The following is a 72,089-nucleotide window of genomic DNA, read 5'->3' on the forward strand; positions in this document are numbered from 1 at the left end:
CCCTTGGTAAGGTATGCTTTCTAATTTGTTGTTGAGACGTTTCCTTTTTTAATTAACTACACTGTGTATGAGTTCTAGAGCTTAGTGATTGATCTATCAACATAGGAGCAACATACTTGGGACTATAGTAAAATGTTTATTAGGACTGGATTAAAAATAGATTGTGTAAACCTCAAAATATATAAAAATTAGAAAAATTAAGGGTCCCCTTGATAAGTAATGCTTTTAAGTTTTCTGTTTAGAAATTAATATTTTAATCCACTGCTTTGTATGAGTGTTCTAGAGAGTTCTATCAAAGGTCAAGTAGGTTCTATAAACAGTTGTTTAGTGATTGATCTATCAGCATAGTTGTAGCATACTTGTGATTGCAGTAAAATGTTAATGAGGACTAGAATGAAGGCATCTTATGGTCAATAGGTTAGGACTGTGGTGGACTAGAAATAAGGTGGACATATGACCAGTTAATTGTTTATGACTACCTTAACCAGATTATGACTATGGGGGACTAGAATTAAGGGGGACATATGACCAGTTAATTGTTTATGACTGCCTTGATTTAAGGAGTTGATTTTAGATAACCACCCAATTTAAATGATATGTCTAGTTCACTTCTCTGATTGAGGCGTATTGAGGTGGGAGACCCTAAGTTAAATACTGCACTAGGTCAAGAAGTGTTGGTCAACTAAGAAGAGATTCACTTTGAAAAATGTGTACAAAAAAAAAATTCTTGGGGTGGGCTAGTACTTATAGTGTTTGCGATTTGTAGAAAAAACACTCCAGTCATAAAGATAAGGCTTCTAGAGAACATTAACACTTAAGCAATAGGCTTGCATTCAACCTCTAACTAGAAATAGTGGTAGTGTCTAGATCTGCATGCCAACATGAGTAATACATAGTATTATTTTGATGAACATCTATGTGCTTATACACTGGTTTAAAGAAATATAAAAATTCATGAAGTACCATTTGCTGTAGTATTTCTAGGTTTGTTACTTTGTCTATTTTTAGTTTGGGTGACATGATCTTCCCATTGATCATTTTCAAAAAATTATACTAGGTCTATTTTACTTTGTGTACCTTTATGCCTAAGAAAATAAAGAAGTTTTTCCAACATACTTAGCTAAATCAAAACAAGGTTCATATATGGGTCTGTGTCTCAAAGCTTCAAGTTGCAACACATATGACAATAAAAGAGCACTTTGCCTGACATTTCCTAAGGCAATTCAAATTCAAGGTAAGCCTGGAGATCTTCAAACCTCATTGTGAAGTTCATTCAATGGCAGTGATCATTGTGATTTGAGAGACAAAGAAGCCAAATATTCAAAAAATGACAAGCGAAAATGGAAAAATCTCTACATTTTTAAGACTAGAAGATCTTCACGGATAGGGAAAAAAAATTTCACCACTTAGGGTGTGGTAAATGTAGGGAAAAATCAGACTCGTACCATGCTAGGATTCAAATTAAATAAATTGAAATAAAATGTGAAGGGGCTTACCTTAAAAGTCTTCAGAGATTGTATGCATTGGGGAAAAAGGTAGAGCTCACAGGTGTCAAAGGAATTTTTTTGACATGTATCACTTCAATAAGAATAGATTGCACTTGTTTGTAGATGTCACTTTCTCACCATCCAATTTGAAAACTTAAAGTTCCAATACAAAAGAAATTTAACTGACGAGCTTTCGAGGAGGATTTTGGATCCACAACCAATGGAAGATGTAGTGGAGAAAATGGAGGCAAAGATCTCATCACCATCATGAGTGCCGCTACGGATGTATGAAAACCCAGGTCATTCGAACTCCTTCACAGAGTTAGGGATTGTGCCTCTGATTTAAAACATAAAACACATCTGCAGCAACAAAATCCATTCCCTCAAAGCCCGTTGTGATCAAAACCAACAAAATGCAAATTTTTAACATCTAAACCCCTCCATTCCCTCAAGGCCCACTACAATCAAAACCAACTAAAATGCGCACGCAGGGATATGTTTTTATTTCTAACATCTAAACCCCGTGTTGGCTGAAATTTTGACCAACATAGGGTTTGATGTAAAAAGAAGAAATTTTTGTCTTCTACATTCTAAGCAACCTAAAAAAATTTAGTTGATGGTCAAAAATTTTGATAGAAAAATAAAGTCAAATGTAGTAGTGAAAAAAGGTTGTATAGTTTGAAAGATTTTTAGATGTTTTCAGTGGTATTTGTATACTATTTATCAACAAAAACACATATACAAAAATAGATCAAGAATTTATACGATAGTAGAGGATCTGTACAAAAGCATTTAAATAACATATTTCACTTAAGGAGCTTGAATAATCGCATATTATAAACCTCAATCCTTTTAGAGAGTTTGGAGTTCCCTGAAACAACTAGTTGAGATTCTTTACAATTTTTTTAAAAAAGAACACTTTGGTTTAAATCACATAATTACGATAGAGTGGAATTTAAGAAAAAAATTAGAGAAGGTTGATATATTTTTAGGATATAGTAGGATTTCTATCAAATTCAACTCAAACAAAGGCTAAATATCTCAAATTCAAAAAACTGTTATCACTTTGTACTTACAATATGCTATTTTGCTTATATGTTGAAGAAAACCCTAAGTCGAGCCGAAGTTGAGTTGATTTCTTTTACCTTTGCCTCTGTAGGATTTGCTTCTACTAGTGCGTCTGGGATTGCCTTAAAGTACATGCAATTTTAGAAGCAAAGAGATCATCTCACGTGCATAGGTTCACAGACTTAAATGTCAAATATTTACAATGAGACACCTAGCACACCTTGAATGTCACATCATGACCCCAGGTTATAAGAAAAATACAATGAATATGTGATAGAAATATCATCACAAAACTCTTCTCTAATATCAGAGGTGAAGATCTCTATAGCAGCTATAATTTTCAACAACTACTTCTGTACTTCTTGGTATTCCCTAGTATCAAATATTTAGGACTAAGAGGATTTGTGAATGGGCTGCAAGTGACATGTTTAGTGGATTGAAGACAAGAAAAGGATTGTATTTTGAAGGTTTTTTCAAGATTTTTGCATGATGATAGTGGATGGATATAAGATAAGATGTGGCAAGAGGGTATCATAGATGAGCATTGAGCTTGATGACTAGACCATCACCAATGATTTCTATGATTGGGGTTACTGAATTAGATGTCATATTAGGAATTCAATCATTGCATCCTCTTGGACCATACATTTAGTATTTCTAGCAAATGGAGTTGGAGTTTGTGATGGATGGAAAGAAAATAATTCTCAAGGCTTTAGTGGATGATGCACCAGAGGTAGCATTAGCAAGTACGATCAAAACTATGAGCACTCACAATATGACTAAATGGGTAGCCTTACAAGTCAATTTTTAGGGGTGTGGATATTATATTATTGCAGGAGATTTCTCAGATATGACATTTCATGTCAAGTTTCCTTCTTTATGCATATCTATAGTGGGCAGCTTGGAGTATGTGAGATAGGTAAGTATGCAAAAAATCATGTATATGTAGCATAATGTTGATCAATTTTCAGTTTATACAATGAATATAGAGTTCTGAAAATTGTGATGAGATATTGTTGGTGGGAGAAGGGATAAGAGAAAATTGTCACTTTCTCATGAGAAGACATGAAAGTTCCAAAATATAGGGATGCATTAATCAACATGATAGTGGGAACACTTAAGAATGAAAGTGTTGCAAGTTTCATCAATGATGATTGCATCAGAGTGGAGCAAAAAATTGATATAATGTTTGTAATAGGGTTGGTTTAGGAACCTGGTGGTGCGATAGTGAATTGCTTGAGGACAAGCAATATTTCATAGAGGGGATTACAATCTTGCTAATGTTTTTATAAAGTGAATTAGTTTAATTAATTAATTAAGGAACCTAGAAAAAATATTTCAAAAGGGGCGACTTTTATTGATTAATTTAATGAAAGAATAAATTGAAATAATAAAATAGTCACTTCATTAATAAAAGTCTTGCAGTTCTAACAAACATTTGATAAGGCCTTGCAAAAAAAGTAAATGTGGCCTGATCTTTTAAACAAAGGTTAGAACTCTTCATAAGGAGGCTTGTTGGGCTATACTAAGCATGCTTTATGGATTTGATATGATAAATTTGTGTGATGATTCATTACAAGCTGAGCACAAAAACCTTCAGTAGATCAACAAGGTTTGGACAGAAATTTCACTCTTTCTGAAAGTGAATTCGCAAAGGCATTCATGATTGGGCCAAATTTGTGAAGTCTCCATTGATTCAAAAATAAAGGTATTTGCAATTTTCAAAATAAAGTCACGTTGATTGGAAAGTTAATTATATTATTGTTGAAGAATATAACTTTGTGATAGGATCACCATTTAGTGTGTTAGGTTAAGTGGTGGTTGTGTTGTTGTCTGACCAAGGTGCAAACCCCCGACTAGCACATTGTTATTGCGGGCTTGCCCCTTCACTGGTCCAATGTGCTCGTAGGTTTGAACCTCGACTTTTTTAAATGGAGAGGTAGTCCCCCATTTGCAATTTGACTAGCTCACACCTCCAAGTCAAAGTGTTTCACATGGGACTAGAGGGTGCATCGTGCCAGTGTCACGGATCACATTAAAATGTTTACCATGCACTTTAAAAAGGTTTAGTACCAGGTCAATTAATTGTTGGTTTGGAGGCCTATTTAGAGGTGAAAGTTAGAGTTGAAGGTACATATTTGAATTATCTACAACATGACATCTTCATATTTCTGAGCATTTTTTAGGATGGCAATAGAAAATTAGACTTGCCACAGTTTGTCTTAGTAGTTTGATGCCATATTTAAGGTGAATAAGGTTTAAACTTTGAAACAAGTCTAAGGTTTAAATCTACATGTAATGCATCTTTGAAAATTTTGGGAAAACTTAAGGCATTTTCTCTCTTTCCCAAAGTTTAGTAACACTCAAAAAGTTGTTTCTTTTAGAAAAAAAATCATATTAAACTTTTGACTTTAATTTTGAGTTTATTGTAAAAATTCTTATATGCATATAAAAAATTAGAATTTCTTGTGCCCTTCTATTGGAGATATTGTTATTTTCCTATTGTTCAGGGATATTACATACAACTGGTATGTACTTTCTAGACAAAGGAAAAATTGGCAATGAAAATATAAGAAATGATTTTGATATCAAGAGCATCATTACAGAAAATACATAATATATGTCTAAAGAAAAAAATGTAGAGGCAAATTAATAACAAGATATTGACTAGTTCATTTTAACTTTTTCTAGTTCATTTTAACTTTTTAGTTTGTGTTGTTGAGTGTTGAGACCTACCGTTCAAAAGCTACCAAACTGACTAGAGAGATCTAGATCAAAGCTTCATTGTGAAGAATATCTCCAGCAAGGGTGGATAATTCGCCATAAAATACTATTCAAAAAACAATAGGCTAACCTGGCAAATTGGAGATTACACCAATATGCAAAGAATCACCCAGCAAATGTAAGATGAACCACCCTTGCCCTGCAAAAAGTAACATTGCAATAGCCTTACCTATGTGCACCATACTCACTAACACAAGTGAGGGCTAGATTTGACATGCGGAGCAATGCCCCAACATAACTTATGCTCTCATGCTGCCATCAATGAGTGACGAACAACTGCAATTGATCATCGGTTCCAATTCTTCCATGCACAGGCTTGTGTTGTAGAGGGGCACAACGTATAAAGGAGCGATTTCAAATATGAGCAACCATCACATATTTCGTGTAGCTTGCATTTTGGTAAGAGGGATGTGCCACGTTTGAAACTAAGTTTTCAAAGTATGGGTGCCATTTTATGTGTGTGTAGCAGCGATGCACATATTTCTTTATGTGCGATCATGACATGAAACAACATCTAGCGGTCCAATGCACACTAACAGAGGAAACCATTGAAAATTTCACAGAAAACCCGCGCAAGCGAAAGACAAAGTGAAAAATGTTTTTTTTTTTTCCTTTTAATGTATAACCCTCATGTTGGTCAAAATTTTGACCAACACGGGGCTTACATGTTTTAAAAGAGATTTTTGTCTTAACATTCTGACCAATATAAACTTATTTAGCTAATGGTCAAAAATTTTGGTAGAAAAATGAGGTTAAATGTAGTAGTGGTAGAAGCCCAATCCAGTTGCATTTCTGCTTTATTTACTGTCTCAATGAAATGCACCATCAAAATGTTTAGCTGTTTGACTACCGGAAAACCCATAACTCTACTCAAAAGTATGATTGAGTATCTAATATCTTCTTTCGTGTATCCTCTTGTCATGTCCACTTTGCCTATTTTCTTTCCTAGGGGAGTCTTCTCTATAAGGTATGAAGATTGGATGATCTCACAAGCCTTGTCAACATGTTCCCAATACCATCTCTTTACTTGCTCATAGGTTAGTCTAATGAACTAATCCACCCCTGTGAGATGGAATACCATCTGAATGTTCTTGGGTCATAGATTGGGGATTATCTCTCTTGTAATATGCTTGACTATCCTCTCCTCAAGAAAAAAATGTTCTGCAATTGTCATGATTAGTTCTGAAGATCATAATGACACCAGGTGTGATGTTGCACTAACGAGCCCTGATCAGATTAATGCAAAGATCATCTGGGACCTCTCAGTTGGTTTGTTGCATATCTTTAAGAACTCCCCCAAATCTGTGTGACCTGAATCTGTGTCTTGAATACCTGAGTAATCATATTGAAACAAATTTTTTGTAGAAACACCCTAGAACTTGAACACTCCTAGTTTTGGTGTCATTTTTTCACTAAGGGAGGATGATGAAGATGCCATTAAATCTACATAAAAAGTACATCCATTAGCTCAGATTTGAAGAAAAATGAATCAATCACACCCTAGTAGTGATACGAGAAAAACCTAAAAACTAGGAGTGCTCAAAAACCATCTAAAACCTTATTTAAACCCTAAAATGTGAAAAAATGGCATACTAGGTGCACCTAATAGGTGCACCTGATGCACATTTTTAACAAGTAAATGTTATTATGTATTGTGTGTTACTGCAACTCATGGGGTGTTCTAATGTGCAACCCTTTTAAAGGTTTGTGCTAAGGTTTAAAACAATTTACGTGTGCATCAGTGTACTTGGTTAGGTGTGCTAATGTGCACCTAAATTGTTTATTTTCTTTTTTATGTTTTTAGTTTGTTTTTCTGTGTCATTGGTGGTGAAGGTGTACCAAGGTGTGCATCAACACACTTGATGAGGTGCACTAATGTGCACCTTGTGTAGTATTTTTAATGTTGTCTTATGTTATGATATGCAGGGATGTGGGGAGGTAGAAGGAAAAAGGCACACCTAATTTGGTGCATGGGTGCAGTTTGCAAGGGCTAGAGGTGAAGTTTATACAAGTGAGAAGCTATGGGCGGATTGGGTTTATATAGACATCAACTCAATGGTTGTTGTGCAATAGTGCTAATGAAAAAAATGCCCTTTTCTTTCTATTTTAAAAAGATTTGGCATACTAGCACATCTATTGAGGTGTGTTGGTGTGCCTTTTATTTGCAAAAAAGGTCTATATCCTCCCAAAACTCTAATTGTTGACAACCAGGTTGTCCAACCAAGACCTCGTCATGAACTAAAACACTAGCCAAGAGCTCCAAAATGACTCAAACCCAAGGCTAGGGCTCTAAAAAAGATAAAAAAGAAGTAGGGGGTCCCCATTTCTGATCAAAATGGGGCTTGTATTGTGGAACCACAACACTCAGTTCATTGGTGCACCACTGCAAAAATTTTGAATCATTCATCATGGCATTGATTCATCAATACTTTTAACTCTAGATGGGTAGGTGAACCCCAATGACTCCCCTGATTTGACCATAGAGTCACTAGAACATTCATGGCCACCACACACTAAAGCATCCCCAAGTTGCACTAAGCATGTTTGAGCAATGATCCTTCAAGGGTCGTAACTCAAAGATCTTGAGGGGTATTAAAGAAGTGTCAAATGCTATAGGACCGTGATATTTCTATCTAAAGTAATCTCTCTCACTTTTGGGAGATTTTATTTCATTTTAAATTGGAAAACTAATCTCTCTTAATGCCAAGAGTGGTAGTGTTCCTTAACGAATTGGTGTGCTATTGTGTAACTTCCAAAATATTCATCATGACATCATTTTGTCAGTGCCATTAGCTCCACATGTGTGGATGAACCCTAGTGACACTCCTATTTTGATCATGAAGTTTCTAGAACTTTCATGACCACCATGCATTCAAGCATCCCTAAGGTTCACTTAGCATGTTTGATTAGTGATCTTTGGAGGGTCATAAATTGGAGCCTATGGTAGGTATTGGAGAGTTGTTAGATACTACAAGACTGTGATATCAATGTCTCTAATAACATCTCTCACTAATGGGAGATTTGATTTTATTTGAAATTAGCACAAGGATCTTTCTTTATGCCAGAATATACAATGTTCCTTAGCGAATTGGTACACCACTACACAACTTTTGAACCATTCATTATGACATTGAGTCATCAGTACTATTAGCTCTAGATAGGCTAGCAAACCCTAGTGACACCCCTATTTTGACCATGGTGTCGCTAGAGAATTTGAGACCACCATACACTAAAGTATCCCCAAGGTGCACTAAGCATGTTTGAGAAACAATATTTAAAGGGGCATAAATTAGAGCTTGTGAGGGGCATTGGAAAATTGTTAGATCCTATAGGTCCATATGGTAGAACCCTACGATATCTGATCTCAACCTTGCAAGATTCCAATTGGTTTTAATTTGGCACAATATTCTCATTTGATGCTAAAAATTTTAGTGTTACCCAATGAATTAGTGTAATAAGATTAAAATGAATAAGATTTCATAAACCATAAACAAGATTCTTATGAACAATATTCCAATAAATGAGATTCTAGTTAACAAGATTCTAATGAACATGATTAAAATAAATAAGATTCCATACACCATTCAAATACACATGCACAACAAATCATAATAATATAATATATCAAAATATATAATCATATAAAATATGACACAAATGTATAGTCAAAATGTCCATCCATATACAAAATGTGGTGCATGCCATCAAAACATGTCTATGAAGTCAAATTTTATATATAAAATGTAACATATGCTATCTCTAAATATCCACTGAGGCATCCCTATAAATTATAATATCCTATGTTGTTATTGGATCATCAATCCTCTTTGATCCACTCTCTAGAGTTGCTAGATCGTGTATGAAAAAAAATAAAAATCTAACCTAGACTAGTTATGTTAAATGATTTCTACATGGAAAATATAAATTTATTCAAATTCATATTGATCAACAATGTGATTAAAATTTGCAGAACTTCATTTACCCATCTCCATGCTTCCTACAGTGGTCAAGAGTCCTTGCATATATTTTTGGCGATGAAGGGACCCTGCCACCTTTGATCTAAATATGTTTTTATGGTTGTTGTATTCATCTACTACTCAACCTATAATATTATGAAAGATATCATAATAAATTAATAACATAATCAAGATCTCGAATTTAAATTTACCTTGGGTGATCTCTCCTTTCAAAGTGTCGACCAGGTCATCAAAGATACAAAGCTAAAGTACCAATCCTACTCCATCACATCAGGTGTTTCCTACAATATTCAAAAATATAATTGTTACAATAATGACACTGATTTCTTTATAATATAAGAAAATTAAGATAAGTAAAAAATGATTGATATATATATATATATATATATATATATATATATATATATATATATATAAAATAGGACTCTAGGTGCAAATAGAAATGCCAGAGAGTTTGCGATGGAGGATCTATGTCACTACATCATTAGAGGCCACCCCCTCTAAAATAAATAATGCAATAATATTTCATTAGTGAAAACAAGTGACTAGTACACACACACTCACGTGTGTGTGTGTGTGTGTGTGTGTGTGTGTGTGTGTGTAGATATAGATATGTATATATACATATATACATACATACATACATTAGAAAATCACTTAGAAAATCACACAACACAAAAATTATAGAATACCAAATTGTTTATTAAATTCTTCCAATTTTACTTTGCCTCTACAATGAAAGAAAATGACTACTTATTACAATTTCAAAAATTACCATATTTGGCTAATTTTCGAGAAAAACAATTTTATCTTTCCATTTTTTGGTAATTTTCAAAACCCATCCTACAAATCTTGATTTTTCCCAAGAAAAGCTCCCAACTAAGGCAAGATGAATTCCCAACTAATCTACGAAATCAAGAATATGATTTCAGATTTATTAATTAAACAACTTTCTAAAAAATTGGAAAAAAAATTACAAAAAACCAAATTTTAGAGGTCAAGATGAAATTTTAGGCTCCTAAAAAAATGTCGAAATGGCTATCCATGTACAAAATGTTGTGCATGCCATAAAAAAATTTCTATGAAGTCAAAGTTTATATATAAAATGTAGCATATGCCATCTCTAAATATCTATTGAGGCATCCCTAAAAAGTACAATATCCTATGTTGTTGCGGGATCATCAAGCCTCTTCGATCCACTCTCTAGAGTTGCTAGATCATGTATGAAAAAAAATAAAAAATCTAACCTAGACTAGTTATGTTAAATGATTTCTACATGGAAAATATAAATGTATTCAAATGCATATTGATCAACAATGTAATTAAAATTTGCAAAACTTCATTTATCTATCTCCATGCTTTCTACAGTGGTCAAGAGTCCTTGCATATATTTTTGGTAATGAAGGGACCCTGCCACCTTTGATCTAAATATGTTTTTATGGTTGTTGGATTCATCTACTACTTAACCTATAATATTATTAAAGATATCATAATGAATTAATAACATACTCAAGATCTCAAATTTAAATTTACCTTGGGTAATCTCTCCTTTCGAAGTGTCGACCAGGTCATCAAAGATATAAAGCTAAAGTACCAATCCTGCTCCATCACATCAGGTGTTTCCTACAAGATTCAAAAATATAATTGTTACAATAATGACACTAATTTCTTTACAATATAAGAAAATTAAGTTAAGTAAAAATTGATTGACATATATATATATATATATATATATATATATATATATATATATATATAATAGGACTCTAGGTGCAAATAGAAATGTCAGAGAGTTTGCAATGGAGGATCTATGTCACTAAATCATAGAGGTCACCCCCTCTAAAATAAATAATGCAATAATATTGTATTAGTGACAACAAGTGACTAGTACACACCCACTCACATGTGTGTGTGTGTGTGTGTGTGTGTGTGTGTGTACACATATATACATACATACATACATTAGAAAATCACTTAGAAAATCATACACCCAAACCCTTCAAAGCAATAACTTAGAAAATCACACAACACAAAAATTATAGAATACCAAATTGTTCATTAAATTCTTCCAACTCTACTCTGCCTCTACAATGAAAGAAAATGACTATTTATTACAATTTCAAAAATTACCATATTTGGTTGATTTTCAAGAAAAACATTTTTTTTCGATTTTTTGGTAATTTTCAAAACCCATCCTACAAATCTTGATTTTTCCCAAGAAAAGCCCCCAACTAAGGCAAGATGAATTTCCAACTAATCTGCAAAATCAAGAATATGATTTCAAATTTATTAATTAAACAACTTTCTTAAAACTTGGAAAAACAAATTACAAAAAACCAAATTTTAGAGGTCAAGATGAAATTTTAGGCTCCTAAAAAAATGTCAAGCTGAGATCTATCGACAATCCAAATAACTCCTCCTCGTGCAATTTCCTATAAAATTTCAGCCAAAACCCACATCTTAGTCAAAATTTATGAACCCCGGATGTTCTTGCACTATGTATACATACATACATAAATACATATATGTATATGCGTAAACATATATATACATATATATACACGTATATGTATGCATGTATGTATATATATGTATATATGTGTGTGTATGTATGTATATATATATGTGTGTGTATATGTATGTATATATATATACATATATGTGTATATATACATACATATATACATACACACATCTATACATACATAAATACATATATATACACATATATGTATATATATACATATGTATACAAGTATACATACATATATACATATACATATGTATATATGTATGCATATACATCTATACATATATATACACATATATGCATCTATACGGTAAATGTATACATCTATTAATATATATACACATATATACATGCATACATATATATACATATGTATGTATACACACACACACACACACACATATAACCACCAAAAGACTCAAATCTTATTTACTAGTATATCTTTAGTTTTGTATTTTATTTGGTCATCAAAGATAAAGTGAAAAAAACATTGTCCATCCAACATATATATGTACATTGAGGCTTACATATGTCATAATTCAAGTTTCACCTAGTGTTAGGTTTTCCTAACTTTGTTGTGCATTTAATGTCTTTAAAACACTCAATTACCCTCCCCTTATCAATTGAAAGGGGCACAACCCCCTCACATTGTCCCCCACAAAGAGGTGAAACCTATAAGGGAAAAAAAAGATGATAAAACATGTATAATTCAATATCAAATAAAAAGTTATTATTAATAAAATAACACATACTATGGAGGTCTTAAGGGAAGATGAAATGGTGGAAAGTGTGACATCATCCACCTCTATCATCTCTTCCTCTTTCATATACATGTATGTAAGTGTGAAGTTGTCAAAATTATTTTGATATAAATATTTATATGAAATTAGCCATGTTGTGATGAATCAAATGTATAGACACACCATAATAGAAGGAATCTAGGACTCTACCTTCCCCTCCTCATCGCTTGCAAGAGTTGTGCCTATCTCTACAATCATGTTTTGTATATCATCATCCCCAATGACCAACTAAAACTTAGAATTGCTAATGGGACCTAGACTAAGATTCTTGCACCTAGTGTAAGTATGGGGCACACATACATGTGAGGTATTGGTTGATGTACTAGTGCTAGCATCATCAACAAGAGTAGGCAAAAATGTCCTAGTATAAGTGAGTACTAGATTGCTCAATCTATGAATGGTTCCAATAGACTCTGATCTATTCTCGATGATGACATCAAGATGTTGCTTTGGAGGAGGGGAGGGGATATTAGGGTGGGTACATATGTGGTGGCTTTCTTACATTAGGAAAATGGTCTATCATGTGGAGCTCCTCCTCCTCCAATGCCCATGTTCAACCTCTTGCTCAAATAATTAACTTTATGCCCTTCATAAAATTAACATACAATTTTATCAATAAATAGGAGGGAACCTCCATATTTCTATGTGGTGGTTTGTCAAAATCCATCCACTAGTGATCCCAATTGAAATGAGTTTTAATAGCCTCATTTGTACACCATTTTATTGAAAAATAGGTTTCTTAAGGTCTTTTTTTACCATTTTTGGGGTTGGCAAATAGGTCAACTAATTATTTTTTACTAATAATAAGGGCCATAATCTCATCATAATTGAAATTGTCATCAAACTAGACTACATCTAGTCATGTTAATGAAGAGCATCATCATGCTGCTCAATAAAGGTCTCAATATTAACGACAATAGTACAAAGGGTAGATTACATGGGAGATAATGTAGACATATTATTATAAGGTTGATGGAAAATCCTCAATTGATTTAGATTTTTTTCAATTAAATCTTGAATGGTGGGGGGCATTTTTAGGGGATAACGGTTCATTTGGAGGTGGTTGTGAATTGTTTTATGGATAATTATTTGTTTAGGAAGTGTTTTAATGTTTGTTGGTGTCATTTGTGCCTGTTTATATTGCAAATAAACATAAAATTACAATTTTAATGAAAATTTTATAAACCAAACTAAAAAACATACATTTTCATTAAAAAATAAATAAATAAAAAATGAATGAAATAAAGTGAAAAAAATCAACTTGTGCTAGGATGAAAAATGTAGTGAAAAATATATTGGTCTGATTCATATGCTTGATCATTGTACTGGTATCTGATCAAATCAGTCACTCAAATGGTAAGAATTAGACAAAAAAAAAAAAAATTTAAAACCCTATGGGTAGGTTTTGGGTACCTGATATATCAGATACCCAATAAGGTTGGGTAATGTTTTTTCATTGCTATTAGGATTGGGGGAAAAATATCAACACAATTTGCAAAATACTTTTGGAAGTTTTTAGACTAGTTTTTTTCATTTCCCTAGTTTTTGGCCCACCATAATCCTATAGATACCCAATGACAAACCACTAAGATCATGTACAAGAACATTAGTCATCACTAATTCATATGTAGTCACAATTTAAGAAATGATTTCTAATCAATGATGTTAACTTTTTATCATTATCTATTTGGTAAGACCGATTAATTTTGATAAGTTAGTAAAGAAATTAACATACTATTAAGAATCATTAAATATAAATGAATGTACATTGACATATCTATAATTGTAGAGAGATCAATTAAATATGAAGAATGATAGTTACCAATGAAGCAGGAATCATATGCTTGATAACACAATGATTTGTTAGAGTTTTCACATACATATAAGTAAATAAAAGAGATTGGATATTGCTATAGATCAACATTGATGAATGTAATGAATCTAAAATATAATGTATACAATTAGGAATTCTAAAATATCAAGATGAATTAATAGATTTATTAATAAATTAATAAAATTAAATAATTTTAATAAACTACTAATAATTTTTTAATATAGTAATCGGAAATTATTATTAAAATAAATAATACTAAATAATATTACATAAGCTGGACAACTAATTAAAAAGGATAATATCATTACTAAAAATGGAAATAACCAATCATAGATCAAACATATTTAATAGATAGAGGGGATTGATCAAGAAATAATACCTATGTTGAAACAACATATGTAATAAGAAGGGATGACCTTTCCAAGATCGCAGGGTGGATGACCCTGCCCTATTTAAGGGAGCTGAGAAAATGAGAAGGGGAAAAAGGAGTGAACATGGACTAAGGATAAACTAAAAGAAATGAAAAAGAAATGGACTGATCTCAGGGAGATAATAATAAGGTAAGAGAATTGAAGATTAATACTTAAAATATAAAAATACATCCCATCAAATACCATAAAGGATTAGAGGGACCCACCACCAAGGTATGTAGGCATGTATTAATGTTTTATAGTTTTAGATTATGATAAAAGAAAGTTTTGAAGCAACCTGAAACCTAAAGTTTAAAACATCAAAACTAGGTTTTACAAGGACCTGAAACCAAAAGTTTAAACCATAAGAAGTGACCAGGTTTTACAAGGAACTAAAACCTAGAGTTTAAACAAGCTAGAAAGAAAAAAGTAAAAACCAAAAAAACCACCTAGACCAGCAACCAACACACCCGCTCCATAGCTAGCACCTACAACATCTCTTTGATAATGTTCACCACCTCTTTACCTACTTTTGTAGTACTCTAGATAATGTTAGCTAGAGTAAGAACATGAGCCTCAAGGGCCTTAGCAACCTTTTTCCTTGTGCTCTGCCTAGTTATCTTACTAGGTCCACCTGGACTCCCCATCCTTGCATTACCAGGAGACATTATCTCCTCATTACTCTTCTTACCTAGATTGGCCACCACAACACATAGACTAGAAGTGACTTATTCCATTTTTTGACCACTTTCTTTTATAAGGTAACAAAGCTCCTACTCATATTATTTAAGCTTATCAAGGATGTTACCAATTCACACTTCCATCTAAGCTCTCCTAGTGTTTTCAACATCTAATTCTTTCTGCATAACCCCCTTTTTCTTCTTAAGAATCATTATTTCATTATATAGCCAAGAATTACCCTGAAGAGAAGTCTTTTCTTTAATCTTAGCAGTGTGAACAAAGAAAAATTTAGCATCCTGAGAGTCACCCCTCCCATCAACCACATCCCTAGGCTTAGAATCAAATGTAGTAGTCATAGTATTGATCTGGGTATCGGTATTAATATCTAGATTCTCTATCCTTTCCTCATTTTCTTCTTTACTTTGGTTGTTGTCCTTACCCATAGGGCCTTTGTCTTCAATCTCCTTACCATTATCCTCCTCCATTTTCTCCTCACTAGCATTATGAGAAGGGTGATCACTCTATTTTTCATCATCCACCCTGAGGGCTTCTGACCCAACATTTGAGTCTGTATTTCTATCTTTACTTCCCTCCACATTGTCTTTACTAGTTGACACCCATTTGCTCCCAAAGTAATCGTCTAGGTTAGAACTAAGATCCCTCGTTTCCATTTTCTCATCATTATCAAAATTCTCAGATTCTTTAATTTCCTCAACATGTTTCTTAGTCCTCTCCTATTTGAAAACCTTCTTGCTATAACTAGCCCCTTCTTCTACCTTTATTCTCTTAGAGTGGGGGCCATTACTAGACCCTTTCCTCTTCTCAAGAACTGGAGAGGGCTTTATAGCCTTACTTTTACAAAAGTTTTCAATAAGTAAAATTTAACTTATTAATGTTTATATTTATTCAATATAAATTTTTAGTATTATTTTAAATTTATAATATTATTATGAAGAATAAAAAATATTATAAAATTACAATATAATGATAACTATTTAATAGAATGAGTAATAAATTAAAATGTCAATTTGAATATTAGGAATAGAATAATTATGTAATTATCAAGAAAGAGGAATATTATTTATTAATATAATTGTTATTATCACTATTTAAATGATACAGTATTTAAATAGAGAAGTCTATGATGCAACTAAGGAAAGGATCAAGTAAACTCCAACAAATGAATGTATCCCAATAGAGGGTGGGGGTCATCTCTCAATAAAACTTGTGAAACAAACTTGGACCTATAAATTTTGAGGGAACAATTATAGAGGATTGATATCTAAGTAGCTTTATAAAACCTAAAGTTTCCTTCTAAAGTTGAAAAGTAATCTCACACATTAGAAAAAATTGTCTTATATATAAAGAGTATAGTAGTACCAATAAGAGGCTTGTATAAATCTAATCTAGTGGACCTTATCCAAATAGAGGATTAGGGTTAGTATTTCGTACAAATATTTGTAAAATAGATTTAGAAATGTGAACTTTTAGGGAATCGATAAATGGTTTCTAGGAAACTTGGATGATATATATGTTCTCTTGTCATAAATCTAAATAATAATATTATTTGTTAAGTGAAATGACTATTATGAACATTATTATTGATTAAATAAACTCATCAATCCTATGTAACCCTACCAAGAGACATTACAATGTCCAAGTAGAGGAGTTTGAGTTATCAATAAAAATATCCTTTTGTCTAGATACATGTATTTAATTTATTTATTCTTTAAGTCAAGATTTATTAAACATAGAAATATTGAAGATCTTGGAGTGGAATTCATAGATCCATGCATTTGTTAAAGATGTAACCAATTTCTCCCTACTTTCGATGGTTCAAAAACTAATATCAAACAACTTTCAAGACTCTTCATGAATATGTACTAAGAACAATATTTAATCATGAAAACATATATATTTATAAGGTAGATATAAAATTTACCTTTGCAGTTGCATTCTCTCATTTTTAAAATTTCATTTCAATTTTAAGATTGATTTTCCTAAAAGGGGGTTTACCAAGGAAAATCCCTTCTAATTTAACAATTTTTATTTTTATGTGTGTTGAGATAGTTAACAAAGATGTTTTCACATATTTGGAAACTATAAGATCTAATGAATGACCTTTGTATTTTTTGGGCCAAAATATTGGGTACAAGGTGACTAGGGGACCTACAATTGGGTACAACAAAACTAGGAAGCCTATAACTTCCAAAGAATCTTCAAATTACAATCCCAGGTTAGTGTTGTAGTGTAGTACTTTTTTATGTTCATTACAAGTTTCTTTCTAATTTTTTCTACTTGTTTGTACCAAAATTTGTCATTTACCTTATTTAGTCTTTTCTATTGCATTAGTCAATCATAGCCCCTTAGAACTCTTACATATTAATAATATAATTAGAAAGGATTATTGTACCCACATAGCACCCAAGACCTACTTGAGCTTATTAGGCCTTTTTTCCTTTTGATAAGACAATTATGAAAAGGTGAATCTCATTTTCAACTCTAATCCTCCACCCACAATCCTTTTTCTTATTTTGCATATAGGATTATATGATGTATTATTTGTAGGCATGCTTGAGGATACTTGGGTTGATATTGAGCTTTAAAAAACCCTATTAGAATGTGTTTGGGCTTGTAGTCCATTGTCCACAATGGTGGATATGTCAAAACCATGTGGTAGTTTTGCCCATTTTTGGAAAGTAGATAAAATTACCTATGATAGTCTATTGATAGTAGTCTATCCATAATAAGTAGGATCCTAGGAGTCTTGTGATGAATTAGATATCTCATCTTGAGTAAAAAAAATATCATTTTTTCTATTCACGAGGATTAATGACATGGCCTACTAACCTCCTATGTCTTCTATAACTCTAGTAGTTGAATCAAGAATTAACAGGTCAAGCTTTTGTTGCAATGAAAACCCTACCTTTTAACAAGTGTTATCAGAGTTCTCAAATTAGTTCAAATCCATGTTGAACATGACAAGTAACACTGGGAGGGGCATTTTTGGTAGTGCTCTAGTGTCTTTCAAATGGATTCATGTCAACTTTTTTAACAACCTCTTGTGTTTTCTTGTAATGTCAACCTAGTGATGTGATCAAAGATTTATTATGAGATACTAGATCTATGTTACATTACATTAGTTTGAGATAAATTTCAAGTATGATGTACTTTATATGCTTTTATATGTGTATTATGGACATTATAGATTTATAACCCTTCTAACCCATTTAGTTCTTATACTATTGTATGACATATCATCATATTATGTGTAGACATGGATATCTACTCATTGGTGATGTAGGTGTGTACATAAATAGGTGGAAAACCTCTATAATATTCATTGATTTAGAGATGGAACCATGATCTACATAGGCACCTTGAGCCTAGAATTCCTTCTAGAGAAGTTAGTTACCCAAATTGGGATCTTGGGAATTTATATATTTAGCCTATTGGTTTAAGAATGGTTTTTTTTTATCTTTATTGAATTTCAGTTGTCGGTTCAAAAAATACATGTTTACCTGAGTATATATTGGTGCATACATATATTCACAAGTAAAAATGTAGGTATGTATTATTGGGTGTGTGAATGTTAGCATTAAATATCATTTCTTGCATAAATAATAGATTACTATTGAGATAATAAAGTAAAAAATAAATAAAATAAGTAACATAAATACCAATAGATTCAAACCTTAAACCTACTACTCATACAATATTATCTTCAATCATCTCACATACATGACTCTTCAAGAGTCCTCCCTAAGAATGAAATATTGAACTTAGGATTTAAAAATGAATGTAAAGACTTAAAATGGAAAAAGGCTCTAAAGATTTGAACCTATGACATTTGGGAAAGATTGCACAACTCAACCATCACACAACCAGCTAATTTTGAGACTAAACCTCTAGGAATATCTTTGTTTTGGTTGCAATGGGCACAACCAATACAATGATATTTCTTCCCTATAAAACATGAGGTTTCATGAAAATCAAAAGATATAGAAAAAATAAGGACTAAATTATAGTCTAAATTATTTATCTACACAAGGAGTATTTGGAGGACCAAGGAGTAGAAGAAAAACCAGATCAGAGGGTGGCTTGGGAAGATTGGGAGCTTGTAAACAAGGACATATTCAACCTTATTGCAAATGAAGACATGTAGGTTCCATCTCCTTCCATTCTTTCCTATTAATCAACTAAATTAATTGAAGAAGCTTGATAATCATGTATATCTGTGGTTTCTTGTTTTTAATGTTGTCTGCAATTTAATTATCTAGTTTTGATTTGTCATTGTCGGAAAGCACCTTTTATGTTTGAGTCCTTTCCTAGATTTAATTTTGGTTAATGATAACGTTTTAGGAATTTAATTCCTTGAAAAGGGGTTGATGGGGAGAATTCTTATCTTGGAGATTTAGTCTAGGAATGGTGAAAAAACCTCCACTTTATCGTACCTATTCTAGAAATTTGATTCATAAAATTCTATATTCTTTTTTAAAGACTCTCCGATAAATGAACAAGCACACTACACATATGTACAAGTATTTTGAATATTTGTGCAGCTCTACATGTAATCATTACTACTGGTCTATATATTTTAAATACACTAAATTACTTGATAAATGTGTTGTTTAAACAAATGTGTGGCTCTATAAAACATATGTTATATTTTGCTATGTAAATGTGTGGTTTTATAAATGCATTGATCTCTTTAATAAATGTATAATTCTATTGTATGAATGTGAAAAACTTGTTGAGAATTAATAGATGCACAATTATAAAAGGGAAATGCACCATACAACTTGATAAATGCCCAGGTATAAATAAAGGACAACGATTATGGTAAAAAGTACAATTATAAATGATAGATGCACTACTTTATAATTTCTTTCCTCACTGCCTTGTTATGTTTATATTTTGAATTCACTACCAATTTATTTTCCATTCAACTATCTCTTTATGATTGTTATGTTTGACCAAGGGCATGGTTATGTTTGTATGAATGTTTGTGTTCATTTTCTTGGAGTAGGGTAGAAAGCCTTGGTGATTGGCCCACCATATGTGCTAGGGCCTAGAAGTGGTGGCCAGGGATCCTATGTTTGGAGGTCATAATCTTGTATAGGTTGACTCCAATGTGGGTTTGTTAATAAATGATAGCATAATAAAATGAGCTTGGGTTTGGGTTGGATTTTCACACACTAAACAAGATAATTGAGGTGGCATTGTTGGAGTACTAAGGGAAAGGGACATCCTACATACATTATAAGTCTCTAATCCATGTGGTTGATCCCAACCTTAAGCCTACATGGTTGATCCCAACACTTTGGGAAGGCATGATGACACTAACCTAGATAAAGTTATAAACACTTAAACATTTTCCCTTGATGGTTCTTTGTGGTCTTTTTACTCTTGTGTCATTTTCTTGATTTCTTTGGGAATCGACTCCTAATAGCTTTGGACCTATATTGGATCATGATTTTGTCTCCTAGCTTGGGGAGTGATTCCTTGGCGTCCACAAGGTTGGGTGGAAAAACTTGAGGCTTGTTTGAGGCTTGATAATAGAGTTCTTTGATGAAGATGCTTAGATACTGCTTATGAGGATATTTGAATGTGTTCTTGATTACTTTGTACTTGATGTAAATTTCAAATGATGTATACTGTAAAAGAAAGAAAATTATTAATGAATAAAGAGATAAACATGTAAAAGGGATGGGTATATAGGAATATGAAATGTATATTGAGATCTATGAAATGTAAAGTTTAGGGTTGTGATCTCTCTCTTTTGAAATATCACTCTTGATAAATGTATTATGAGAATTCCTTAAAATTAGGAGATAATGTTATGTTTCACTTGTTTAGAGAGAATCATGCATTACTTATATGAATATTCATTTTCTCATTAATTATATCATGTTATGATTAATACATTTTCATAAGTACATATTAAAGATAGGACATGATTTGGATTAACCAACTTAGATGCTTAAGGAAATCAACCAAAGGAATAATCATAGGGAACTTGTAAGATATTATAAAAAAAAACTTATCCAACTTAGTAAAATAAGGCTTAGTCCTGTTAAGTTTCCTAATAGGATTTTACACATTTATAAGTCTAGTGGTTGTATCAAACATTAATAGGTTAATTTTTTTGTGCAATAAAAACCCTATTTTGTATCATAATGTTCAGTTAATTTTTGTCCTTTTCATATCATCTAATTGGTAGTAAGAATTCAAGCATGAATCTAACATACACTCTTTGGATATAAACACACACACACACACATGTGTGTGTGTGTGTGTGTGTGTGTGTGTGTGTGTGTGTGTGTACATCCAAAACATCTACATCATATCCAAGTATGAGTCTACTTCTTATATCTAGAATCTTTTTTAAAAAATCATTTTATTGTGATTAATGTGGTCAAACATACACCTACTTCTTATTTTTTCTTAAATTTTTCATACTTTTGCATTCAAATTCTAAATTTTGACTAATTATTATTATTTTATCAGAAAAGGGCCACTATTTTAGAAACTAAATTCAATTTACTATAGACTATACTCTTACAAAAAAAAACTATATAGTGTTTAGAACTAGTTCAATATTTCACACCAAGTTGACTAATATTGATGTATTGATTTTTCATTACCACTTAAGGCCATAGTTTCATCCACCATGATCTTGCACATACCCTCCAGTCATTCATATACTCCATCACTTTCTCACAAGTTAAATCTCCATATACATACATACATATATATACATGGGTGTGTGATGGATCATGGTCAACCAAACTATGCCTTAAGTCGCAATGAAAATCAACAAATTAGGGTTATGTCAACTTATAATTTTCAACTTATTATGAACTTTCTATCCAAAAATTGATAGAAAATAATCTCTAGGAAATTAAATTTAGTTTCTAAACTAATAGGCCTTATCTAAAAATAATAATAAATTGATTGGTCAAAATTTTGACTTTTAATGCAATATTAAAACCACCTTAATCAAAATTAAATGATAATATTTTTCAATAAGATTCTAGATATAAAAATTAGACTCATTCATGGATGTGATGCATATTTTTGGGTATTTTTAATCTCAATTAACAATTAATTATTAATTTTCTACCATAGTATTTTTGGAATAAAAAAGCTCTCATGTCTAACCACTTTAACTAATTCAAAACTTTGTAAAATTTAATTTTTCTATTTTTTTCCCTTATAGTAGAAGAAGCATAGAATATGGTGAATCTTTTAGATTTTGAAAATGTTGTACCATTTGAAAGTTATAGTTATTTTTCAATCGGTGTGTTAATCAACACCGTATACATAATTCCATTAGAAAATAAGTAATAATTACTTACTGAACTCACAATTTGACAGACATTACATGTATACAAAGCTTAGAACATTCTTATGAAACTCTTTTTGTTTCATCAAATTTGGGTGAAAAAAAAGTTGACAGCTACATATTTGAAATAAAAAAGACACAAGAATAAGCCAAAAACACATTTTTAGGACATTTTTAAAATTGACCATGTAGGGTTGTTATCCAAAGATATAATAGGTCTTATAAAGGTATTAGTTTTTTGGTTTGGTATCAGGATTGGAAGGAAAAATGTTGGAATAGATTTTGAAATGCTTTGAGGCATTTTAGAATTACATAATTTTTAGGTCACCGCTGTTTGGTACACCATGATCCTACACATACCCACATATATGTATATAAATATGTGTGTGTGTGTGTGTCTGTTTGTATGTATACATATACGTATATATACGTATATGTATATGTACATACATACATACATACATACATACATACATACATACATATATATATATATGTACATATGTAAATATATGCATACATATATATATATATATACATACATATATATATATATACATATATATATATATATATATATATATATATATGTATGTATATATATATATACATACATATATATATATGTATATATATATATATATATGTATATATATATATATATATACACATACATACATATATATATACATACATATATATGTGTGTGTGTGTGTGTGTGTGTGTGTGTGTAAAAGTTTAACTTGAGAGAAAGTGATGGAGACTTATATGAATGACTAGAGGGTATGTGCAAGATCATGGTTGGCCAAATTATGGCCTTAGGTGATAAAGAAAAATTAGTACATCAATATTAGTCAACTTGGTGTGAAATATTGAACTAGTTCAGAAACTTACGTAAAAAAGTTTGTAAGAGTAGAGTCTATATTAAATTGAATGTAGTTTCTAAAATACTGGCCCTTTTCTGATAAGAAAATAATTTAATTGTTCAAAATTTAGAATTTGAGTGCAAAAGTATGAACAATTTCAAGGAAAAATAAGATATAGGTGTATTTTTGACCACCTTAATCACAATAAAATGATTTTTTTTTTTAGATTCTAAATAAAAAAAGTAGACGCATACCTGGATGTGATGCACACTTTTTTGTATTTTTATTCAAAGAGAATAATTAATTTTGAATTTTGTGCGACAAAATAATTTTTTGGAATAATAAAACTCTCATGTCTAACCACCTTAACTCATTCAAAAGTATACAATTTTTTTATTTTTTTTTGTTTTACTCATACTATGAAAAGCATAGAATGTGACACATCTTTTAGATTTTGATAAGGGTATTCCATTTTAAAGTTATAACATTTTTCAATCATTATGTAAATCAACACTTAAAAAGTATTTCCATTAGAAAAATTAAGCAATAAATGCTTTCTAAACTTGTGATTCGACAACAATTATATCAGTGGAAGGATGATAATTTCCTCAAGAAACCCTTTTCATTTCATCCAATTGAGATGAAAAGTGATTTTATTTCATATTGCCACTTTTTAGGCCATCGTGATCTTATACATAGCCTCGACAATAATGAGGTATAAGAAAGGAAACTATGGTTTTCATAAGTTTTTGAAGTTTTGGAAAATAACTATGGACAATGCAACATGATTTAATTAGAATGGTGTTTAAGAAAGAAATCTACATTTTTGGATTTACAGTATTTTAAGAATATAACAAAGGATAATATAAGAACTATTTTATATTAATTATGTTTAGGATAAAAATCTATGGTTTTAGATTTTTTTTAAATAAATAAGGACAATACAAGTAAATGAATCTATGATGTTGGGTTTTAGCTATTCTAGAAAATGTTGATTGAGGATAAAGTAAGAGTGATTTTACTAGATAATGAATTTAGTAGACGAATATCTATTTTTTAATCAATGTGCAAATCAAGATGTTAAGGAAAAACTAATTAAAAACTACAATGTAAGTCATTCTTAGCAAAATAATCATCAGATTCATGCACTAATTTTACTAGAGGATTTATAGTAGGAATAGAAACATAACAAATAGTTGTCTTGAATGTGTCCATCATTTTCATAGAGGACTTGGATGCATTATAAATCAATGCAATTTTTTTTAATATATCTTTATAGGAAGATCATTTCCTTGAACTATAGAATGAATTGTCAACATAGCTAAAAACCTTCCCTGTAGATGATATCCCACCCTCACTTATAGCAAAACTAGGGACCCAATGGTAGGGAATTTGACTTAGGAACCACATAGTTAGACCCTCAACCTCAGTAACTATGAGTAGTGGGAGATGAGAAGAAAGATTCACCACTAAATCAAGAAAAGCAGAACTTGAAGTAAAGGGTTGGCCTACAACAAGGGGTGAAAATGTGGAATTTGAAACAAGTGAAAATGTGGAGTAAGTGTGAGACATTTTTGGAGCTAGAATATTCATTTGTATATTGAATAAGAAATGTTATGATTATACAAATCTCATCATTAAAAAATAGTATTCATACATTTAAAAATAATCTTTGCATATAAAAACAATATTCTATATTTGATTATGCAAGAGCTATTATTTTTACATATTTAATTGTGTCAATTTATTCAATATAGTTAATCAAATGTTTATTGATATTAACATCAAGAATAAAATATAGGTTGTCATTGAAGAATGCATCAAAATAATATCACACTCCAAAAAATGTTAAGAAAGTAAAAATAACAATAATGTGAGGTCTCAAAACCAAATACTTGCTAAATTAAGTGTTACCACAATTTAAGCCATCATAATATCAGAATTTATCGACAAACTTATTGAGCCATGATAATTATAATATTGCAACATAAATTAATTGTAAAGCAATAATTAAACTTCTATAAAAATATTCTTTCATAAATAAATTAATATTATAAAATTGCATGATAAAGAAGAGAAGATTAAAGGAAATAACAATTACGTGTGGTATAAACTCACTTATTTAAAAGGCAACATTGATTTCTATGGGCATTAAAAGAAAATACATTACGTGTCTAACTAAATTTAGTGATCTCTTAGAATATTTTTACATCTTCATATGCTCTTGAATGATAGTGATTCCCATATACCTACATAAGTTGAATAATTAAAGATTATGTTAGTATTGTAGCCTGAATTCCTTAAGATGTCAAATAATTAAAGATTATGTTAGTATTGTAACCTGAATTCCTTAAGACGTCAAATAATATGCATAAATTGCCAATAAATATACATACCTTCCTAGCATCATGGTAATGGCTTGTGGGTTTGTACCAGGTGAATCCTTATAAATTGAACCATCTACAATCCTTAGATTATCAACGCCTTTCACTTGATATTTTTTGTCAACCACCAAATCAATTCCACAACCTCCATGGTAATGGTAAAATGTGCCTAGTGTATCTTTACAAAACTTGGCCAAGGCATAATCATCTGATTTATTCTTTGGTAATGCAGTCCCAAGGAATCGAAGCGCTTTTGAAGATCCATTATTAGTAAATGCAAACTCTTGAATAGAAGATGTCATACTTAGATTAACCATTACTTTCACAGCAATCATACATCTTCTTAAATCAAAAGGGTGTGAAAAGTAATTGTAGCGGACGTAAGGTATATCTTGAGGATTTGTGCCTTTAAGGTGAAGCTCACCCTTTGATAAGGGAGATGCCACTTTACTTACGAAAAATCCCAGATATTTTATATCTGTTGCATTATTTTGTTGAAGCAAGCTACCAGACTCAAAATAGACTTGTGACTTGTCTAGAATGCCGACTATTTGTGCAGAAGAAAAATCTAGAGGCTTCGGAGATTCTATAATAACTGTTGCACGGGGATTATCTTGAACCTTTTTTCCTACTAAGGGCAAATCTAAAAATACTGTAATATTCAATTTTTTAAGTTCTTCTGTTGGACCAATTCCACTTAAGAGGAGAAGTTGAGTGCTACCTATGGCCCCCGCTGACAAAATCACCTCATTGTTGAGAGAAACTTGGTTCAATCTTACTTGATAATGTAAATAATCTGTACTACTCATTAACTCCACTCCTCTAGCCTTAACCTTTCCTGCAAGAATGAAATTATCATATAACAATTTAGATGTTTACCTTAATACAAGATGCTCATTTTAAAATTATGAGAATTCCGAAAACAAAAGATGTATACAAACCTGATGCCAAATTGAAAAGGATTCTGCTGGCGGTAGCATTCAGAAGAAGAACAATATTTCTTGGATTTGCATACTGAAGAAGATCTGCGGACGTATGTCTCTTTCCATTCTTGTCAAAAATTGAAGCACTGATCTTGGTGCCCTCCAAATGATCCAAAGTATATCCATTGTAAGGAACAACTCCTGCTTCAAGAAGCCCATCCTTGAAGGCAGAATTCCAAGTAAAAAGCTTGTGTGGTTTGAAGACATTTAACTTCTCTACCCATTCATATGACTCATTTACAAGCTTCTCATCCCACTTCATTTTCCGAACATATTCAGAGCTCGCTCTGCTGTAGAATCCGCCATTAATGGCTGTTCCACCTCCAAGAACTCTTCCCCTTGCCAACTGCACTCCATCTGCTGAGACAAAAGCCTCCGCTACAGACGGATAGTTTTTGGGATCCCCTGACATCTTTTGAAACGATTTGAATTCCTCAACATCGGGATTTCCGTATGGAGAATCTCCCCTCTCTAATAATAAAACAGAATAATGTTGTGAGAGAGTTGCTGCGAGAGGGCACCCAGCTGCTCCTCCTCCAACAACAATGTAATCATATGACTTTGCGGCTGCCTTTTGAGCATCTCCTGTCATAAATGGATATGGGTATTCTGCAAACATAAAGCAAGAGCATTGTTAGCGAATGATATTGTATAAGCAAAAAATTGTATAAAGCATTTGATTCTCAAGAAAATATTGAAAATTTGTACCGACCTAGATGATGCGTCGCCGCCTCTGAACAGAATTGGCAATGGTGATTTGTAAACATCAACAGGCATGAAACCAGAAGAAATACTATCTTCATATTGATTAACATGTCTGTTTTCTCTTCTAGATTTGAAACTGAGAATAATATTTTGTGATGTATATGTTTAGGTTGCAGGGCTTTTCTAGATGAGCTTAAGGGTCATTGAAGTTGTCGCTTATTATAAGGATCTTAACACAAAATTGTAACACAATCTACCCAGAAAACACAGCTAAGAATTCTAATGGATTGTGGAAAACTACTATCTACAGGATCTTAACCATCAGCCGGCAGAATGTTAGTTTTTTTTTAAGTTTATTACATAAAAACGCATAAAACAAACGGCCGGCAGATTGTCGTTATTGGGGATTTACACAATCCGACAACTACAACCCTCAAAAACTAAAATTGAAGGAAAAAAATATTATGAATTTCTTATTGCATACATTTGACTTATAGGATCCTTACTTTTAACAATAATTTGAATTTCGAGAGTCGTTTAGCAGGTATGAAGGCTCGATTTTTTATAAAAGGATTATATCTTAAATATGTTTTTCTATTTAAATATTACATTTTGATATTATTTAAAATATTGATGGAAAGGATTTTATTGTTGAAAGTTCTTTTAGAGCTATAATTGATACAGGATAACGACAGAGAATATGGTTAAAATTTGTGGCCACATCTTCAATAGACTTGGCAATAAGTTAAAGGATCCTTCAGAATCTAATTGTGACTATTATGAAAATGGACTATAATATTTCAAATAAAAAAGTCAAAAATGGATATGTGTTTCTCGATTTGAATTAAAGGTCATTTGATTCTCTTAAGAGAATACATGGGCAAGCCCATTTTTAACGAGCTTAAAGAATAGGTTATGGTATAGATTTTCTTATAATAAATTAATAATTTTAGAAAATTCAATCCACTCATGTTTGACTCTTTAAAAAATTACAATTGATATATTATTAGGAAAAAATGTAGAGTTAACCACAGACTTGTTACTTCAACATTAATTTATCAAATAAGATATATTATTATATTATTACTATATTATCTTCTAATATTTTGTTCATCGTCCAAACAAATAAATAAATCACATTTGTTTAAATAAACAAACTATCTATACACATTTTCTTTAATTGATTAAATAATTAAATGACTGATTACTTACCCTAAATCACTAGGTCCAAGAGAAATCCATGATTAAAAGAGTAATCATGTTTGATCTAAAATTTAAAATTAAAAGAAATAAATGTCATCAAGAGAAAGACAAGATTGACATTTAATATATCCATCAAATCATGTAACTTGATCCAACCATCTATTTCTTAATCCAAAACAAAATGTGAATTTATATCTCCACCATCAATTAAAGCAGAGCATTCTAGTTCACACGTGCTTGCTCCAAGACTTCTTACTTATCAAATCACATATCAAAATGTGTAAGACCAAAATCACTACTTACATTCACACATACTTGTAATTCTTCTCAAATGTGTGAAATCCTTAAATTTATATAGTTCATTCAAATTAAGATAATATGGACCCTCTCTTATCTCTCAATCCATATGTTATCCATAAAAACCTCTTATAGCTTAAAAACCATATGTTTCTCATTAATCAAATTTAAAAGTAAAAAGTGAACAATTATATTCTTTGCATTTTGATTTGATTGTATAAGTTTTTTTAACATTAAAAATTTGCATCACACTCGATGATCTATCATTAGAATTTTAGAGAGATAAATAAAATTTGAAAATCAAACTCCTATAATTTGAATCCTCAACTCAAATTTATGACTTCTATTGTACTTATCCTTATCCAACACATATGGCTTGTATTTTTTCAAACACTTTTACATCCATTATGCACTCCCCTTAGATTTATTTCTCTTAGACATGTGGTTTTTAACTATCAATGAACCCTCCATGTTGTACTTTACACTCGAGTCATCATTCTTTCCTTGTTATGACATAATTAGGTCACCCCTTTATTTTTCATTTTTCTTCTTGGACTTTACTTAGGTTAGGAAGAATTGTACCTTCTATTTGTCCTCATCATCAATATTAAAACCATTAAGAAAATATTTATCATCATTGTGTATTCAATATATGTAGGCACCATTCTAGATGAGGGGCTGGATTAATATAAGGAGGGCAGATAATTTGATATATTTTCCTTGTCAGAAAGAATGTCTTCCATCTTCATCACCATCTTTGGAAATAAATAATCTACGTTATCCTTTTGGGGTTTATATTTTTTCACCTTCTACACCACATGTGTCACTTCCTCCTTTAATTCCTTCACCATTTTCTAGTTTCTCCACCTTCACTACATGATCCTTGTCTACCAAGATATTTAAATTCCCATTATCATCTTGATGTAGATTAGGATGTAATGGGTAAAAATGAACTAGCCCCTCATGAAGTAAAAGTAGAAGAAAAAGAGAATGATGGTGAGACATTACAATAAAATGAGATGCATAGAATAAAGTTTATCTAAACAAGTATGTGCAGGATCATGGTGTGCTAAAAAGTGGCGATCTAAAAAATATGTAGTTTTGAAATGCCTCAAAGTATTTCAAAATCTATTCCAACTTTTTTTCCACCCATCCTGATACCAAACCAAAAAAATAATACCGTTATAAGGCCTAGTATATCTTTGGATACCAATCCAACATGATCAACTTAAAAAATGTCCTAAAAACATGTTTTTGGCCTATTCTTGGATGTTTTTTTACTTCAAACATGTAGTTGATGACTTTTTTTGGCCCGAATTTGATGAAATAAAAAGGGTTTCTTAAGTATGTTCTTAGCTTTCCATAAATGTAATGTTTGTCAAATTATGAGTTTTGAAAGTAATTATTACTTATTTTCTAATGGAGTTATGTATAAAGTATTGATTGACACACTGATTAAAAAACAATTATAACTTTCAAATACTACAGCATTTTTGAAATCCAAAAGATCCATCACATTCTATGCTTCTTCTACTATAAAGAAAAATAAATAAATAATTAAATTTTATAAAGATTTGAATTAATTAAGGTGGTTAGACACGAGAGGTTTTTAGTTCTGAAAACTATAGTAAAAAATTTGTAATTAATTAATTATTTAGAATAAAACACCCAAAAATATGTGTTACATCCATGTATGAGTTTACTTCTTATATCTAGAATATTATTAAAAATATATTATCATTTGATTTTGATTAAGGTGGTCAACCATACATCTACTTCTTATTTTTATCTTGAAATTTTTGTACTATTGCATTAAAATTCAAATTTTTTACCAATCAATTTTTATTTATTTTTAGAGAAGACCTAATAGTTTAGAAACTAAATTCAATTTCCTAGATAATCATTTTTCTCAACATTTTGATAGAAGGTTCATAACAAGTTAAAAATTGTACATCAAGTTGACATAACCGTGATGTTCTAATTTTCTATTGCCACTTAAGGGCATAGTTTAGTTGACCATGATCCTACACATACCCAAACATCATGATAATAAGAAATTATTCCCCCATGGTAATATTCCTTGGATAAGGACTATAGAAAATCTATCTTCCCAACAATAATCTTATCTACAAATATAAAATATATATTCAATACAAACTTTTTTTATACACAAATTAACAAGAAGCTCACTTTAAATAATCAAAACTTCTCCCTCTTATTGTTCAACGCTAAGAACTAGCACATTTTCCCTCTAATAATATGCACTTACAAGAAAGTATATGTCAGAGTAGTTCATGATCTACATAGAGGACTCAAAGAGTACTAATAGTATGAGCAAGAATACAATAAGGATCACAAGTAAATAAATAAATAAAAATATACACAATATTGAATAGGTTGTGATTCATGTAGTTGAAAAATTGGAGCTATATATGCAACTTTTAAACTATTGAATCCATAATTATAATTAGGATTTTATATGATTCTCTCCAAGATACTTCTTTATAGTTAACTAAGAATGCATAACATCGACAGAGTTTTTTTATTTCACCTAACTAATTAAAATATTTAATTTATCAAATGTCCTTTTATTTTCTTATTTAATAGTAATCATATTTTTCTAAATTTTAATCAATGAAGGTCATCATTTACTTAGGAGTTATAGTAGTAGAAAAGGCGGGAAAGTGTTTTTAGTAAATTTTACAATTATAACTTTTTAGTCAATATACAATTTTAACTTCTATGGGTGTTTGCAAAAGTTTAGTCTCACCTTTATGAAAAAAGTACAAGTATTTTCCCTATTTTTTCAGTTCTTTGATCTCAATTGATACTAGCATTTGCATGTTTTTGCACATGCAATGATATATTTTTACAATGCATAAAATGGTGAAGAGGGGGAATTGAAGTAGACAAAAATAATAATGAGTTTTAGATCAAATGAATAAACATTCACACAAATTACTTTCATTGTAGCAAATGAGATAAAATATTAATTTTCAAAACACCCAACTAAAAAGGAAAAAAGGAAAGTAGAATTAAATATTTCATAATTGGAAATCTGATTGTAGAAAATGCAGGGAAAGTTGCCATTCCATATTACAAAATAATAGTGATATTAGAATGGCATGAGATGCTTGTAAATTGATACAATTTTATGAAATATGTTTAAAAAGAAAATCTTTGGAGTTGCAAGATAGTAAAAGGCATGCACTTAACTTGGATGACAATAAGCTAGTGTACATAGAGTGCCATAAATTTAAAATTAATTCAAGGTGAGTAAGATATAATGATTTTATTTAGCTAACAACAAGCATAATTCAATTGAGAAGTCAAACTAGCCTACAAAATATGATAAAATTGTAAGGATGTAATTATAACTTTTAGTATAGTCCAAACAAAACCTTTCTCTCAAAAATATGTTAAATATAGAGTACAAATGCAACATATAGTCTTGAAAAAAAAAAACCCTTAAAGAAGAAGTGAAACATAAACCTGAAGGTTTATTTGATTTTCAACAGCTTCCTTCCATTAAGAATTGTGTATGGATTTATCATTGAAGATAACATGAGTTTATGTATGTATTTAATTATGAGTACAATGATAGGGAATTTTTTTTTTAATATGGATATGGGTATATATTTAGAAGGTACTAGAAAATGTAGGTACTAAATAGTGAATATTTTGTAGAGCATTTAATGGATGTATAATATCTTATCAAAACTATGTTGGACTTAGTAAGTTTACATGGCATGGAGACTAGTCCTCCTATCTTGCATCATACATTTATTTCATTAAATTTTTCTATTAATAATAATACTTTAGGGTTTATTTTAATAAATCCAACTACTTTAATAAATGGAGAGCAGGCTAGCAAGAGTCATGGTTGGAATGACACTCTTATCATTTTAGGGGTAAAGGGATCAAGCGATGGAGATGGAGGTGGGGAATCGAATGATGATGATCCTAGAGGAGGATTGGGTGATTCTATGGCTACTTAGGTTGTTGATTCCAAGCTTGGGTTGTCTGGGGTTGAGGATTTTGGGACTATGGTTGAGTGACTTACAAACTCTCTCTTCTTGGTGGTTTCTTGGTGTTGGTGAGTGACCTATCTTAGATGGCTTTAGAGCTTCCTCTGGGTAGTTGAGAGTTTCTTTTTTTGGCTCCCACTCTATTATTTGGAGTCGCTGGTTTAGGATGCATCCCAATCAACATCTCTTGGGTTTTTTTTGTGGATGGGCCTTCTATTATAGGGAGTCATGTGGATTTATTTAGGCTAGCCTTTCTAGGCTCACCCCTCCCTTGGCCCTCTCATGTTGTCTTATTAGAGGGCTTTGTTAGGACTCTGCTCTTTTGACTTATCTAGGCAAGCTCATTTGTTTGGGTCCTCCTAGGATGAAGCATGATCTACAACCTTGGTGGGCATTTGGAGTTAGGGCCAAAAAATATTGGATGCTCTCTACCATTTATTCTTTCTATTTGAGCTATGGGGTAGTTTGTGATTTTGTGAATATTTGGAATCTATAGGTGTCCTTTGCCTGGATTCATAAATGGGTTCTTATAGATTTCTACTAGGAGGATGTTGAAATGTTTCTAGCACCCTTTATGGCTTGGTCTCATTTATGTTTCAGTGGAGGAGTTTCCTCCCCTAATCAGGATTGGTGCCTAAGCTCTCAAGGGGCCCCTCTAGCTCCTTATGTTTTGTTAAGTGCATATCTCTTTTTGCGGCTTCTTCATCTCAACAAAGTCTGGTGCTTTCCTTTTTTGAGTATCTAATGGTCTTTGTCCTTTCTCTTGCATTTCCCCTTGGAGATTTCTATAGAGATGAAGTCTCACCTTTGGTTTCAAGAGAATCTTTGGCTAACTTCTTAATTTCAAGAAACTATTATTGAGGTGGTGATATGTTGTGTGGCGATTATTGATAGTGAGTAGAATATTACTTCTTATAAGGTTGATGCTTGGAAGGTAGGGTGGATTCAAGAGAAGAATTTTTTGGGGATTCTCTTCCTCCCCATTATCCCTATTGAGGTGGCACTCTTTTTATTTAGGGAGGAAGGAATTTTTGTGAGGAGGATAGTTTCTATTATTCTCCTTTTGTGGATTTTGGATGTTCCTTCTATGTGGAGGACTAGGAGTTTGCCGGTTGCTCCCTCCAAGTTTTTGAATGCGAGATTGACTCCTATAGAGGTGGAGTTCCTTGTGATTTTGGGAGTGGAGGTAATCTTTACTGGAAGGAAAGGTTGTTGGGTTGTCATTAGTGATAACACTTATGTTTGGGGGTTTCTCTCACCTGACATTGCATTTGTGATCTTTCCACCTCTTGCATCTATAATGGTGGATCCCTTCAATATTGTGGTAGGAAGGGATTGTCTAGAGGGGTGCAAGATTTTTGGGAATGTAAATCTTAATAGGTAGTTATACTAGATGTGGACCTATCGCTATGAGGGTGAGAGAGGAACAAGCTACCCATTTCCCAAGGTTAGTTTTTGGATCTTTTGAAGATGAGTTTGTCTCCCCCTCTTTGTTTTTTTTCTTCTTGTAACTGAGTGGTTGCTGATAGTTTTAAAAGGCTCACCTTGGTCCTTTGTTCATGTTTTCTATTTGAAAATGTAGCTTGTAAGGGGACTTGTCCCATGTTGATTTTGAGCAATGCGGATCATGGTCAATGTGTTTTCTTCATTTAGACTTTTGTTTTTTATAGAGGTAGACTTCAGTTTATATGTTTACTGGATGTATGACACTAGGAGTTGTTAATGTGTTGTTTACAATATCTAGTGTCTATTGTTTGTACCACAGATTAGAACCCTTTTCTTGCTTTCTATAATTAAAAACCATTCAATTATCATTTATTTTATTTTCTTATTAAAATAGAACTACTTATTTACTATGAATAAATAGAATATGCAAATCATTGACATAGACTTTAGAGAAAGAGAGATAATTCTAAATGAAATACAACTAACTTCACTATGAAATTAAATAATTTATCTTTATCATGCAATTATGAAGCTTTACATTTACTTGGGTTAGATAAAAAGAAACAAAAACTACCCACTTTCCAATCCAAAAAAAATTAAAACCAATCCATACCTTTAATATCATTTAAATAAAGAAGGTTGAAGCGCACAATGTTTGGTTCAATGTGCACCCAATGTTGGTTAGAAAAATGCAAGAAAGGAATAAAATCAACATGCTTAGTAATCAGCTGCAAGGATCTCTAATGGGTTGTTAAAAAAAAAGTGCAAGAAGCATTTGAACAAAAGTATGGCAGGTTGAACATTTTTGGGTGTCCCCAATAAAGACCAAAGCAGCATTCACTAGCTGAGAGGAACCCAATGCTGGCTGAGGATAAAGCAGCATAGGTTGAAGCAACTGCTCAAGATGTGCACCTGTAGAAAAATAGGGGGAGAGTGGAAGAGTTGGGCGTTGTAGCAAATAGATGAACAATCCACCAACAAGGCAACAAGCGCAAATGGGAAAACATCGATAGCTTCAATGTAGTAAAAACATGGTCAAGCAATAAAGTAGAGGCTGAGAAATTAAAATAGCGGTACCCCAATGGCCAACTTAACAGATTTGATACACACGAACATAAAGAAATTTAAGAAGCAAATGAAATGAGACCAAATTGAAGAACCTGGACAAGCCGATTGTCTCAACATTCTAATGATTTCTCCAATTGCCTCATTTCCAATTCACGAATTTTCTCTATCCTCTCTTCGAAAGTTCGATGTTCTTGTTCTATGTTTTTATTTTCTTGCTCTTATTCCCAAATCATTCTTCTTTTTGAAACATGCCAATTTTTCCAAGTTAAGTTTTGATAACTCATGTGAAGGACGTAAGTTTCTGTTATATTCTAGCTTCAAATAGACTATTTCTAATTTATTTGATATAAGCCAACAAGATAGGAAAAGTAACTTACGATTTAACTAGTTTAAAATTTAATCACTTCTAGTTTACCTAATTCAATTTTATAATATTAGAAAGAAAATAATTCAATAAACACATATTTAAATAAATTTATTTAATTTCAATTTAATTGTTAGAAAATAAAAAGTAATGGAATGCAATTTTCAATTAACAATTATAATTTTTTATCTAATTCAAGCTTATTAGATTAGAAAGAATTCAATTCAATGAATATATATTTTAATTTATCAACTTCAAATTCTATTTATGATTATAACATTTTATTTCATTGTTTTAACATTCAGTCCAATACTATAATATTTAAAATATTATCATATAAACATAAAGTTTCAAATTATGAAGAAAATGTATCGATTCAATTTTCACATTTCTACTTACTCAAGAATGTAAATTAGCTTTAATTTCATACCAACCTATGAGATAAGGAAAAGACAAAACATGAGGTAAGGGTAGAAATATAAATTAATAATCTAACAAAATAATGACCAAGTGGTGTGTTTAGGATACTAGACGATCCACACCTACCCTTCCAAATAGCTAGCATCTTCTACCTCGACCACACTCTTTCGTTTTTCCTCCAACCACTCACACATACTCATAGACACATTAGAAGGGTAGTTTTTGATAAAACCCTAATCAAATAATTACTCATAATTCAGTTCAATTTCATATATTAAATAAACAAGTTATATTGATTGACATCATGATAAGTAACATGAAAATCATGGAAAATGCATATAATCATCTATTCAATATTTTATAATAAATTAAAACACATTCTCAAAATTGTTTAACTAATGTCATATAATCCTCCAATATTAAAATTAATTATAGTCAAAGTCCAACGACCAAGTCAAACAATCAAATAGTCATAGAAATATGTTATAACATAGATGTATCATATGGTGATTCATGACATCCTTCCCCACTAGGAAGAGACATTGATCTAGTGATGTCTAAGTAAATCATAACAAAAATCATCACTCTACAACTAAAATGTCTAGAAATTGGAAAACGCATAATATGCCTTTGCAAAAACATGAGGAAATGGTCTATGCATATCCTTTGTATCCTTCCATGTAGCTCTATCAATAGAAAATTAGTCTCACTGGATCTTGTACTATAGTATGTCCTTATCATATACTTGAATAGTACACTAATCAATGAGATGGGCAAGTTCAACTAAAACCACCCCTAGATCCTAAACATACCAAAAATGCTAGTCTAAGATCTGAGTCACATGTAGATGATAAGGCTTAAGAAAAGAAACATGAAATACATAATTGGTTTTGGTTCATAGTGGGTGGTAGAGCAAGTTGAAAAATAGCTAGGGTAATAAACTCCAACATGCCAAATGGTCATGTGTATCTTAATGCAAGCTTTGAACTCCTACCAAAAGAGATAGAGATTTCATGTGGTATAAAATGTAAGAACACCTTATCTCCAATTTGAAACTACATGAAGGTATAGTTATTATCTAAATAACTCTTCTATTAGTTATCTACTTCCTTTAGGCGACTATGGATCAAGGTCATGTGTTCCTCCATTTCTCCCAACATCAGTAGACCAATCAAAATCATGTCCTCAACTCTATCCCAACAGACAAACATATGAAACTTATGCCCATAAAGAGCCTCAAAAGGTTCTATACCTAAGGAAGCATGATATGAGTTATTATATGAAAAATCCACCAATTTAGAAGATTCTTCTCCCACTTTTACTATTGATCCATGGATATAGTAAATATGAAGTAGGTCCACAATGACTTGGTTAACTATCTTAGGTTTCCTGTGTGTCTAAGGATGATATGCACTACTAAAATTCAAGCATGTACCCAATGCAACATTCAAGGTTGTCCAAAAAACTTGATGTCATCCAAGTATCACTATTAGAAATGATACTCTCTAGTACACCATGAAGTCTGAATTTCTCCTACATGAACTTCTTAGACAAATCATTGGAAATATTCCTAGAAAAGGGTGAATCCTCCTTCTTCAAGATTCTCCAAATTGTGGGATATTTATTGGCATAATCACAATTCGTAGATTCAAGTTGATTCCTATCAACTCCTAGTCTTATATTAATAAAAATGGGTAAACTCATTGTGATTCAAAATGTAGATATCCAAGAACAATATTTTAATAGAGCTAAACATACCTATAAAGCATGTCAAGAAGGCATCCAAACTATTTTATACTTAATGGAAATTATGATTTAACTTACCAATGTGTATATTATATATGTCTCCCTTTAAAAAATTAGTCTTTTCCAATACCTAATTGGAAAGGGGATCATGCATTTCCTATTTAACCAGACCAATGTGTAATAATATGCAATAGTATTACCCTCTCAAAAGATATTGGAGATCTTGGATTCATGAAAAGAATTAATGAGATTCTTTGATTTCACTATCCAATGTTTTATGATCAATGAGAGAATGTTCTTGCTTTTCAATATTACATGATGTTATTGCCATCTTCCTTGATCCATACCTTAGTACCACAATTATTTTAGCCAATTTAAGTCCATGTTAGACAATAATATATTTTGTGATGTGGTTAGTGTGATTTCCCAAGATGATTTCCATGACTACAAAGAAGTCACCATATTCATTTCTTAACTCCTGCTCATAAAAAGTTGGCTTAGGGTTCCTTTGTGCCACCACATATTGGTATAGTTTGTAGTATTAGATTTTTTTATCGTATATTTGAACCAAAACTTTTTTAGTGAGGGGCATCTCAATTTTGACCTATTCTTAAATTATTTTTCAATAAAATGTAATATAGATAACCAATAAATTTAATTTTCATTTTAGATTATTATTCGTTAAATAATAATAGTCTTGTTCACAAGGTCTAGGTAAGGAGAGTGACTACCCATATGACTCCATCATTAATAAAAGGAAGAAATACTAATGTAGTAGTTTAATTCTTAAACATACTATAACAAGTGTTATGTTATCTGACATAAATTAAATGTGAACGCTAGGTGTTCCTATATTAAATATGATCAAAAGACAAATTTTATTCTTGTACAATCACATATATGCATTATCATTAAATAATATTGATATTCTTGTGAAAGAAGTGATTATATAGAAATAAAAAATATAAATATGATTATTTTTGAACTATTACAAATGATATTATCTAAGAAAATGATCATTGAAAGATAATACACTTATTATCTTATGATTTGTATACAATATAAAAAATTATTTCTTATAGGTTTGTATACTCTTGAAGACTGTGAACTCCCATATACCTGCATATATTAGACAATCAAAATGTTTTATCAATGTTATAAAATGAAATTCATGAAAGGTAAGATATGTATTGTAAATATTTTTGAAAATAATTACCTTCCTGGCATAATGGTAGTGGATTTTGGATTGGTACTAGGTGGACAATTAAAGTTTGAATTGTCCACAACCCTTAGATTATGAATACCTTTCACCCAATAGTTTTTCTTCAACCAACAAACTAACTTGACAACCTCCATGATAATAATAATATGTACCAGGAGAATCTTTGAAAAACTTTTTTATTTCATTGTTCAAGTAAGTTTCTAATAATTTTGCCCCAACACGTAAAAGTTCTTTATGTCCATTGTTAGTAAATGCAAACTCTTGAATAGAAGATAAAGCACTCATATTAACCATTATTTTCACACAAAACATGAATTTTTCCACATCATTTTGGTTCAAATAGTAGCTGTAATGAACATGGGGGCTATGTTGGGGGTCTTTTATTTTAAGCCAAAATTCACCCCTTGATGAAAAAAATGCCAACCTACTTGAAACAAGGCCTAAATATTGCACACTTGTATCATTACTTTGTTAAGAAAATCTCCCATGCTCAATATAGAGTTGTGAATTATCTAAAATGCCAACTACTTGTACTTGTGCAAATTCAAGTGCCTTTAGGGCCCATTTGGTTGCTGGAATAGGAATAGAAAATTTGGAATATGTTTCCTATTTTTCATTTGATTCGTCAATTAGAATAGGAAAGAGGAATACATATTCCCATTTTGCCTCTAAAATGAGCTTATACCCATTCCAAAAAATAGTTTTTATTGGAATAGTCATTCCTATTCCCAATATACATTCCTATTCTCCATTCCTATGCCTACCACCAAACTGGCCCTTAGGGATTCTACTAAGAATTTCACCATAGGATTATCTTGAACATGTTTTCCAAATAACAATAAATCTAAAAGAATAGTAATATTCAACTCTCTAATTTCTTATATTGGGCCAATTCCACTTAAGAGGAGAAGTTGAGGGTTACCTATAGTTCTTGCTAACAAAATCACCCAACTTTCAGTTGACAATCTATGGAGTGATACTTGATGATACATACCATCACTACTACTCATGAACTCCACTCCATGGGCCTTAAACTTACCTACAATATGTATTGTAGATTTAAAATAATGTAGAAAAATAAATGAATAGATATAGAAAAGTAAGTTGCATTATAAAAGTAGTCAAAAGTATATAATATTTTTAACTCACATTCTCTAAATAAATAATATTAATTAAAAGAAGGTTAATTATAATTTAAATAATAAACCATATCAAAGTTGTAGTAAAAAACTCAATAATTAAAAGCATTGATCTTTAAAATAAATTTAAATAGGAATCTTTATCATGCAATACTTAATTATTAAATTGTTTCATATTTAAATAACAAAATAAAGTTCATGCAATCTAAGAAGCTAATACGTTGGAGTCATCTATCATCTATAATGACAAAGCTCACAACAATGACCACGGAATGAAAGCCCTCTTCCAATTCCTACATATTTAAGAGTTTACATTTGTTTAATCAAAGATGTAAATATTTTTTAGGTGTGTGGTTGGGACTTTAATATCAAGGTCTTTTACTTAAGAAAATTTATTACAAAAATATAAAAATATAAAATAAACTAGAAGTTTTACATCCCTACTTAACTTATTCAAAACTAATAGAAATTTACAATTTGAAAACAAAGAATTTTCAATACTAAATTAGATCCATATGTACCTGATGTCTATTTGAAAAGGACACTGCTAGCAGTAGCATTGAGAAGAACTACAATATTATGTGGATTTGCATACTGGAGAAGATTTACAACTGTGTTTCTTTCCATTCTACGGGTGTTAAAAGAAAATGCATTAAGTGTCTAACTAAATTTAGTGAGCTCTTAGAATATTTTCATGTCTTCATATGTTCTTGAATGATAGTGATTCTCATATACCTACATAAGTTGAATAATCAAAGATTATGTTAGTGTTGTAACCTGAACTCCTTAAGACTTTAAATAATATACATAAATTGCTAATGAATATACATACCTTCCTAGCATCATGATAGTGGCTTATAGGTTTGTACTAGGTGAATCCTTATAAATTGAACCATCTACAACCCTTAGATTATCAACACTTTCATTTATATCATCTACAACCCTTAGATTATCAACACTTTCACTTTATATTTTTTCCTACCACCAAATCAATTCCATAACTTCCATGGTAGTGGTAAAATGTGCGTAGTGTATCTTTACAAAACTTGGCCAAGGCATAATCATCTGATTGATTATATGGTAATGCAGTCCCAAGGAATCGAAGCGCTTTTGAAGATCTACTATTACTAAATGCAAACTTTTGGAATAGATGATGTCATACTTAGATTAACCATTACTTTCACAGCAATTATACATCTTAAATCAAAAGGGTGTGAGTAATTGTAGCGGAGATAAGGTATATCTTGAGAATTTGTTCTTTTAACACGAAGCTCACCCTTTGATCAGGGAGCTGCCAGTTTACTTACGAAAAATCCCAGATATTTTATATCTGTACGATTATTTTGTTGAGCCAAGCTACCCGACTCAGAAATAGACTTGTGACTTGTCTAGAATGCCGACTATTTTGCAGAAGAAAATTAAATGGTTTTGGAGATTCTATAATAACTGTTGCAAGGAGATTATCTTGGACCTTTTCCCCTACTACGGAGAAATCTAAAAATATTGTAATATTCAATTTTTATGTTCTTTTGTTGGACCAATTCTACTTACGAGGAGAAGTGAGTGCTACCTATAGCTCCTGCTGACAAAATCACCTCATTGTTGATTGAAACATGGTTCAATGTTACTTGATAATGTAAACTATCTGTCCTACTCATTAACTCCACTCCTCTAGCCTTAAGCTTTCCTGCAAGAGAGACAGATAGAATGAAATTATCATAAAACAATTTAGATGTTTACCTTAATACAAGATGCTCATTTTAAAATTATGAGAATTGCGAAAACAAAAGATGTATACAAACCTGATGCCAAATTGAAAAGGATTCTGCTGGCGGTAGCATTCAGAAGAACAACGATATTTCTTGGATTTGCATTCAGAAGATCTGCTGATGTATGTCTCTTTCCATTCTCGTCAAAAATTGAAGCGCTGATCTTGGTGCCCTCCAAATGATCCAAAGTATATCCATTGTAAGGAACAACTCCTGCTTCAAGAAGCCCATCCTCGAAGGCAGAATTCCAAGTAAAAAGCTTGTGTGGTTTGAAGACATTTAACTTCTCCACCCATTCATAGGACTCGTTTACAAGTTTCTCATCCCACTTCATTTCTCCAACATATTCAGAGCTCCCTCTGCTGTCGAATCCGCCATTAATGGCTGTTCCACCTCCAAGCTCTCTCCCTCTTGCCAACTGCACCCCATCTTCTGAGACAAAAGCCTCCGCTACATACGGATAGTTTTTGGGATCCCCTGACATCTTTGAAAACGATTTGAATTCCTCCACATCTGGATTTCCGTATGGAGAATCTCCCCTCTCTAATGACAAAACAGAATAATGTTGTGAGAGAGTTGCTGCGAGAGGACACCCAGCTGCACCTCCAACAACAATGTAATCATATTACTCCGCGGCTGCCTTCTGAGCATCTCCTGTGATAAATGGATATGGGTATTCTGCGAACATCAAGTAAGAGCATTGTTAATGAATGATATTGTATAAGCAAGAAATCGTATAAAGCATTTGATTCTCAAGAAAATATTGAAAATTAGTACCGACCCAGATTAGGTCTCGCTGCCTCTGAACAGAATTGCAATGGTGATTTGTAAACGTTAAGAGGCATGAAACCAGAAGAAATACTATCTTCCTACTAATTAACATATCTTTGTTCTCTTCTCGATATGAAACTGAGATGTATATGTTTAATATGCAGGTCTTTTCTAGATGAGCTGCAAGGGTGGTTGAAGTTGTCGCTTATTGCTATTTAACAATAGCCGGCAAAATGTTTGCTATTTCACGACTTGGTCATAAAAACGCGTAAAACAAACGGCCGGCAGATTGTTGTTATTTGGGATTTACACCATCCGACAACTACCGACTCTGTAAAACTAAAATTGAAGGGGAAAAATACTATAAATTTGTTATTGCATATATTTAACTTGCAGGATCCTTACTTTAACAATTTGTTGATAGTCGGGAAAAAAGAACTGATCTTTTAGCAGATATGAATGGTCAATTTTTAATAAACGATAATATCGTATATATGTTTTTCTATATATAGATTTTGACATTTATTCATTTACTTAAACTATTGATGGAGAGAATTTCATTATTGATGGTTCCTTAAGAGAAAACAACATAGAATATGGTTGAAATTTGTCGCTACATTTTCTGTATAGTTGGTAATAAGTTAAGGAATGGTGTTACAATTTAATTGTGATTACTATGATATTTGATGATAACATTTCAAATATAAAGGTAAAAATCGGATATCAAAATTATTAAAAGATAAGTAAATGGTTGATGTGTCTATGAGTTTGAATTAAAAATCATTTGATTCTCTACAAGGAATACATGGGCAAACCCAACTTGAATGAGTTTAAAGGATAGGACAAGAGCCGACTTTTCTTACAATAAATCAACAATTTTAGAAAATTCAATCACATAAAGTTTGACTCTTCTAAAAGATAGAATTAACATAATATGAGAAAAAAATTATAGATTTTACATTTTTTCATTATATCTCATGTTTATCATGAAACCACTACAAATGTTTCTACTATTTGTGAAAATTAACACTATTGCAGTCACTGATTATTAATCTTCTATTGTAAAAGATTATTAAACTGTCAAAAATAAATTCACAGCTAATATCGAAAAATAACACAACTGCAACTTCACCAATAAAATATGAAAAAAAATTCACAACACAAAGAACACAATATTTTTTAGACAAATCATCCCTGGAAAAACCCCTAAGGGAAAACCAGTTCTACAGATGGAAAATATATTAACTTCAACAAATCAAGAGATACAAAATTAATTGCCTCTCACTAGTAGAATTTAGACAACCTCCTAATTTCTCCTACTGATATTCCCTATTGCTATCCCCAATGCTATCATTGCGCTCTTGCTAACACTGCAAGACTGTTTACTATCACTGCAAACTCATTTGCTAACACTACAAATGCTTCAAATTCTTGTGTTCTTTTGTTATGTTCTATTCTCCAAATGCCTCCCTTGACCCTCTTTTATACTATCTAACCAAGAGATTTCTAGTTGCTTCTAGATCAAGACAACCTAACCAAGAAGTTTCTAGTTGCTTCTTGATAACAACCTAACCAAGAAGTTTCTAGTTGCTTCTCGATTAAAAAATCCTAACCAATAGGTTACTAGTTGCTTCTAGGAGTCAATTAATTAACAAATATTTGTTGTAACTCTAACAATTATTTGCCAATTAATCACATATGGATGAACAGTTGTCCAAGCTACCTAAAACTAACACTCCCTCTTAGCAAGGAAGTTGTTCTACATGACACCCAACTTATCTTTGAAGAAGATGAATTTCACCTTCGCCAATGCCTTAGTTAAAATTTCTACTACCTGTTTTTCTATAGGTATGTATTGTAGTTGAACAACCCCCCATTGTACACAATCTTTGATGAAGTGATATCTGATGTCTATATGTTTAGACCTATCATGAAACACTAGATTCTTAGACAACTTGATGCAACTTTGATTTTTGTAGTCTATCATAGCATTCTCAACCTTCTAACCAAACAATGCTACTAACAACTTTTGAAGCCATATAACTTACATTTCACCATGCTAGCTACTATGTATTATGCTTTTGCTGACCTCAGAGCCACAAATTTCTACTTTTTGCTTAGGGTAAAAGCACAAACCTATGTCACCTTTTATAAAGAAACGTGATATCAGAATGTGACAGTTCAATGTTAATGACAAAAAAAATGGTATTTGTGTTTAAAATATGAAGATGATGTAAACTGATGAAATGTGTAGAATTGTATGAATTTTATGCCTATAATTTTTATAATTTTTTTAACTAAGAATTTATTCATTTTATTTTATTTTAAAGTCCCCTTTTTAACTATAAAAAAAAATAGGATGTAGTTCCCGTCAAACAAGTATGTGCAAATCATCTTTTTTTGTTCTAATTTGAAAATATTTTATAGATGACATGTATAGCTAGTGAACAAAAAAAATAATTCTTATTTTTGATGTATATTTTCTTTGTTATAAGTACTCAAGTTCGACCTTGTCAGAATCCAACAATTTTTTCCTCCCATCAAAACTTTCCTATCAAATCGATACCTTCTTGAAAAAAAATTACATATTCATGAAGTGGATTCTCTCCTCTAGTGATAAATATAATTTTTTTTTTTTGATATGATTTACTATTTTTTTTCATTTTTTGAGAGACCATCTTCTAAAATGTTGAAATATCAACTTATAATATTTTGAGATTATAACATATTATAACTAATCAAAACACTCAAAAATTTATATAATAATGATATTGAATCTGAGATGCATAAAAGGGTATTTTTAGTTTTTGAAAATAATTGAGTTTTGATAGAGAAATGAGATTTGACCAAAACAGGTTTTTGTATCACAAACGGTGACACAAATCTATGCTTTTACCTCTTAACCAAGATACAACTCATGATCTCAAACTGAAGCAACAACCTGAAGTGCTCTTTTTGTCTATTGTACTTTTTGCCCAATCTGCATCAGTATAGCCCATCAACCTGATACCTTAACCTCGAACATATCTGATCCCATACTCAGTTGTACCATGCAAGTAACACAATACATGCTTGGTCATTGTCCATTGCATTTTATTTGGTTCAACCATGAACTGACTAAGTGATTTCATTGCAAATGCAATTTCTGGCCTATTGTTGACCAAGTACATAAGCAAACCAATCAACTGTCTATATAAGGTGGGATCTACATCCTTTTCCTTAGATTTATCTACCTTCCTCCAATTTGGGATTATGGGTGTAAACATGGCTTTGCAATCCTCCATCCCAAATCTCTTCAAGATTTCAATGCAATATTTCCCTTGACCAAGGAAAATCTCTCCATCTATCTGCCACACCTCCATGCATAGAAAGTAGTGCATAAGTCCTAAGTCCTTCATCTCAAACTCTTATGCAAGGTCCATCTTACACTCTTCCATGAGCCCTAGTGAACCTACAGGAAACAAGTTATCCACATAAATAACAAGAATGAGAACCTCACCCCCAACCACCAAGTAGTAGAGGTTCACATCCGCTTCACTCTTCACAAAGCCCATTTCCTACAAGTATGTATCAATGTGCTCATACCACACTCTGGGAGCCTACTTGAGTCCATACAATGCTCTCTTCAATTTGGACACGTGGGTCTCTTTGTTGTGTGCCACAAAGCCTTTTGGTTGCTCTATGTATACCTCCTCCTTTAACTCACCATTAAGGAATGTTGTCTTGACATCCATTTGATGGATCTGCCATCCCATCTATGCTGCAATCAAGATCATAGCTCATATAGAAGTATACCTAGCTACTAGAGAAAATTTCTCCTTGTATTCTATTCCCTCCTTCTAAGTGAACCCCTTGGCCACAAACCTTGCCTTGTATTTCTTGATGCTACCATCTGCACCATGCTTTATCTTATAGATCCAACATAATCCAACTACTGCCCTATCTATTGATCTAGGAACTACCTCCCACACATCATTCTGCATTATTGAGGAATACTCCTCAACCATAGCATCTTGCCATACTTGATGCTCTACAACCTCCTGATAGTTGGAAGGCTTACTATCTACCAACTAACTAACTAATGCCACACTATTGACATATCAAAACTATAAAGGGTGGGATTTAATCATCATTGGAAGAGTAAAAGGAGACAATGGTGAGCGGAAGTGAAGGGAATAGTTTGGGTGGGAAGGAGAATTTGAATTCTGCAAGATCTACACTGGGAGGGTGATCTCTATCAGCTGGAGATTCCTTTGACTCTAGTGATGCTAAGGATGGTAGAACTTTGGAGGACTTGGGAGGGGGCAGGATTTTGGAGGACTCGGGTGGAGGGCCCAAGTTGGTCAAAAAGTGGTCCAGCTTGTTTGGCGTACACCCCACTAGCAAATCTATCTTTCTATCAATTAGGGATATTTTTGAGAGGGATAAAGGTAAGTTCTCCATCAATATCCTTGATCAAATTATTGACAAAAACATTTTGAGTATGGATTTGACTCTGGTTGAGAGATTTATTGGGGCTAGACCCAACATTGATGATGTGAGGGGATTTTTTCATAAGAAATGGAGCTTGAAACATCAAGTTGATATTTCTATGATGGCTAAAGGGTGTCTCTCTTTCTACTTTTCTTGTGAGGAGGATAAGCAGAATATCCTTTACAGTAGCCCTTGGGTGATGGGGAGGCATACTTTGATTCTACATAAATGGACTCCCAACCTTTACTCTCTAGATGATTCTGTTATTCAAGCCCTAGTTTGGGTACGTTTACCTGGTCTTTCCCTTGAGTTCTGGGTGGAAGATGGTTTTCAAGGCATTTCCAATACTTTTGGGGAGCTCCTTTCTTTAGATCCAGTGATTGTTTCTCATAAAAGGATGAACTATGCTAGATTCTATGTTGGAGTTTCACAAGGGGTGGATATGCCTAAATCTATCTCTTTAAAATCCAAACTAGGGATATGGGATGAACTTATTGAATTTGAATCTATCCCATTTGTTTTCTTTCATTGTAAAAAAGCTAGGCCCTAGGCCAAGAAATGTCCCTCTTTAAAAGTCAAGGCCAAAAGGGCTAAGAAAATGTGGGTGTGAAAGGATCAAAATAAGGATGTTGAAACTTTGAAGGATGTTGGGGTGGTTTCAGGAGAGACTACTTCTTCATAGGAACAAAATCAGCATCAGGTTTCAAAGATTGCTAAGAATGATGGGGTGGTTTTAGGTGAGAATGCCTCTTCGAAGGATCAGTCTAATGGCTATAATAATGTTGTAGGCAGTGGTGTGACTAAGGATGTGAGGGCTCCTCTTCAATTGTAACTAGAAAGTATAGATTTTGTTGTGGGGGCTACTCAACCTAGATGGGATTCTCTTTTAGAGAAGGCGAGAGATGGGATTCTCTTTTAGAGAAGGCGAGAGGTATGGAGGATGATGCTTAGAATAGACAAGAGAACTCTAATAGGGATAGTTTGAAGGAGACCCTAGTTGATAAGGATATCATTCCCAAGGAAGGGAAGGGTAATGCTAGAGATGGGATCCACATGGAGACTATGGTACCTAAGGGGCCTTTAGCCAAGGTGACTTTGTTGGAAGGAAACTTTGTTAGAGGTGAAGTTGAGGACCTTATTACTATTTCTCATGATGAGGAAGCAATGTGGGAATAAGAGGGCTATGTTACTAATTGGATTATAGTGGGTAAACAGGCCAAAGGTAGAAAGAAAGGAAGGAAAAAAGAGGAGTCTACCAAGAATATTAAGAAAGGACCCAAGGCAAAAGGGGAGATTCTAAAGGGTAGACCTGGTGGCCATTTTGCTATGCCTATTGGGGCTACCCTCAAGAATGGAGATGTTGGTTCTTCCCCCTCTCCAGTAGGAAGACCTTCCAACTTGCACAAAAGAATAGTTGAGACCAATAGGAGCATTGCTGATGGTAGTCAAAGAACCATTCTCGAAGCAAAAAAATTCCATAAACTATGAAGATAATCTCATGGAATATTTGAGGGTTAAATAACCCTCATATAAATGATATTTTGAAAAATATGATTAGGGACAATAGGCCGGATATTTTTGTTATTCAAGAAATTAAGATGCTGAAGGATAAGGTGGAATGTCTTCTAATTTTTAAGGGTGGAAGGATTATTGGAAATGATTCTGAGGGAGCCTCAGGTGGTATGGCTATTTTTTGGACAAATAGATGGATTCAAGGGGAGATTATATCACAAAATAGGAATATGATGAATGTTAGATTCATAAACTCTAAAGATGACTTTAGTTGGGTCCTTACTAATGTCTATGCCCCCAACTCCAAATAGGGAAGAAAGGAATTGTGGGAAGAAATCTCTAATCAGAGAAAACTTTTTGCTAATGACAACTAGATTGTGATGGGGGACTTCAATACTCCACTAAAAGAAAATGAAAAATGGGGGGGAAGCTAGAATAATTTGGAAAATAGAATAGATCTTATGGATTTTATTGATCATCATCTTCTTCATGATATTGACTTGCATGGGGTTGAGTACACTTGGACTAATAGAAGATCTAGAAAGGATCTTATTCAGGTAAGGTTGGATCCTGCTCTCATTATTAATGATTGGCTCCTAAAGTACAAATGTACTCTTAGTGCCCAAGTCCAGGTGGGATCGGATCATTACCCAATTTTCCTAATTGCTGAAAAACTTAATATTCATAAGAATTTTCCCTTCAGGTTTGAGAAAATTTGGACTATCCATCTAGACCTAGAGACTCTCATAAAGGAGTGGTGGGGTATTCATGTGGATGGTACAGCTATGTTCAAAGTTACGGAAAAACTGAAGAATGTCCAGAAGAATATTAAGAAATGGAATAAACATACCTTTGGAAACTTTTTTGAGAACAAAAAAAAGATTTTGGAGGAACTTAAAGACATACAAGATAGGATTCAGATTGAGGGTTATGAGATGGTTTCTAGGGAAGAGGAAAGTGGCAAATTGGTTGAACTTCATGACATCATTTCTAAGGAGGAAATATTTTGGAGATAGCACTCTAGAAAGGTCTTTTTGAAGGATGGAGACCGTAATACTAAGTACTTTCATGTGACTACTCTCAAGCATAGGATGGCCAATAGAATTTCTAGACTATATACGGTTGAGCGTCTAACTGATAGTGAAGAGACTATCAAAAGGGAGCTAAAGGATTTTTTTTTAAATTTACAACAAGGTACCAATCTAGACTTGGAGAAGTAGGATATGCTCATTGAGTGCATCCCTTCCTATGTTTTTGAGGATTAGAATTTGTTTCTTTCTTCTATTCCATCCTCGGATGAGATTTTTAAGGCTATCTTTTCTTTTGAAGGAGATAAAGCCCCTGGTCCTAATGGATTTCCGTTCCTATTCTTTCATAAGTATTGACATATCATTAGTGCTGATATTTGTAATGGTGTGAAGGAATTTTTTAGGTCTAGGAATATCCTTAAGGAGTTGAATGGTACCTTTCTTGCTCTTATTCCAAAGAAGTCGGGTGTGGATAGTATGGATTTGTTCAGGCCTATCTGTCTATGTAATTCTTTTTATACGATTATTTCTAAGGTTCTCACCCTTAGAATTTTCTCTCTTCTACCTTTCATTATTTCTAGATAGAAAAATGGTTTTGTTCCAAGTAAGTAGATTGTGGGCTCCATTATTATGGTGCATGAAAATATTCATTCTCTTTCAGTGTCTAAAAAGGAAGGTTTTTTGCTCAAGCTTGATCTCTCTAAAGCTTAGGATAGAGTTGATTGGTATTTTCTTCTCCGTGTTATGGAAGTGTTTGTTTTCAATAAGAGATTTTAGGATCTTATCTTTATGCCGGTGTCGTCGGCATCCTTCTTAGTGATGGTGAATGGTTCTCCCACTCCTTTCTTTAAGGCATCCAAGGGTCTTAGACAAGGAGACCTGATTTCTCCTATTCTTTTTATCATCTTGGCTAAATCTTTGGGGAGATATGTGGATAATATAGTACTTAAAGGGGACTTTGTGGGCCTTAATCCTTCCTTGACTACTCTAGTGTGTTCTCACCAACAATTTGTTGATGACTCAATTTTCATGGGAGAGGCTTCAGTGAGGAATGCTAGGAATATTAAGAAGGCTTTGGTGGACTATGGGAATGTTGCAGGTCAAATTATTAATTGGAATAAAATTTTGATTTATTTTATCAATGTTAGTGAAGCTAGAAAAACTATGATTAAAAATATTATTTGCTACGAGATTGGTTCTTTTCTTGGCTCTTATTTGGGACTACCTTTGGGGTTATCCCCTCCTGACAACATTTGGAACTCGCTGATTGATAAAATCCACTCAAAACTTTATGGTTGGAAAGGATCTCTTCTTAGTCAAGCAGGTAAGGTTGTTGTTTTGAAATCTATTTTGCAAAGTGTCCCACTTTATGCTTTGAGTATTTTCAAAATTCTTAGAAAATATGCTCTTTCTCTAGAGATGATTCAAAAAAAAAAATGTGGATAGGTATAGAGAATAAAAAAAGACTCCCTTTGATTGCTTGGGAAAATGTTTGTATGCCTCTAAAGAAGGGTGGGCTTGGCTTGAAGGGTCACATCAATGAATGATTTCTTATTGACAAAACTCTTATGGAGATGGCAAAAAGAGGTAGGGGAATGGAAGAATATATGGACTAATAAATATAACAAGGATAACCTTGACTTTAATCATTTCCTTAATAGTAATGTGGATCAAGGAGGGTCTTTGATTTGGAAGAATGCTCAAAAACTCAAAAATATTATTAGAAAAGGGGTAAAATGGAAGGTAGGTAATGCTAGGAGAGTTATGTTTTGGGAAGACATTTGGATCTTAGGTTACCCACTATGTGTTGACCCAAGATGGAACAGGTATATGGGGCATTGTAAGACTTAGATTAGATCTCTTGTGGCAGATTATTGGGAAGAGAGTAAATGGATGGATCTCAATAGAGTGGACCCCAATTTGGGTGAACTTAGTAAGTGCTTGAATGAATTCTTCTTAAATCAAAATGAGGATGAACTCATTTGGAAAACTGATCCCAGTGGTTTGTTTTCTAGAGCTTCTACATATGATGATTCCTTTGGTGATTATGATGAACCTTGTTGGGCTAAGGCTTGGGTGAAAGGTATGACACCCAAAGTCAATATTTTCTTTAAGATCCTTTTGCAGAATAAAGTCCTGAATCTAGATAATCTTTAAAAGAGAGGGTTTATTATTACTAATAGATGTGTTCTTTGTAAGAATGATGGGGAATCTATTGACCACATCACTTTGCATTGTCCTTTTACCAGGAAGATTTGGGATAAAATTTTTAGCTTATTAAATGTTGAATGGGTGTTCCCATCCACTATTTAGCTATTCTTTACTAGTTGGAAGGCCCCCTCCAAGAATACCCTAATTGCTAAACTATGGGATTTCATCCTTCCATATTTGGGTTGGGGTATTTGGAAGGAATGCAATGATAGGATCTTCAGAGATGTGGAGTCCAACCCTAATCAAGTTTTCCATAAGATAAAGATCCTTATAATTGAGAATATTAAAACTATTGATTCTGAACAACAACTGAGTAATGAGTTCGAAGACCAAGTTGTTCATAATTGGAATCTGAAAAGTTTGTGTATGGGTGTTCAAAGACCTAATCCTAGAAAATATGCAAGATGGGATTGTCCTCTAGAGAATTGGTTTAAGATAAACTTTGATGGAGCTTCGAAAGAAAACCCAGGAAAATCAGGGTGTGGTATTGTGATTAGGAATTCAAATTTGTGATAATATGGGAAGTATGGCTATCCTAATCGAAAATCAAACAAATCATGTTTTTGAAGCCTCTGCTACTCTTCATGGTCTTATTTATGCTAAGAAAATGAATATGAAAAAAAAAGGGTTGAAGTGGACCCACTCAATATTATTAATTGCCTTAATAAAACTTCTAAACCTTCGTGGACAATTAGTAATATTATTTTGAGGCTATTAACATTATTAAATCCTTTGATTCTTGTATTATATCTCATAATTTTAGATAAGCTAATTGTACAACAGATTGGGCAGCGAATGTGGCGTGCCATAGTCATCATATTATCATTTGGCAACATTATGATCCTTTACCTCTTGATGGTTGCCAATTTTTTCATCATGATAAATGGAGGTCTATGCAAAAAAAACTTTAAATATGACATTGTTAGTACCATGTAATTATGTGAGGATATGTGGCTGCGGGCGTCGGGTCATGATTTTCACTGATATGAGCATTTACTCGCATGGATTCTAGGTTAGTTTTTCCATTTTGTTCTTCATTTTTTGTGAGACTCTTATTTTTAGCTTCATTTGGGGGTTTCAGAGGAAGATGAACTGTGATTTTGCTAAGAGGAAAAGGGTGGAACTAGTTAGTTGTTCAGAGTGGATGAAGAAGGAAGAGGTGTGGGATATTCTGAGGCATGGTAATTTTACTGGGTATATGGAGCAGCTAAATGGTAACAACCTAGTCATTACATAGTAGTTCATAAAAACTTGGAAGGAAGGCTCGGTTATGGTGGGTAATCAGCGTATGGAGGTCACTGAGGATGTGATTGCTGAGGCCATAGGCTTAGAGCTAGACAGTATCAATTGCTACAGGGAGTGGAAACTCTTAGACAGAGCAATTAAGGAATTTGTGGAGTCTGAGAATGAGAAGAACCATCTGGTCAAAATAGGTAATTCCTAAATCAATCCAGGCTTTGTTACTCACCCATGGCATTTTGTGTTGTTTGTGATTATGGAATACCTGACTCTTGATGGGAGATTTAGAAAATGTTATGGGTACCATTTCATGCTAGCCAACCACTTTAGGCACAATGTTAAAATTAATTTTCCTTACTATTTAAGTCAGTCTATTAGCATATCTATCTAGGCTATTTAGAAAGACTTGAATGGTGAACATGTCTACCAAAAGGGTCTTATGGTTCTCATTATGAAAGTCTTAAAGTCCAAAAGGATTGTAAAGCCTAGAGACTCTCTGAAGGTTGTTGATTATGATACGGAAGGTAGCATTTTGGAGAAGGGTTATGATTCTAAAACCCAGGATGAAGTTGAGGGGGGTGAGGAGAATTTGAACAAGGGCTTTGGGGGTAGTTCAAAGAAAGAAGAAAAAAGTGATTGTTGACTCTGATTCAGATAAGGAAAGTGATTTTATGGAGGATTTGGTGAGGAATTATAAAAAGAAAAGTGGGAGTAAAGATAAGAGGATTAAGGGCATTACTGTTGTGAGGGCTTCTTCTTCCTTGCATGATGAACCCTTGGCCCATAGGATGGAGAGGAAGAGATATCCCTCAAGATGTCAGGAAAAGAAAGTTAGGCATAATCAGAAGGTGGATAATGAGGAGTCTGATGAATAGGGGCCACATCTTGATGTTGGTGATAAGTCTGAATGTCCGCTAGGGTCTACGAAAGGGTTGTATGGTAACCCTGGCATAATACTGAAGGAGATTGGGGCTATGAAAAAAAAAATGTAGGTGGTTGGAAGAGATATGCAAGAACTTTCAAAAGAGGTAGAGCAAGTTGGCAAAGTGGCTCATGGTGAATGCACACTTGGGAAACATATTGATAGACTATCGGAGGTGACTAGGAAAGCAGAACAAGTCAAAAACCTCATGTAGAAGACCCTGCAGCTAGAGGCAAAGAAAAGGGCGATGGACAAAGAGTTTAATGTCAACCAAGGGAAGATTGCAAAATTGGAAGCCAAGATGGGCAATCTGGAAAAATTGGTTAAACAAATTGCTGACAATGTTAGCACTTTGCTGAAGAAAGTGGAGAATGAGAAAGGTCAGAAATCCCCTAAGGTTGTTGAGATTTAGGGTCCCAGCAAGCATACCAGGGCTCACTCAAAGAAGACTGAGGACATGAGAATAATGGATGACATCAAGGGTGTGGCTAAAAATATGCACATCCTTGTGGACCAGGCATTTGACCTAATCAAGTCTTCTTAGCTGGCCTTTTGCTATCTTTTTCAGTAGTCCATCGAGTGACCTCTTGGATGTATTTTTTGGAGGTCTATTTCATGCTTTCTCTGGTTAGCTCTCTTTGTATATTTCTTCTTTGTTTCTATCTTAACTTTTTGTAAAAGGTTTCGGGTCCTTTAAAACCTATTTTTACTTAATCAAAACATAGTTTCAACCATAAAGCTAACAAAAATAATTGAAGTTAGTATAAAATAAAATAAAAGATGTTCCAAAAATCACATTCTTAAATTTGCATACTATGGAGACCTAAAATTGACCATTTTTATAATGCATTTGGTATCACAAGTTTTTTTACTTTAGTTACACCTAAAATCCTAGTTAAACACAGTCTTGTCAACTCAATATGAATCAACCAATTAAGATATATTGCTTAAATATTTATATATTATACTCTAACATTTCCTTCATCATCTAAACAAATAAATAAATCATATTTTTTTAATTAAACAAACCATTTACACACATCTTTTTTAATTGATTAACTAATCAAATAATTTGATCATTTACCCTAAATTACTAGTTTAAACATGTTAGATTGTGGTGACTGATCAGGAAAGTACTGTACATACTTCATAAATAGTGGGGTTCGGGGCATTGCCCCAAAAAAAAAAAATTTGGGAAGTAGCCGATATGGTAGCCGACATATTATGGCCGACATATGGCCGACATGTTATAACCCTAAAGTAGTTTAATACTTGTATAAAAAGGGCTTAGGGTTGGGTATTTTTTATGTGTGGTGATACGAAATTGGTTCTTGCGGCGATATTGAGCTGTAAGGGATTACGGATTGTAATCAGGTTGTAATCACTGGATTGTAATAACATCGGACTTGCTATTTGGTGGACGTAGCCCAGGGATTGGGTGAACCACGTTAAATCTTGGTGCCTTGTGTTCATTTCTGTGTGTTCTATTATTTTCTGTTATTGGTTATATTTGCATGTAGTTTTTTATTTATGTCCGTGGTTTATCCTAACAAGTGGTATCAGAGCCTGGTTTTGACTTGGTCATGGGTTCAAATCTCCCCGGTGCCTTCCCGACCCGTGTAAGCACCTGGTATGCGCGTTGAGGGGGAGATTGTTGGGTGATGCGACGTGCTCCCCTGCCCACAGGTGGTTAATTATGTGGTGTTCCATGTTCACTAACAGTCATGGCTTTTGGTGCAACGGCTTGAGTGGGAGCAATGGCAGATGAGGGTAAGTTGAGGGTTGACAGGTTTAATGGGCAGAACTTCCAGTTATGGAAGATGCAAATGGAAGACTATTTATATCAGAAAGATTTATGGAAGCCGTTGGAAGGAAAAGCCAAGAATCAGGGAACTATGTCAGAGGCTGAATGGGATCTTTTGGACAGAAAGGCACTCGGAAGCATTCGGTTATGCTTGGCACCATCGGTGGCATTTAATATTACAAAAGAAAAGACGACAGAAGATTTGATGAAAACCCTAGTGACACTGTATGAAAAGCCCTCTGCTTCAAATAAGGTATTTCTCATGAAGCGTTTATTTAATATGAAAATGGCAGAAGGTGGATCTGTTGCAGATCATTTAAATGAGTTTAATACTATTACTAGTCAATTATCTTCTATGGGTATCAATTTTGATGAAGAAATTAGGGCTCTCTTGATTTTGTGTTCTTTGCTTGAAAGCTGGAATGGCTTGGTAATGGCGGTGAGTAATTCTGTTCCTGGATCTAGTACCCTAAAATATGATGATGTGATCGGTGTTATTTTAAGTGAGGAAACTCGTAGAAAATCCTCAGGTGGATCTACATCAAGAAGTGCTTTAAATACACAAAGCAGGGGCAGAACGACTGAAAGAGGAAGTAACTCTGGAAATCGTGGGAAATCAAGAGGAAAGTCAAAGGGGAGGAGGTCTCAATCAAGAGGACCAAATGATTGCTGGTACTGTGGGAAACCAGGGCACAAAAAGAAAGATTGTTGGACTCGAAAGAAAAATGAAGGAGATAAATCAGATGGAGGCAAAGAGGCAAATGTGGTAAGTAACAAATCCGAAGAGGATGCTTTGCTTCTGTCTTTAGAGAGTGTTGATGATTCATGGGTTTTAGATTCTGGTGCTTCTTTTCATGCTACACCTCATAGAGGTTATTTCATTGATTATGTCCAAGGGGATTTTGGGCTTGTTTATTTGGGGGATAATGAACCCTGTCAGATTGTTGGAAAGGGAAAAATTAAGATTAAGTTGTAGAATGGGAATCATTGGCTACTACATGAGGTAAGACATGTTCCAAAGCTGAGTAGGAATTTAATTTCAGTAGGGCAACTCGGTGATGAGGGTTGTGTAGTTACTTTTAATGATAAAAATTGGAAGGTTTCAAAAGGTTCCCTTGTAGTAGCAAAAGGTGTGAAAGTAGGCACCTTATATCTTTGTACAGGTCATATTGTTCCTTCTACTTTGATTGTTTCAGAGAAAAATGAATATTCAGGAAAAATTACTGCAGTTGAGCAGGGAGAACAAATAGCTGCTGTAGATTCTGATACAATGTTGTGGCACAATAGACTTGGGCACATGAGTGAGAAAGGTATGAAATTACTTCATTCAAGGAAAGTTTTACCAGGTCTAAAATGTGTGAATATGGATTTCTGTGAAAGTTGTGTGTATGGAAAACAAAAGAGAGTGATTTTTGTAAAGACTGGGAAGGAAAACAAAAAGGAGAAATTAGAGCTTGTGCATACAGATGTATGGGGACTGGCTCAGGTATCTTCCCTTGGTGGCTCTCATTATTATGTTACATTTATTGATGATGCAACTAGAAAAGTATGGGTTTATTTCCTTAGACAGAAATCTGATGTATTTCAAACTTTTAAGAAATGGAAATGTTTGGTTGAAAATGAGACTGGTAAGAAATTAAAATGTCTCAGATCTGATAATGGTGGTGAGTATTGCAGTCATGAATTTGAATATTATTGCTCCACTAATGGTATTCGTAGACAAAAAACTATTCCAAGGACTCCACAGGAAAATGGAGTGGCTGAACGCATGAACAGGACTATAATGGAGTGCGCAAGGAGCATGAGGTTGCATGCTGGGTTGCCCTTACACATGTGGGTGGAGGCTATCAATACTGCAGTATATTTGATTAATAGAGGACCCTCTACTCCTTTGGGTTGTGGTATTCCAGAGGAAGCATGGACTGGTAAGAAGGTGAGTTATTCTTTTCTCAAGACCTTCGGTTGTGAAGCTTTTGCTCATATAGACTCTGAAAATAGAACCAAGCTAGAAGCTAAATCAAAGAAATGTGTCTTTTTTGGATATGGCATTAATGAATTTGGCTATAGGCTTTGGGATTTTGAAAATCATAAAATTATAAGAAGCCGGGATGTCATATTCAATGAAAAAGTGTTGTACAAAGATCTGTTGCAGCAACATGAGAAGAAAGAAGATGATTATGTAGTGCTGGATGATACTCCAAAAGCTGATGTTCCAGCCATTCCTCATGATGTGCAACAACTGCAACAACAAATACCACACACACCAGTGAATGTTAGACGGTCAACAAGGCCAATTAGACCTCTACAAAGGTTTTCTCCCTCTTTGTATTCTATTTTACTTACTGATGCTGGTGAATCTGAAAGTTATGATGAAGCTGTGTAGGTGGATACTAAGATTCAGTGGGAGTCTGCAATGAAAGATGAAATGGACTCTTTGATGAAAAATAAGACATGGGATTTGTGCAAGTTGCCTGCAGGTAAAAAGGCTTTACAGAATAAATGGGTTTACAGGTTGAAAGAAGAGGAAGGAGGTAAGAAAAGATTTAAGGCCAAGTTAGTTGTAAAAGGATTTGCACAGAAAAAGGGAATTGATTTTGATGAGATATTTTCTCCTGTTGTTAAAATGACTTCTATTCGTACTGTTTTAAGTCTTGTGGCTACTGAAGATTTTCATTTAGAGCAGATGGATGTTAAAACAGCCTTTCTTCATGGTGATTTGGATGAAGAAATATATATGGCTCAGCCACAGGGTTTTGAGGTCAAAGGAAAGGAGAACTTAGTGTGCAAATTGAAGAAAAGTTTATATGGCTTGAAGCAAGCACCTCGGCAATGGTATCTGAAATTTGATAGTTTTATGCATGAGCATGGATATAATAGGTGTCATTCAGATTACTATGTTTATTTTAAGAGGTTGGATGATGATAGCTACATTATTTTATGTTTATATGCTGATGATATGCTTATAGTTGGGTCTAACATGGATCATATTAAGGGGCTGAAATGCCAATTAGCACATGCATTTGCTATGAAGGATTTGGGAGCAGCAAAACAAATCCTTGGTATGAAGATTTGCAGAGATAGGAAGAACAGAACACTGACGCTATCTCAAGCTGATTATGTTGAGAAGGTGTTGCAACGTTTCTCTATGGAGAATGCTAAAGCTGTCAGCACACCTTTACCTGGTCATTTGAAATTGACTAAGGAGATGTGTCCCAAGACACAGGAAGAGGAGGATAAGATGTCCAAGGTACCCTATGCTTCAGCTGTAGGAAGTTTGATGTATGCTATGGTATGCACTAGGCCAGATATTGCACATGCAGTGGGAGTCATTAGCAGGTATATGAGTCATCCAGGATTTGAGCATTGGAATGTTGTCAAGTGGATTCTCAGATATTTGAGAGGAACATCCAATAAGTGTTTACATTTTGGGGGCTCTACTACTGATTTACAGGGCTATGTTGACTCGGATTTGGCTGGGGATATTGATACCAGGTGGAGTACTACAGGTTATGTCTTTACTGTTGGTGGGGCAGCCGTGAGTTGGGTTTCTAGGCTATAGAAGATTAATGCTCTCTCCACTACAGAGGCAGAGTATGTTGCTGCTACAGAGGCAGCCAAAGAGATGATATGGCTTCAGTTCTTCTTGGAAGAATTGGGACATCCTCAGAAGGATAATTATTTGTTCACAGATAGTCAGAGTGCCATTCATCTTGCTAAGAATTCAGCTCTGCATTCTAAGATCAAACACATACAGCTGCGGTACCATTTCATTCGGTCAATTTTGGAGGATGGACAGTTAAAGTTGGAGAAGATACATACCAATGAAAATCCAGCAGATATGTTGACAAAGGTTGTAACAAGGGAGAAGCTGAACTCCTCTTCAGCTTTAGTTGGTCTTTTAGACTAAATGTGAATAAAAGAACAGCAGAGTCCAGGGTGGTTTGATCCAGTGGGAGCCCCATGCGGTAGTTGTATTTCTACAGGATCAGTCTCCAAGTGGGAGATTGTTGTTTAGTGTGGAGCCTGATCAGTCCCCAAGTGGGGGATTGTTAGATTGTGGTGACTAATCAAGAAATTACTGTACATACTTCATAAATAGTGGGGTTCGAGGCATCACCCCGAAAAAAAAAATTTTGGGAAGTAGACGACATGGTAGCTGACATATTATGGCCGACATATGGCCGACATGTTATAACCCTAAAGTGGTTTAATACTTGTATAAAAAGGGCTTAGGGTTGGGTATTTTTTATGTGTGGTGATACGAAATTGGTTCTTGCGGCGATATTGAGCTGTAAGGGATTACGGATTGTAATCAGGTTGTAATCACTGGATTGTAATAAGATCGGACTTTCTGTTTGGTGGACGTAGCCCAGGGATTGGGTGAACCACGTTAAATCTTGGTGCCTTGTGTTCATTTCTGTGTGTTCTATTATTTTCTGTTATTGGTTATATTTGCATGTAGTTTTTTATTTTTGTCTGTGATTTATCCTAACAAAATAGTGGTACATGACTAAAAGGCTAATCATGTTACAATTACAATTTAAAATTCAAAGAAATATAAGTCATCAAGAGAAAGTCAAGATGACATTCAATATATCCATCAAATAATATAACTTGATCCAACCATCCATTTCTCAATCTAAAATAAAATTGAATTTAAGTCTCCACCATCTATTACACATAAAAGATCAATAAAAAAAACTTCACAAATTTGTAAGACATCTTACATGTAAAATCAAATATCCACATGTGAGACCAGTCACTAGTTACATTCATACATCCTTGTAATTCTTCTCACATGTGTGAGAGCCTTACATTTCTATAGTTCATTCATTTTAAGATAATATGTACTCATCCTTATCTATGGATCTATATGTTACTATATGCATTTCTTACAACTTAAAACTACATGTTTTTAATTCATCAAATAAAAAATTCTAAAAGTAGAAAGTAAAAAATGACATTCTTTGCTTTTAAATTTGATTGTGTAAGTTTTTTGAGCATAAATATTTTCATCACACTCCATGATTTATCATAATAATTTCATAAACATGAAGAAAATGAATTATCAAACTTCAATAATTTGGATCATCAACTCAAATCATTGACCTCTATTATACTTATCCTTGTTCAACATGTACAACTTTAGTTTTTCAAAAAAAAAAAATTCCATTATGCACTCCTCTTAGGTTATTTTCTCTTAGACATGCATCATGTACTATCAATAGAACCTCCCTATTTTCCTTTGCACCTACACCATCTTTTCTTCCCTTATTATTATAACATAACAAGCCCACCCTTTTTCTTTCCATTTTTTCCTTTTTCAACTTTCTTTAGGTTAGAAATAATTCTACCTTCTACAAAAGGTTTCCCTCATTGTGCAAACATTGATACCATTGAGAAGATTTTTATTATCCTCATACATTCAAAATATGTTGGCATCATCCTAAAAGAGGGCTTGAACTTTAATATAAGGATAAAACCTAATTTGATACCTTTTCCTTGTTGTAAAGTATGTCTTCCATCTTCATCATCATCCTTCAAAATACATTTTCTACCTTATCCTTCTGCAACTCATATTTATTTACCTTCTATAAGATATGTATCACTTCCTCCTTTAATTCCTTCACCTCATTTTCTAATTTCTTCACCTTCACCACATATTCCTTGTATAGAAAGTTATTATAAGTTCAATTATTTTCTTGATGTAGATTAGGAAGTAATAGCTATCAATGAACTAGTCAGTCTTGAGGTAATACTAGAAGGAAAGGAGAATCATGGCAAGGTATCACAACAAAAAGAGAATGCATAAACCAAAGTTTCTCCAAACACAATGATTATAAAAAATCTATTTTCCCTAAAACAATCTTCTCTATATAAGGAAGTATAGAAAATATATTCTAGTCAAAAATTTTCTATATACAAATTGACAAGAAGTTCACTTTAAATAAATCAAAACTTCTCCCCCTTATTGTTCAAAGGCAACATTTGTCACCTTTTTCCTCTAGTAATATGTACTTAGAATCAATGAATTTAGTGGAAATCATGATCTTGATAGAGTGTTTGAAGAATGATAATAACATAGACAAGAATCAGAAGTGAATAAATAAATTTAAAAATACATAATTTTGAATATGTTGCAATTAATGTAGCTGAAAACCCCAATCTATAAATGGAACTTTTGAATTACTTAATCCATTTTTATAATTAAGATTTATATGATTCTCTCTAAGATACTTCTCTATAGATAACTATAAACCCCTAACATTGATAGAGTTAGTTAATTCACCTAATTAGTTAAAATATTTGAAAATTTAGAATTTATTTTTATTTTAATTTTTAATATTTATGATTCATTTTAATATGAATCAATGAAGCTCACCATTTACTTAAACATTGTAGCATAGAAAATGTAAGAAAGTTCTTTTAAGCAAGATATAATTATAAGATCTAATAAGTTCCTACTTGAATTTAGTCTCACGTTTAGGAAAAAAGTATACATGTATTTTCTTTGATTTCTAATTTTTATTTCAATTGATATAAAAATTTGATGAACTTAAATATCAAATCTATAAAAAATTGTAATATAAAATATAGTGATTGAATTCTACTGTTCAAATATAAATTTTATCAAATACCCACATGGCAGAATTTGGTTTTTAGTAGATGTGTGTGAAATCCATCTTTCAAAATGTCTATTTTAGCCTGAGCATACCTTAGATGTGTATGGTCACCATATTTTGACCTAAATAAAATTAATTTTTATATCCTCTTGAGGAAAGATTCAAGACAATGAAGATTGATTTGCATATTTTTGAACTATTTTTATTATTTATTTATTGACCCTAAAGTCTACTTTGGAAACCTTTGATTTAATACTAGCATAATTTTTTTTTAATTATCATTTTTTCAACTATTCTTATTCATCAAGAGTATCTTTGTAGATTTATGTCATATAATTTATTTTTCAAAAATGTAAAAGTAATTTTTTTATTAACTCCAAACTCCATTTATGATTATATAACATTTTATTTCATTCTTTTCACATTCAATTCTATACTTTAATATTTAAAACATTATCATATAAAAAAATAATTCAAATTATGACTAAAATGTATCTATTCAATATTTAGATTTCTTCTTATGCGAGAATGTAAACTAACTTTTATTCCATATTTACTTATGAGGTGAGGAAGAGAAAATATTCAAGGTAAGGATAGAAATAAAAATTAATAATATAACATGTAATAATGACCAAGTGGTGTTTTTGGACTACCACACAATCCATGCCTACCCTTTTGAGAAGCTATCTCCTCTACCTTGACCACACTCTCGTCTTCTTCCTACAACCACTCAAACACACTCGAAGAAACATCTGTAGGTCAGTGTTCGATAAACCATAATCAAATAATAACTCATAATTTAATTCAATTTCATATATTATACAATTTATAACATGATTTAAATCATCATAAGTAACATGAACATCATGGAACATAACATTAGATTGCACGTTATCATCTATCAAAAAAATAGTAATAGATTAAAATATATCGCCAAAATTGTTTAAATAATGTCATATAATCCTCCAAAATTAAGATCAACTATAGTCAAAGTCTAATGACCAAAAAATAGTCAAATAATCATAGAAATGTGCCACAACATAGATGTATCATAGGGTGAGTTGTGTCATCTTTCCCCACTAGTGAGAGACATCAACCTGATATATAAGTGAAACACAAAAAAATGATCACCTTACAACTAAAATGTTTAGAAATTGGAAAACACATAATATGACTTTGCAAAAGGATGAGGAAAGGATTTATGCATATCCTCTATATCCTCCCATATAGCATTGTCAATAAAAAATTGGTCCCACTAAACCTTCTACTAGATGACGCCCCTATCATGAACTCAAATGGTATGATGATCAACGAGATGGGTGGGCTCCACTTACACTACCCTTGGATCCTAAATTTGCAAGGCATGCTATTCTAAGATGAGAGATACATCTGGGTGATAAGGCATAAGAAAAGAAACATGAGGCACATTATTGGATTTAGGCTAGAGTGGGTGGTAGAGAAAGTTGATAAGAAACTTGGTTAATGATCTCCAACATGTCAAACAATCCCACATATCTCGGTGCAAGCTCTAAACTCTTGTCAAAAGAGATACATATTTTATGTGGTCTTATACACAAGTAAACCTTATATCCAATTTGAAATTGCCTATAGATATAGCTTTTATTTGCATAACTCTTTTGTCAGCCAACTGCTTCCTTTAGCTAACTATGGACCAAAGTCATGTGTTCCTCCACTTCTCTCAGCATCTCAATTACAATCACAATCATATCCTCAATTTTATCCCAACTAATATGTATATTGAATTTATGCCCATAAAGAGCCTTAGAAGGTTTCATGCCTAAGGAAGCATGATATGAGTTATTGTATAAAAACTCCACCAATGGCAGATACTCCTCCCACTTGTATTGTTGATCCATATAGTACATACAAAGAAGGTCTGTCGACACCTAGTTAACTCTCTTACCTTTCCCATCTATCTGAGGATGATATGGAGTGCTAAAATTTAGGTATGTACCTAGTGTAACATTCAAAGTTGTCCAAAACCTTGATGTCATTCGAGTATCTCTAGCAGAATTGCTAGTCTCCAATACACCATGAAGTTTGAATATCTCTTGCACAAACTTCTTAGTAGATAATCATTGGAGATATTCCAAGAAAAGGGTGAATCTCCCTTTTTCAAGATTTTCCAAATTGTGGGATACTTCTTGACCTAATCACAATTCATGGGTTCAAGTTGATTTCTATCAACTCCTAATCTTGTAGTAATAAAAATGGTAAACTCTTTGTAATTCAAAATGTGGGTATCCAAGAACAATAATAGAATAGAGTTGCACATCCCTACAAAACATGCCAAGAGGGTATCAAAAATATTTTATACTTAATACCAATTATGATTTAACACACCAATGTGTATATTATGTATGTCTCCTTTCAAATTAATCATTTATATTACCTAATTGGTAACGGGGTCACGTATATTCCATTTCACCTATGAATCACATTAGATAACTAAATGGGGAAAATAATATGCAATAGTATTACCCTCTAAAAAGATATTAGAGATCTTGCATTCAAGAAAAGAATTAATGACCTTCTTTGATTTCTCTATCCAATGTTGTTCTGTGACCAATGAGAGAATTTGTTTACTTTTAAACATTGCATGATACTATTGGCATCTTCCTTGATCCATACCTTAGTACTATTCATTTTTTATCCAATTCAAGGTCATGTTAGACAATAGTATCTTTGGTGATGTAGTTAGGGTGACTTCCCAAGAGGAGCTCCATGACTACCAAGAAGTTTCCATATTTATTTCTTAACTCTCCCTCACAAATAATTGGCTTAGGGTTCCCCTTGGCCACCCCATATTAGTTAGACAATATTAAATTATAGTTTGTATTGTATATTTGAACCCAAAAAAATTAAATGAGGGGCATCTCACTGTTGACCTATTCTTGAATTATTTTAAAAGAAAATGTAATATAGCTAACCAATAAATTAATTTCCCTTTTTGATCAATTTACATGAAAAAATATTAGTGACTCTTTCGCAAGGTGTAGGATAAGGAGAGTGACTACCCACATGACTCCATCATTAATAAAAAGAAGAAATACTAATTTAGTAGTTTACTTCTTAAAAACCTTGTAAAAAGTGTTATTTTATATAGCATAAATTAAATTTGAATGATAAGTGTTCTTGTATTAAATATAATCAAAAGTTAAATATTATTCTTGTACAATCACATATATGTATTATCATTAAATAATACTGATATTCTTGTGAAAGAAGTGATAATATAGAAATGACAAATGCAAATATGATTTTTTAGATACAATGTATTGAATGATTTTATTTAAGGAAATGATCATTGAAAGAATATACAATTATTATCTTATGATTTGTGTACAATATAAAATTATTTTTCATAGGATCATATGCTCTTGAAGAATACAAAATCCCATATACCTACATATATTAAACAATCAAAATGTTTTATCAATGTTACAAATTGAAATTCATGAAAGGTAAGATATGTATAGTAAATATTTGTAAAAATAAATACCTTCCAAGCATCATGGTAGTGCCCTGAGGATTGGTACCCGGTGAATACTTAAAAATTGAATTGTCCACAACCCTTAGATTATGAACACCTTTCACTCGGTACATTTTGTTAACCACCAAACCAACTTGACAACCTCCATGATAATGATAATATGTACCAAGAGAATCTTTGCAAAACTTCTTCAATTCATTATCCAAGAAAGTTTTTGGTAATTTTGCCCCAACAAATCGAAGTTCTTTATGCCCATTGTTAGTAAATGCAAACTCTTGAATATAAGATGAAGCACTCATATTAATCATTACTTTCACACAGAACATGTATTTTTTCAAATCTGATTGGTCCAAATAGTAGTTGTAACGAACATGGGGGATGTCTTGAGGGTCTTTTCTTTTAAGCCAAAACTCGCCCCTTGATAAAGGAAATGCCAACTTACTTGCAACAAGGCCTAAATATCGCACATTTGTCTCATTGCTTTGTTGAGAAAAGCTAGCAGACTCAATATAGAGTTGTGAATTATCTAGAATGCCAACAACTTGCACTTGTCCAAATTCAAGTGGCTTTGGGGATTCCACGAAGAATTTCACCATAGGATTGTCTTGAACATATTTTCCAACTAAAGGTGAATCTAAAAGAATAGTAATATTCAATTCTCTAAGTTCTTGTGTTGGGCCAATTCCACTCAAGAGGAGAAGTTCCTGCTAACAAAATCACCTCACTTTTAGTTGATGATTTATTGAGTGATACTTGATAATTCCTACCATCACTACTACACATGAACTCCACTCCACATGCCTTAAACTTACCTGCAATATGTATTGTAGATTTAAAATAATGTAGAAAAACAAATAAATAGATATAGAAAAGTAAGATATTTCATTATGAAAATAGTCAAAAGTATATAATATTTTTAAGTCACCTTCTGTAAATAAATACTATTAAATAAAAGAAGGTTAATCATAATTTTTAAATAATAAACCATATCAAAGTTGTAACAAAAATCCAATAATAAAAACCATAGTTCTTTAAAATAAAATTAAATAGAAATCTTTATCGTACATATTTAAATAAAAAAATAGAGTTCATGCAACCTAAGAAGCTGATACCTTGGAGACATCTATCATCTACAATGACCAAGCTCACAACAATGACCAGGGAACTTAACCCTTCTTCCAACTACTACAGATTAAGAATTTGCATTTGTTTAATCAAAGATGCAAAAATTTGTTGGGTGTGTGGTTGGGACTTTACTATCAAGGTCTTCCAGTTAACATAAAATTATTGCAAGAAATATAAAACTTTTTAGTTTATTCTGTGAACAACAAAAACATACAGAGAAATAAACTAGAAGTTTTGCATCTCATCTTAACTTATTCAAAACTACTAAAAACTCACAATTTATAAGGAAACAATTTTCAATATTAAAATGATCCATATGTACCTGATGCCTATTTGAAAAGGACTCTGCTAGCAGTAGCATTGAGAAGAACTACAATATTATCTGGATTTGCATACTGGAGAAGATCTGCAGCTGTGTGTCTCTTTCCATTCTCGTCAAAAATGGAGGCTCCTATCTTGGTGCCCTCCAAATGATCCAAAGTATATCCATTGTAAGGAACAACTCCTGCTTCAAGAAGCCCATTCTTAACAGCAGCATTCCAAGGAAAGAGCTTGTCTGGTTTGAAGGCATTCAATTTCTCCACCCATTCATACGATTCATTTACAAGTTTCTCATCCCATTTCATTTTCCTAATGTATTCAGAACTGGCTCTGCTGTAGAACCCGGCATTGATAGCCGTTCCGCCTCCTAAAACTCTCCCTCTTACCAACTGGACCCCATCTTCTGAGACAAAACCCTCCATTACGTTGGGATAATCTTTGGGATCACCAAAAACTTCGGAAAACCCCTTGAAGGTCTCAACATCAGGATTTCCGTATGGAGAATCTCCCCTCTCCAACACCAAAACAGAATAGTGCTTTGAAAGAGTTGCTGCGAGAGGACATCCAGCTGTACCTCCTCCAACCACAATGTAATCATACGTTCTTGCAGCTGCTTTTTCAGCATCAAATGTCATAAATGGAAATGGGTACTCTGCAAACATCAAGCAAAAAGTTTTGTTAGGGTTTATTATAGAAGAGACTATTGTATAAGAACAATTTCTCAGAGAAACATAACTCAAGAGACCGACCCAGATTAAATGCTTCTACTTTCGAACAAAATTGATGGCGATGATCTACAAACATGAGCAGGCATGAAATGAGAAACAATACGATCTTCATCGTTAGTGACTAAACAATCTAATTCCTCTTCAAAGATTGGAAATAGAGAATAGTTTTGTGTGAAGGACCTGCATTCGATGTAGTTCTTTTATAGATGAGAAACGAGGATAGTCAAGGTTCTCGCTGGCAGCATGACCATTTCTGAAATGTATGTGAATTGTTGTTGTTTTCTGTGTAATTGATGTTTGAAGAATGAGCCGTCAGATTCATTGTTGTCTCGTTAAATTTACTACATATAAAGGGCCTAAAATAAACAGCCGGCAGACTGTTATTATTTGAAAATTTCTATGCTCTGTTATTTAAAATAAACAGCTGAGAGTTTGGTTGGTCTATTGCTTTGCCGACTCTCAAAAATAAATATGTATATATTACACATGTTACTTCAAGATTGTTAATAAATATGTTAAAAAATATCAAATTGCTTAGTTTATGATTCTTTTCATGAATATTAGATAATGATAAAGAATGCTATAGAATTTTGTGATTATATCTTGTGAAAAGTTGGTAAGATTAAGAAGATTACAACTATTTAGACGTTCCTTGAATAAAAAATTTATATTAATTATTCAACCACAAAAGTTAAAGAATTAAAAGGAAAAATATTAGAAGATAAACAAGTAGATGCTAACTCTGCGTTCTTGAACTATGAAGAAATTATCTTTCTTAAAGAATTACATAATGAATGTCGTGAGAATGAGTCCATTAAATAGGAATAGAGATTTCTTATGCTAAATGTGCAATTTTACAAGATTCCTATGAAGAAGGTTTGGCTCTTTCCAAATACATAATGACATAAAACAAGAAAAATTGAATAGAGTTAATGACTTTTTGTTATATCTTGTGGAAATCTCTCAAAAAGACTAAAAATATTTCCACTATTTGCATATGACCAATAGATAAAGATCAAAAAAGAAAATAACTTTAGAACCACAAATTTAAGCACAAAAAAATTGAAGTTATTAGAAAATATGTAAATCAATTTTCTAAATTTGAAATTCTCAAAACTACATAATGTACATAACTAAAAACTACTATGTCATAATAACACATTTACCATCACAAGTTTCACATGTTTAAACAAACTTAACATCCTAATCAATGATGTTCTTATCATCTCAATGTTAATTAATGGAAGCAACATATTATTTAACTATCTAGGTTTTATTCTCTAATATTTCCTTCATCATTTAATTAAATAAATTAAACATGTTGATTTATTAAACTAAAATTTTACATAGATTTTATGTAATTGAACAAATAATTTAATAATTTGATTAAATAGTTGAAATCACCAATCGTAGTCTAATGTCCAAACAATGGGGTAATCATAACAAACACATAGTTCACATTAGACTAAATACAAGTCGTCAATCCAAAGCCAAACCAATATTTAGTCCTATACACTAATTCAAATAGCCTAATAATAATAATCCTTAAAATTAAAAACTATCAAGTTTCATTCTCCACTATGTATCATCCCATGAATATCTACATGCTATATTTGTAACATTAAAGCACATGAATGCCAAACATAGGGAACACCAAAATTTCTGTGTAAACTAGAGATAAGAAAAATCATGGAGAAGTTAATTCTCATTAACATAAACACCAGGGTAAAAGCATAGATCTGTGTCACCGTTTAGGATACCAAAACATATTTTAGTCAAATCTTATTTCTCTATCAAAACTCAATTTTTTTCAAAAAATAAAAATACCCTTTTATAGATCGCATATTCAATATCATCATTATATAAATTTTTGAGTGCTTTGATTAGTTATAATATGTTATAATTTCAAAATATTATAAGTCGATATTTTAATATTTTAGAAGATGATCCCTCAAAAAAGGAAAACAAATAGTAAATCATATCAAAAAAAAAAAAATTATATTTATCTCTAGACGAGAGAGTCCTCTAGACGAATATGTAATTTTTTTTCAAGAAGGTGTAGATTTGATAGGGAAGTTTTGACGTGAGGAAAAAATTGTTGGATTCTGATAAGGTTGACCTTGACTACTTATAACAAAGAAAATATACATCAAAAATAATTATTTCTTTTTTATTTCCTAGCTATACATGTCATATATAAGATATTTTCAAATTAGAACAAAAAAAGATTATTTGCATATACTTGTTTGTCGGGAACTACACCCTATATATTTTATAGTTAAAAAAAGGATTTCAAAATAATAAAAAATGAATAAATTCTTATACAAGAAATTTACAAAAATTATAGGCATAAAATTCATCCAAATCTACACATTTCATCAGTTTACATCATCTTCAAATTTTAAACACAAATATTATTTTTTTTGTTATTAATGTTGAACTGTCGCATTTTGATATCTTGTTTCTTTATAAGAGGTGACACGGGTTTGTGCTTCTACCCACCAGCTAAGGTGGTTATTATTGTTGACTTGGTGGTTAGCACCCCCTTCAGGGTTTGTGACATGGCTTAACCGCCTCTTATGGATCTGGCTAAGTTTGGTGTTTGTGACGTTCGTTGATAGCTTGAACTTTTGACACAATGACAAACATACCAACAATTAGTATCAAAGCCTTGGGTCATGGGTTCACATCTCGAGAGGTTTCCTTCATCCCGTCAGTGTGGAACCCTCGATGTTGAGGGGAAGATTGTTGACTTGGTGGTCAACACCTACTTCAGGGTTTACGACAAGGCTTAACTGCCCCTCATGGATCTGGGTAAGTCTGGTGTTTGTGACATTCATTGATAGCTCAAGCTTTTGGTGCAATGGAAAACATACCAAAAATTATACAGGCTCATTTTCATTTTTCTTACTATAGGTAAGCCTCATTCATGGTTGGGATAACAACCATCAAGTAATAAGGCTCACCTCCAAATAGATAAAGGTTTGCAAATAGAAAAATAATGAATAGGAATCCACCATTGTGTTAACTATCACTAACAAAATTACCACCAACAAAATCATTGGAATGATTTGACAATCTAATACTAGATAGACCAATTCATATGTACATGAATACACAAATCTTTCCTTGCCAAAGTCACATTCCTCATAGTAGTATTTGTGTATGTGTCGCCAGTCAAGAGATAATCCTTTTACTTATACCATGCCATGCCATATGAACTTTCTAAGTTGCCGTAAAAAAGTTTAACATAGGTCCC

The 72,089-nt window shown here is 32.6% G+C and overlaps 1 protein-coding gene and 2 pseudogenes across 1 annotated transcript; all 3 read right to left on the reverse strand.

The window, feature by feature from the left end:
- Positions 1-17,042: 17,042 nt before the first annotated feature.
- Positions 17,043-27,955, reverse strand: LOC149546947 ((R)-mandelonitrile lyase-like). The gene is made up of 5 exons (XM_089794075.1): positions 27,865-27,955; positions 27,111-27,761; positions 26,182-27,007; positions 26,008-26,034; positions 17,043-17,109 (listed from the first exon to the last, which is right to left on the reverse strand). Exons 1-5 carry the CDS (start codon positions 27,953-27,955, stop codon positions 17,043-17,045), a joined length of 1,662 nt encoding a protein of 553 aa, XP_089650201.1.
- Positions 27,956-42,337: 14,382 nt separating this feature from the next.
- On the reverse strand, positions 42,338-43,404 carry LOC149546948 ((R)-mandelonitrile lyase-like pseudogene; annotated as a pseudogene).
- Positions 43,405-66,525: 23,121 nt separating this feature from the next.
- LOC149546949 (protein HOTHEAD-like) lies at positions 66,526-68,942 on the reverse strand (annotated as a pseudogene).
- Between the last annotated feature and the right edge of the window lie 3,147 nt (positions 68,943-72,089).

Source organism: Cupressus sempervirens, chromosome 7, assembly GCF_028749045.1.
Source record: "Cupressus sempervirens isolate cs-2001-9-10 chromosome 7, ASM2874904v1, whole genome shotgun sequence".
Taxonomy (NCBI): Eukaryota; Viridiplantae; Streptophyta; class Pinopsida; order Cupressales; family Cupressaceae; genus Cupressus; species Cupressus sempervirens.

Coding starts and splice junctions, on each gene's coding strand:
- LOC149546947 (XM_089794075.1), bottom strand. CDS start 27,955: ATGAAGATAGTATTTCTTCTGGTTTCATGCCTGTTGATGTTTACAAAT. Junction 27,762..27,864: donor GGCGGCGACGCATCATCTAG/GTCGGTACAAAT, acceptor TTATGTTTGCAG/AATACCCATATCCATTTATG. Junction 26,035..26,181: donor ATTACCATGATGCTAGGAAG/GTATGTATATTT, acceptor CAACTTATGTAG/GTATATGGGAATCACTATCA.